Raw genomic sequence first — 72,089 nt, forward strand, 5'->3', positions numbered from 1 at the left:
TGACCTTCACTGTGGAAACTTGGTTGAACTCCTGGAAATAAAATTCACCATATTGTGGGCCCTACCATGAATGCATTCCACTTGAACGTTTAACTCTTATATTTGTCCATACTGAGCCTCCTGCAATTTGCCATTTACAGTTCAGGTTTTCCTAGCCTGGCCCTAGAAGCTGTGGTGGTTTCCACGCATGAGTCTCTGTTCTGGTAAGCCTTGACACCCTACATCCTCTTGTCTCTCCAGCCATGGGGGCATTGGTTTGTCCTGTGTCCTCCCATCTCTCATCAATCCAAGAAGAGTTAATTTTTCAGTCTGTTCAGCTTTTTAACTGTTGTTAGGACAGAATGACAACTTCCAAGCTCCTTACATGTGGAACTAGAAGTCAGAAGTCACTTTCTCTGAATTATATAAATGAAATCATACAGGGCTTCCCTGGTGGCGCAGTGGTTGAGAGTCCGCCTGCCAATGCAGGAGACACGGGTTCGTGCCCCGGTCCAGGAAGATCCCACATGTCACGGAGCAGCTAGGCCTGTGAGCCATGGCCACTGAGCCTGCGCATCGGGAGCCTGTGCTCCGCAACGGGAGAGGCCACAACAGTGAGAGGCCCGCGTACCGCAAAAAAAATAAAAATAAAAATAAATAAATAAAAATAAATGAAATCATACATTATGTGTTCTTGGTTGGATTCTTCCAATGCAGCATAGCTATTTTGATATTCTTTCATGTTGTTGGTATATGATTCATTTGTTTTATTTCTGAATAGTATCCCATTGTATAGATATACGACTTTTGTTTATGAATTCTCCTGTTTGGCCTTTGCTGTTTCCAAGTTATGAATATTCACAGAAAGCACTTTGCATACATGTCCTTTCATTTATTGGGGGAAATACATGAAATCTTAATGACTGAATCTCATGGGAAGTGTATTTTTAACCTTTTTATAAACTACCAAACGGTTTTCCAAAGTACTTTTACCATTTTACATATGTCCGAATTCTATCAAAGTTCCAATTCCTCCATATCCTCCCCAATAGTTATTTTTACTAATCTGTTTAATTTTAGTAATTCAAGTAAGTATGTAGTGATTCCTCATTTTTTAAAAATTAGTATTTCTCTTATGAGTAATGCTGTTGAACATCATTTTATGTACTTTTCTGTCATATGTATATCTTCTTTGTGGAAGGGTCTTTTCAAATCTTTTGTCCATTTTTTTTTTCAATTCATTGGTCAAAATCTTTATTGGGATGCTTTGCGAAGTCATTTACAGATTATGTCTTCAAGTCTTTTATTAGACACCACTTTTGCAAATATTTCTCCCAGGTATGTGGCTAATCTTTTCTTTCTCTTAACAATGGTTTTGCAAAGAACAAAAGTTTTTAATTTTGATGAAATTTAATTTATTAATTTACTTTTTCCTGAATCATGATTTTGGTGTTATATATAAGAAATATTTACAAAAACAAGATTACAAAGGCTTTATCTTATGTTTTGTCATAGAATTTCAGAATTTTAAGCCTTAACTTTTGTTCTACCTTACATTTTTTTTTTTTTTTTTGTGGTACGCGGGCCTCTCACTGTTGTGGCCTCTCCCATTGCGGAGCACAGGCTCTGGACGCACAGGCTCAGCGGCCATGGCTCACGGGCCCAGCCGCTCCGCGGCATGTGGGATCTTCCCGGACAGGGGCACGAACCCGTGTCCCCTGCATAGGCAGGCGGATTCTCAACCACTGCGCCACCAGGGAAGCCCTACCTTACATTTTTAGGCCTTATCTTTTGTTCTACAATACAATATAGCATGAGGCACGGATCAACATGATTTTATTTTTTTGCCTATGGATATTCAATTGTTCCAGTAACATTTGTTGAAAATATCCTGTCTTTATTGAAGTGTCTTTTCACTTTTGTCAAAAACTTCTATCTATACACTATCTATTCTGCTCCATTAACATGTTTGTATGTATTTTTGCCAGTAACTCAGTATTTTGCTCACTATAGATTTAGCCCTTCAACTTTTTTTTCAAAATTATTTTGGCTATTCTAGGAAATTTCCATTTCCATATGAAATTTAGAAGAACTTGTCAATTTCTAAAAAAAAAATAAACTGTTGGTATTGTGACTGAGATTTTGTTGAATCTGTACATCAACTTGAGGATAACTTTGCATCTATACTCATGAGAAATATTGGCTTGTATTTTCCTTTTATGGTTTTACTTACTTTTGCTCCATGGTATCCCTGACCACAAAGAATGAAGTGAAAAGTATTCCCTCCTCTTCAGTTTACTGGAAAGTTTGAGTAGTTATTTTTTTCTTAAATATTTGGAAGAATTCACCTTTTTTTAATTCATTTTATACACATCAGTGTATACATGTCAATCCCAATCTCCCAATTCATCACACTACCACCCCCACCCTTCCATGGCTTTCCCCCCATGGTGTCCACACGTTTGTTTTCTACATCTGTTTCTCTATTTCTGCCCTGTAAACCAGTTCATCTGTACCATTTTTTCTAGGTTCCATATATGCACTAATATACAATATTTGTTTTTCTCTTTCTGACTTACTTCACTCTGTATGACAGTCTCTAGATCCATCCACGTCTCTACAAATGACCCAATTTCATTCCTTTTTATGGCTGAGTAATATCCCATTGTATATATGTACCACATCGTCTTTATCCATTCGTCTGTCGATGGGCATTTATGTTGCTTCCATGACCTGCTATTGTAAATAGAGCTGCAGTGAACATTGGGCTGCATGTGTATTTTGGAATTATGGTTTTCTCTGGGTATATGCCCAGTAGTGGAATTGCTGCATTATATGGTAGTTCTATTTCTATTTTTTTTTTTTTTTCTTTTTTTTGTGGTACGCGGGCCTCTCACTGTTGTGGCCTCTCCCGTTGCGGAGCACAGGCTCTGGCTGCTCAGGCTCAGCGGCCACGACTCACGGGCCCAGCCGCTCCACGACATGTGGGAACTTCCCGGACCGGGGCACGAACCCATGTCCCCTGCATCGGCAGGCGGATTCTCAACCACTGCGCCACCAGGGAAGCGCCTATTTCTATTTCTTTAAGGAACCTCCCTACTGTTCTCCATAGTGGCTGTATCAATTTATGTTCCCACCAACAGTGGAAGAGGGTTCCCTTTTCTCCACACTCTCTCCAGCATTTGTTGTTTGTAGGTTTTCTAATGATGCCCATTCTAACTGGTATGAGGTGATATCTCATTGTAGTTTTGATTTGCATTACTCTAATAATTAGTGATGATGAGCAGCTTTTCATGTGCTTCTTGGCCATCTGTATATCTTCTTTGGAGAAATATCTAGGTCTTCTGCCCATCTTTGGATTGGGTTGTTTGTTTTTTTAATATTGAGCTGCATGAGCTATTTATGTATTTTGGAGATTAATCCTTTGTCCGATGATTCATTTGCAAATATTTTCTCCCATTCTGAGGGTTGTCTTTTCATGTTGTCTATGGTTTCATTTGCTGTGCAAAAGCTTTTAAGTTTCATTAGGTCCCATGTGTTTATTTCTGCTTTTATTTCCATTACCCTAGAAGGTGGATCAAAAAAGATCTTGCTGTGATTTAGGTCAAAGAGTGTTCTTCCTATGTTTTCCTCTAAGAGTTTTGTAGTGTATGGTCTTACATTTAGGTTTCTAATCCATTTTGAGCTTATTTTTGTGTATGGTGTTAGGGAGTGTTCTAATTTCATTCTTTTATATGTAGCTGTCCAGGTTTCCTAGCACCACTTATTGAAGAGACTGTCTTTTCTCCATTGTATATCCTTGCCTCCTTTGTCATAGATTAGTTGACCATAGGTGTGTGTGTTTGTCTCTGGGCTTTCTATCCTGTTCCATTGATCTGTATTTCTGTTTTTGTGCCAATACCATATTGTCTTGATTACTGTAGCTTTGTAATATAGTGTGAAGTGAGGGAGTCTGATTTCTCCAGCTCCGTTTTTTTCCTTCAACATTGCTTTTGCTATTCGCGGTCTTTTCTGTCTCCATACAAACTTTAAGATGATTTGTTCTAGTTCTGTAAAAAATGCCATTGGTAATTTGATAGGGATTGCATTGAATCTGTAGATTTTTTGAGTAGTATAGTCATTTTCACAATATTGATTCTTCCATCCAAGAACATGGTATATCTCTCCATCTGTTGGTATCATCTTTAATTTCTTTCATCAGTGTCTTCTAATTTTATACATACAGGTTTTTTTGTCTCCCTAGGTAGGTTTATTCCTAGGTATTGTATTCTTCTTGTTGCAACGGTAAATGGGAGTGTTTTCATAATTTCTCTTTCAGATTGTTCATCATTAGTATATAGGAATGCAATGTGTATTAATTTGTATCCTGCAACTTTACCAAATTCATTGATTAGCTCTAGTAGTTTTCTGGTGGCATCTTTAGGATTCTCTATGTATAGTATCATGTCGCCTGCAAACAGTGACAGTTTTACTTCTTTTCCAATTTGTATTCCTTTTATTTCTTTTTCTTCTCTGATTGTCGTGGCTAGGACTTCCAAAACTATGTTGAATAGTAGTGGCAAGAGTGGACATCATTGTCTTGTTCCTTATCTTAGAGGAAATGCTTTCAGTTTTTCACCATTGAGAATGACGTTTGCTGTGGGTTTGTCGTATATGGCCTTTATTATGTTGAAGTAGGTTCCCTCTATGCCCACTTTCTGGCAAGTTTTTTTCATAAATAGGTGTTAAATTTTGTCAGAAGCTTTTTCTGCATCTATTGAGATGATCATATGGTTTTTCTCCTTCAATTTGTTAATATGGTCTATCACATTGATTGATTTGCATATACTGAAGAATCCTTGCATCTCTAGGATAAATCCCACTTGGTCATGGTGTATCATGGTTTTAATGTGTTGTTGGATTCTGTTTGCTAGTTTTTTGTTGAGAATTTTTACATCTATATTCATCAGTGATATTGGTCTGTAATTTTCTTTTTTTTGTAGTATCTTTCTCTGGTTTTGGTATCAGGGTGATGGTGGCCTCATAGAATGAGTTGGGAGTTTTCCTTCTTCTGCAATTTTTTGGAAGAGTCTGAGAAGGATCAGTGTTAGTTCTTCTCTAAATGTTTGATAGAATTCACCTGTGAAGCCATCTGGTCCTGGACTTCTGTTTGTTGGAAGATTTTTCATCACAGTTTCAATTTCATTACTTTTGATTGGTCTGTTCATATTTTCTGTTTCTTCCTGGTTCAGTCTTGGAAGGTTATACCTTTCTAAGCATTTGTCCATTTCTTCCAGGTTGTCCATTTTATTTTTATTTATTATTATTTTTTTTATTTTTATTTTTTTTCGGTATGCGGGCCTCTCACTGTTGTGGCCTCTCCCGTTGTGGAGCACAGGCTCCGGACGCGCAGGCTCAGCGGCCATGGCTCACGGGCCCAGCCGCTCCACGGCACGTGGGATCCTCCCGGACCAGGGCACGAACCCGTGTCCCCTGCACCGGCAGGCGGACTCTCAACCACTGCGCCACCAGGGAAGCCCAGGTTGTCCATTTTATTGGCATAGAGTTGCTTTTAGTAGTCTCTTGGGATGCTTTGTATTTCTGCGGTGTGTGTTGTAACTTCTCCTTTTTCGTTTCTAATTTTATTGACTTGAGTCCTCTCCCTCTTTTTCTTGATGAGTCTGGCTAATGGTTTATCAATTTTGTTTATCTTCTGAAAGAACCAGCTTTTAGTTTTATTGATCTTTGCTATTGTTTTCTTTGTTTCTATTTCATTTATTTTTGCTCTGATCTTTATAACTTCTTTCCTTTTGCTAACTTTGGATTTTGTTTGTTCTTGTTTCTCTAGTTCCTTTAGGTGTAACGTTAGATTGTTTATTTGGGATTTTTCTTGTTTCCTGAGGTAGGCTGTATAGCTATAAATTTCCCTCTTAGAACACTTTTGCTGCATCCCATAGGTTTTGGATTGTTGTGTTTTCATTGTCATTTGTCTCTAGGTATTTCTTGATTTCTTCAGTGATCTCTTGGTTGTTTAGTAACGTTTGTTTAGCCTCCATGTGTTTGTGTTTTTTACATTTTTTTCCTTGTAATTGATTTCTAATCTCATAGCGTTGTGGTCAAAAAAGATGGTTGATATAATTTCAATATTCTTAAATTTACTGAGGCTTGATTTGTGACCCAAGACTTGATCTATCCTGGATAATGTTCTGTGTGCACTTGAGAAGAAAGTGTAATCTGCTGTTTTTAGATCGAATGTCCTATAAATATCAATTAAATCTATCTGGTCTGTTGTGTCATTTAAAGCTTGTATTTCCTTGTTAATTTTCTGTTTGGAGGATCTGTCCATTGGTGTAGTGAGGTGTTAAAGCCCCCCACTATTATTGTGTTACTTTCGGTTTCCTGTTTTATAGCTGTTAGCAGTTGCCTTGTGTATTGAGGTGCTCCTATGTTGGGTGCATATATATTTATAATTGTTATATCTTCTTCTTGGATCAAACCCTGATCATTACATAATGTCCTTCCTTGTTTCTTGTAACATTCTTTATTTTAAAGTCTATTTTACCTGATATGAGTATTACTACTCCAGCTTTACTTTGATTTCCATTTGCATGGGATATCTTTTTCCATCCCCTCACTTTCAGTTTGTATGTCTTGCTAGGTCTGAAGTGGGTCTCTTGTATACAGTATATATATATGGGTCTTGTTTTGGTATCCATTCACCAAGCCTGTGTCTTTTGGTTGGAGCATTTAATCCATTCACGTTTAAGGTAATTATCGATATTTATGTTCCTATGACCATTTTCTTAATTGTTTTGGGTTTGTTTTTGTAGGTGCTTATTTTCTCTTCTGTTTCCCACTTAGAGAAGTTCCTTTAGCATATGTTGTAGAGCTGGTATGGTGGTGCTGAATTCTCTTAGCTTTTGCTTATCTGTAAAGCTTTTGATTTCTGAATGAGATCCTTGCCAGGTATAGTAATCTTGGTTGTATGTTCTTCCCTTTCATCACTTTAAGTGTATCATGTCACTCCCTTCTGGCTTGTAGAGTTTCTGCTGAGAAATCAGCTGTTAACCTTATGGGGGTTCCCTTGTATGTTATTTTTCGTTTTTCCCTTGCTGCTTTCAATAATTTTTCTTTGTCTTTAATTTTTGCCAATTTGATTACTATGTGTCTCGGCATGTTTCTCTTTGGGTTTATCATGTATGGGACTCTCTCTGCTTCCTGGACTTGGGAGGCTATTTCCATTCCCATGTTAGGGAAGTTTTCATCTATAATCTCCTCAAATATTTTTTCAGGTCCTTTCTCTCTCTCTTCTCTTTCTGGGACCATTGTAATGCAAATGTTGTTGCTTTTAATGTTGTTCCAGAGGTCTCTTAAGCTGTCTTCATTTCTTTTCATTCTTTTTTCTTTATTGTGTTCCAGAGCAGTGAATTCCACCATTCTGTCTTCCAGGTAACTTATCTGTTCTTCTGCCTCAGTTATTCTCCTATTGATTCCTTCTAGTGTATTTTTCATTTCAGTTATTGTATTGTTCATCTCTGTTTGTTTATTCTTTAATTCTTCTAGATCTTTGTTAAACATTTCTTGCAACTTCTTGATCTTTGATTGCATTCTTTTTCCGAGGTCCTGGATCATCTTCACTATTATTATTTTGAATTCTTTTTCTGGAAGATTGCCTATCTCCACATCATTTAGTTTTTTTTCTGGGGTTTTATCTTGTTCCTTCATCTGATACATAACCCTCTGCATGTTCATCTTGTCTATTTTTCTGTCAATGTGGTTTTTGTTCCACAGGCTGCAGGATTGTAGTTCTTCTTGCTTCTGCTGTCTGCCGTCTGGTGGATGGGTCTATGTAAGAGGCTTGTGTAAGTTTCCTGATGGGAGGGACTGGTGGTGGGTAGAGCTGGGTGTTGCTCTGGTGGGTAGAGCTCACTAAAACTTTAATTTGCTTGTCTGCTGCTGGGTGGGGCTGGGTTCTCTCCCTGTTGGTTGTTTGGCCTAAGGAAACCCAACACTGGAGCTTACCTGGGCTCTTTGGTGGGGCTAATAACAGACTCTGGGAGGGCTCATGCCAAGGAGTACTTTCCAGAACTGCTGCCAGTGTCCTTGTCCCTTGGTGAGCCACAGCTGTCCCCCACCTCTGCAGGAGACCCTCCAACACTAGCAGGTAGTTCTGGTTCAATCTCCCCTGGGTTCACTGCTCCTTCCCCTGGGTCCCAATGTGCATACTACTTTGTGTGTGCCCTCCAAGAGTGAAGTCTCTGTTTCCCCCAGTCCTGCCAAAATCCTGCAATCAAATCCCGCTAGCCTTCATAGTCTGATTTTCTAATTCCTCCTCCCGTTGCTGGACCCCCAGGTTGGGAAGCCTGACATGTGGCTCAGTACCTTCACTCCAGTGAGTGGACTTCTGTGGTATAAGTGTTCTCCAGTTTGTGAGTCACCCACCAGCAGTTATGGGATTTGATTGTATTATGATTGCACCCCTCCTACCATCTCATTGCGGCTTCTCCTTTGTCTTTGCATGTGGGGTATCTTTTTTGGTGAGTTCCAGTGACTTCCTATCGATGATTGTTCAGCAGTTAGTTGTGATTCCAGTGTTCTCGAAAGAGGGAGTGAGAGCATGTCCTTCTACTCCACCATCTTGAACCAATCCTCCAGAATTCACCTTTGAAATCATCTACCACTGGAGTTTTCTTTGTGAAGAGGTTTCTAGCTAGAGATTCAATGCCTTTAATAGATAGAGGGCTATTCGGGTTATCTATTCTTTTAAATGGAACTTGGTGTATTTGTCTTTTCAGTGAATTTGTTTATATCTTTGAAGTTGTAAAATTTAAATGAATAAGTTATCTGTACTACTATTTTATCATCCTTTTTAATATCTGTATTGTTGTGCTATGTGTCTCATTTCTGATATTGGTGATTTCTAACTATTGTAATTTTTCCCTATCAATGTAGAGTTTTATTCATTTTATTGATTTTCCTTAAAAGCATGTAAATTGAGATCATTGATTGTGCACCTTTCTTTCTATTCTTTCTATTATAGATGGTTAGTACCATAATTTTTTTCAGTACTGCTTTAGCTGCATCTCACATATTCCAACATTTGGTTTTCATTTTCATTAAATTCTGACTTTCTAATTTCCCTGTTTTCTTCTTTTCCTATTTATATCTATTTAGTTTCCATGCATTTGGTCGTTTACCAGATCTCTTTCTGTTCATTGATTTTCAATTTAATCCCATGCTGTCAAAGAACATACTTTGCATGACTAATCATTGTAAATATATAGAAATTTATTTTGTCACCCACAGTATGGTTTCTCTTGGTAATAGCTCTGTGTGTACTTGTAAAGAACCTGTAATATACTCTTGTTAATTTGAGTGTTCTACAAATGTTAATTAGGTCAAATTAAGTAGTGCTGTTCAAGTCTATCATAACGGTGATGATCTTCTATTTGCTCCACCAGTTTTATAGAAAGTTAAGTTAAAATCTCCAACTGCAATTGTGAATTTATCTTTTCCCCCTTGCAATTTTAGCAGATTTTGCTTCCTGTGTTTTGATGCTCTGTTATTAGGTGCATAGATGTTTAGCACAGTCATGTCCTCTTGAAGAATTGACCAGTTTATCATTATAGAATGAGATTCTATATTCCTTAATATTCTTGGTCCTGAAATGTATATGTCTGTATTGATAAATCAATATTATTTCAATAAGAGACAAAGCAGAATATTCCTCTGCTTCTGTAGGAACCGTTTTTTTATTCTTCTCTTTCTTGCAAATGAAGTTTGGAGGCATTTGGACATTGGAAAAAAGGTTAATTGCAACCCTCACAGATGTAATAAGAAATTGTATGAGACCTTTTGCCATGTATGAGGCTGAGACATGGAATTAGACCTTGTGATGACTAGAGGGCTGAAATGAAAGTCACTGCAACACTGGAATTAGTTATAATACAAAAATGTGGATGCAATAAAATATTCAACACCAACAACAAAATCCTCTCTTTCTGCGTGTTTCATTAATTAAAAAAAAGAAATTAAATACTTATTTGCTGCTCACATATTCCATATTCAGGTGCATGTATGTATTTATTTAAAAATTAACCTTGTGGGCTTCCCTGGTGGCGCAGTGGTTGAGAATCCGCCTGCCGATGCAGGAGACACGGGTTCGTGCCCTGGTCCGGGAAGATCCCACATGCCGCGGAGCAACTAAGCCCGTGAGCCATGGCCGCTAGGCCTGTGCGTCCGGAGCCTGGGCTCCGCAACGGGAGAGGCCACAACAGTGAGAGGCCCGCATACCGCAAAAAAAAAAAAAAAAAAAAAAAAAAATTAACCTTGTATTTTCCAAAGATTTATTTTTTTTTTTAGAAAATTACATGTTCTTTAATTAATTTATTTATTTTTGGTTGTTTTTTGGGGTCTGTTTCTGTGCAAGGGCTTTCTCCAGTTGCAGTGAGCAGGGGCCACTCTTCATCGCGGTGCGTGGGCCTCTCACTGTCATGGCCTTTCCCATTGCAGAGCACAGGCTCCAGATGCGCAGGCTCAGTAGTTGTGGCTCAGGGGCTTAGTTGCTCCGTGGCATGTGGGATCTTCCCAGACCAGGGCTCGAACCCGTGTCCCCTGCATTGACAGTCAGATTCTTAACCACTGTGCCACCAGGGAAGCCCCGCAAAGATTCTTTTTTAAAAAGGCCTTTTGCTTTACCATGATAGAGTCAATGCAAGTAAGGACAATCTATTTTTCTTATTTCCTTGAAATCTGAAAACTATTTGATTCTGTGTTTAATGACAGTACCTGCCTAATGTTAGCTTTAATATGAGGAAGAACCCTGGTCTGGGGATCAGAATACTTTCATTGTAATTTTGGCTACACTGTTAACTAGACCCCTACGGTGTGATTGTGAAAGGTCACTCAACCCCTCCAGGAATGATTTTTCTGTAGATAAAATTAAGTTATGAGCTAGGTGATTTTTAGGGTCTCTTCTCATTTAAGCTTTCTATAATTGCCTAGTTGTTTGACCCAAAGCATCATATATATATATATATATATATATATATTTTTACGTAATGGTGTGTCTGTAAAAATTGAGGAACATACTAAATGCAAGGTAGAATTGAAATGTTTGATTTATTTATGACTCTACAAGGAAAAAAATACTACCATGTAAAAGACATTCTCTTCACATAAAAAGCTAAGTTTATTCAATGCTTGACAATATACTTCAGTGTCTATATCTGGACTGTTGACTGAATATAGCTAACTAATTCTTCTCTATTAAATCTATACTCCAGGATGAAGGGAAGTAAGTGTAGGTATAATATTGATGGGTTTTATAAAATTTTTTATCTGGAAAATTCTCCCTCAGATGTTTCACTGTATCAATATCTGAAGCAGGAAGATTTGGAATGCTTAACCATGGAAACCTCATGTGTAAATGTCTAAATCACTAGTCCACAAAAATGTGCACTGTGTGTGTCCTGTTTACATTTATAACAGATTTGTATGTTAGCATATAAACTTAGGACATGATGCTCTTACTAATATTCTTAAAGTAAAACAGCAACATGGTTGGTTTGTTTGGGGGGAAAGTGTTTTTTTTTCTTTTATTATAGTGGTTTAAAAAAGCATAGCATTAAATTTACCATCTTAATCATTTTTAAGTGTACAATTCAGTGGTGTTAAGTATATTCACATGGTTGTGCAACAGATCTATTGAACTTCAACATGGTTCTTTTATCAATAAATAGATAACTAATTGTACGCTTTTTTTAAAAAAGCAAAACTTTCCAGACAGATTACATATATAGTCCCCATATAATATTTCATATTAGAACACATAAATACATTTCAAAATCAAGTTGTAGAGCTTAGCTCATGTGTCTGTGTAGTTCTCTCTTTGGCTAGGTATGCAGTTTCCTTCTATCTATTTCAGGTAGATAGAGAAAATGTTATTAGGGCAGATACTACAGCCACATGTGCTGAAGTGGGTGGAGGTCACAGCCAAAGGTGTGGAAGGAGCATGTCTGCTTCAGAAACATTGTAGGTAGAAAGGGTTGTCCAAGAACTCTTTAGAAATGTAGGAAATAGAAGGAGGAACAAGATGTGTGTGTGTGTGTGTGTGTGTATATTTATATATATATATATATATATATATATATATATATATATATAATGTTTGTTTTTCTTTGTGTTGAATGAAAGATTTTTTCTCTGGTAGTCAAATTAACGCAGTCATTCCTGCCTACAAATGAAACATTCTGACCTTAGGGAGCATCATCTATTTCCTAGTTGATGCTGCAAAAGTAAAAGTGAATTAGAGTCAGGTGACCTGCTAGTGAATAATAAGTTTACCACTATCTCTGTGATTCTTGAAAATTCACTTAATCATAATTTTCTTCAGTTTCTTTAATGGAAAAAAATTAGTTCCTTTTAAGAGATTTGTAGGTATATTAAACGAATTGAAGCGTAAGTACTATATACTAATATACACCTTGTTTCCTCTTGCTTTTTGTCTTCTTACCTGTCTCTGAGCATTCAGTATCTGTCTGTGATCGATACCCTTACATTTGACTGAATCTTACTGGGAATATGTGCTCACTGTGAATAAAGTGTGATGAAGTCAGGAGGAATAAGAAGAACCCAAATCTCATGGGAGATGACACATCCCGCCTTAGGGTTAGTGTGATTCTCTGTGACACCGTCCATCTTTGTGTTGGGCTAACAGTTCACAACACTGGGATACTGACATTTTTATCTTATTTAAAATGCATAGAGACATTCAGAAAGTTTCAGTTCTGAAAATTTATTCCTATACAGGTCCTTTCCTAAAACACTAAATCTTTTGCCAAGTGCATGACGCTTCAACCAAGAAAAAAATTCTCTACATAAAAGTCTTTTCTTTTGAGATTGATTTTGAAATTCATAACGAGTGAACATTCATAGTTCAGTTTTGAAATAATATTTTATAGTTCTAAATGACACAGCTCTTTTCCCCTAGGACTTCAAAACCTGTTTTTAAGAGTTGCCCGTGAATCTTTGGAAAAATTTTGTCTTGTAAGAAGCAAATATTATTATATTTATTTTCTCCCTGTGTAGAAGCAAAGGTTAAAGAGGGTTGGCTGAGGGCATTTCATAGACGATAGAAATTGGGAATAAAATTCCTGACTTCTGATGTACTGTTCCAATGTACTACGCCATCTTTACAAATGACCCACAAGCTTAATACCACTAAAAAATATTTCAAAACTTTATGAAACTTTAGATTCATTGTCTTATTAATTGTTCTTTAGACAAATTTCCGTGCTGTTTATAAAGCTTTTGGGAACACAGTTTTTAAATCATTTCAGAAATACAAATAAACATTATACCTTTTTGCAGGGGATTCTTGAATAGAGTAATGAATTTGCACTGAGGGCACAAAACTTGATTTCTTTATGTTAGCTTAATGATCGATTTTTGTTGAAGTTGTTAGCTTCACATTTTTTTTACACTCACTCGAAGTAGATAAAAAAGGTTAACTGTATTTTTTTATCTCTTAGTAATGAAATGTAATCATGTTTACAATGTGCTAAATTTAAAAAATGCCTATTGAGCATTTTCCCATCAACCTACAGGATACTAATTACTGAATAAACTTCGTTATCTATTACTGCTTAATTCTGAATTTACCCTTTAAAACTCATTGTTTTATTTTGAAAACTTTTAAAGAAATGATTAGATACCTATGGATAAAATTGTTTTATATTAATTTCCAGTTATATATATGAAGTATATTTGTATGTTTGTTTCATTGCCTACTATCATATAAATTGTCTCTTTCAAATAATTTGTTATGCTATGTATGAACTTTGTTCAATGAACAAATAACAGCTTGAAATAGTAATTTTAACAGAATATCATAGATTTGCAGTGAGACAGTCAGTAATATATTAGATCTCAATGACCACTTAAGATATTTTATTTAATGGTTAAAATGCTAGTTATTAAAACATGCAGTCATTTTCATTTTTTAAGTACATCGTATTTCTATCATGCCTTTCTGTGTTACTTCTGTGCACCAATTAAGAAGATACTACAGATCTTTTCATATCAAAGTTCAAAGGGCATCAAAATGCAGTCAGTTGAAGCTTTGAATTAATTATTGCTATTTTTGTAATGCATAAAAATCCTGAGTCAAATTCTGTAACCTTGATCTTACAATCAGTGCCATATCATCTTGCATTAAAATACCAGATGTTGTCAATTTGCAGTTTATACATTTAAATAATATACTAATCTAAAATAAGCCTTCATTAGAATTATAAAGAAAATGTGATTTCTTAGCTTACCACTATTGAATGATAAAAAGGGACAAGGGACAGACAAGTTATCACAAATGTTATCATAGCATTTTAATTTAAATTTGTTATTAACATATTCCTAGATTTCATGGTTAAAATATTTGAGGACCATCATTTACATTTATACTAATTTTCCTATAAGAGAGCTCCCCAAATATGGAAATGACAAAAATGAAGCTTCTTTTAAGAAAAATAAAATATTTCCCAAGTTGTCAAACTAAAAGCAAAGGGACAACATCTTTGCATACTCAGTAACATCCTAATAGCATTTTAATGTCTGCCCAAGTGCTTTCTTCCTGTGATGGATCTCTCTGTGTTCACTAAGACCAAAATGAAGAGCAAACCGGTAAGCAAGCTACATTTGCAATCAAAAAGTAGAAGTAAGGTACCTTAGGGAAAGAATTGGGTTTATTGAACTTAAAAAATGCCATTCTGAGCCAGGATGTGTCACTTTCAAATTTCAACATGGATTTTAATTATTAATATTGGTAACGTTTATTTTCATGTTAATTTCAGGCTGAGTCATTAGTCTACCATGTCTGTTTCCATGCCAGTCTTTCCCAACCATGCACACACAATTATGGTTCTCCCAAGCCCAACACACACACACACACACACACACACACACACACGCACACACACACACACACACAGAGTCATGTGTATGTACCTATACCTATACTTCTCCCTATACTTTTGTCTCTATCTATATCATCTATATCTATATCTGTCTGTGTATATAAATTTCTATGCCAACACACAGATTACTATTTGGCGATTCAAATCTCAAAAGGAGTGGAGCTTATTTGACACATTTTGTTGACCTGCTATCTTTTCCCATGTCAAAGCAACACAAGGCTCAATGGTGTGAGGCCAAGTGGTTTGCAGAAGAAATTTGGTATTCTTTAGTTCACAGGAATTATATTGTACAAATTCTGTTATTGGATTGGTTTTCTGTGGAGGGCTGGGGTCCTGTGGTTGTCATAAACTTCTTGGGCTGTGGCATCTAACCAGAAGGAGACCTCCTTTGAAAACAGCTTCTGTTAGTTGGCTGCACTGCAGCACTGTGTCACCTTGCCAACCATTCCTCTGCAGATTGCCCAAGCACCTTATACTGGCCTGAAAGGTATGTGTTGTCCATACCTTGAAAGCGTGGTGAGTGAGAAATCTGGAGTAGCTGCATGTCATTTCTAACAAAGAGTAAAGTTTCCGATGATAGCAGAAGGATTTCAGTGACCTTCTTAGCGTTGTTTCCTATTTTGTTGTGAGGACACTGTACAGTGTCAAGTACTGTTAGGATGGATGCGATGGTCTGTCAATGTCCCACTTCCCCACGAATTTAGGACCATAAAATTTAAGTGAGTGACAAACGTACTCAGTTTTATTAAACAGTAATGTCACAAAATGTACCCCCTGCCTTTCTTTTGAAGAGACCCAGGATTCAAGCCATATTCTTTTTAAATTTTCATTCTAAAATGGTCCTAGGTGTGAAATTCTAAAGTGCCATCCACTTTTTAGTGTCTGGGTTTGCTAATCTGTAGAAGGAAGTAACTAATATGCTGCTAGGTTGTCTGCAGAGTTTCTTCTTGAATATTTGGAGCCCTAAGTGATTGCTCTGGGGAGATTCAGGAATGTCAGGGTTATTACCGTCTAGAAAAGAAAAAGGAAAATGCTGACTGGCTATGATACTGAATAACTGGCTTGCCGGAAAGCTGGCGTTACCTTACCTCTAACAACTGGAAAAAAGAGTTCATCTGTCTGAGAAAAACAGTTGTGCAGGTTATGTAATAAAGAGGTATCTTTTCAAACTTTAATTATGAAATTTGGAATTCAAGTTAAGAACTATTTTTTAATGTATGGCAATTTCAATCCTTTTCTTCCGTAACTCTCTAAAAATATTCTGGCTTTACTGTATTACTGCTCTAACTTTGTTTTTACCTATTTCTGTAGAAATCTGGTTGGCTTATTAATTTGTAAAGAAAAACAAAACAAAAGAAAACAAAACTATTTCTCTGATTAAATGGAAATCTGTTCATTCAAGAGGTAGAGAATAACGTGTACACAGCTATTGGAAAATACATTTAAGAGTATTATTGTACATAAAGAGCCTTTTTTCTAAAATAAGAAAAATGAGGCTAAATCCAAAGACTAAAAACAATCAAGATATGCTGAGCATTTTCTTTGAATATGATCCTAAAAGAACGCTCTTAATATGAGTACAGAAAAGTATACACAAATTAAATCTGTGACAAATCTCAAACTAAGCTTACTAATTAAAGTAGACCTGATCTCATAAAAATATTTTCAAAAGTTTAGATCAAAAATAGAGAAAATGGGAAGGATAAAGTAATAATGAAAAAGTATAGGGCTTCCCTGGTGGTGCAGTGGTTGGGAGTCCGCCTCCCGATGCAGGGGACACGGTTCGTGCCCCGGTCCGGGAGGATCCCACGTGCCGCGGAGCGGCTGGGCCCGTGAGCCGTGGCCGCTGAGCCTGCGCGTCCGCAGCCTGTGCTCCACGACAGGAGAGGCCACAGCAGTGAGAGGCCCGCGTACCACAAAAAAAAAAAGTACAGAGCTGGCCAAGATGTGAAGCTGAAATATACAGTAATTTTCTTTGTTTATTGGTTATTACTGTTCTGTCTCTATTTAAGCTGCCTCCTTCTCACATTTTTAGAATGAAGATTCATTTCTAATGAATCTACATCTACTGCTAGATTCAAATCCAACTGTTAAGGCTCAGTGCTTCTGAGACATCATATTTTTATTGATACCTAATTAATTCACATTTATCAGCACTAACACAGCTTTGCAATGCAGTTGTTTTATTGCTTGCTTGAATGAGAGAAAGAAAGAGTGATGGTTCAGAGCATATAGGCCTTGGAGTCCTTGCCCTCTAGACTACTACCAAAATATATTCATATCCTGTTGACCTGGTATTTAAAATTCCACTTTTTTCCCTTTTAATTAACTCTCAGTGTTTATTAAGCATATAATATGTGTACGTACTTTTCCACAGCACAGATTAGCACATTTTGCAGGAAATAAATTCCTTCCTCCATTAGAAGAGCTTGAGCTGACAGTGCTATTTTGGGTGGGAAGAGAGAAGAACTATGCTTGAGGAGTTAACTCTTATTTGTCATATATTATGCTGGTGTCCTGGGTGACTGACACATACCATGGTATTGTATAATCATGTACAAATAAAAAGTGATCAATTGTATTGGTCAAATTAGATATGGATTTTTCCACCCAAAGAACATTACATACTTGAGGCTTAAGTAGCATCTCCTCATGCACCAAAACACACACAGAGGCACACCACAAAAAATGGTGAGTAATGTTTTTCTTTGCCTTGAGTACATCGATAATTCATAAGATTTACAGGCTTCATTAAACTCTTTTAGCACTTTAGGGAAGTACATGTACTCTTTTGGATGGTGATAAAAGAAATTTGCATAGGTGAAACAAACAAACAAGCAAACAAACAAAAACACCTAACGTATTATTAAAACCAAAGTGCAGTCTCATCCCCTTCTCTGCTTTGTATTGCTTCTGTGACTCTATGACCAGCTGACATACTGTATAGTTTATTTTTGCTTGTTTGTTTTTTGTCTCTCTTTTCAAAGTAGAATGTGAGCTCCAAGAAGACAGGGGATTCTGTCTGTTTTGTTCATTACAGTATCTCCAGTGCCTATGACAGTTACTAGCACAGAATAGAGGCTTAATACAAACTTTTTGGGTGTATGAATAAGCAAATGCTTCCTGTACAGTTTTTACTTGTATTTGGATGCTATAGGTAATGCCATGAACTACTATCAATTAATTATATATGGTAGTTAGTGCCATCAGAATTTAATTGTGTAAAACCGTCAGCTGTTGTTTGTGATATAAAGATATATAAACAGAAGTCCCTTTCACAAGGAACTATCACAGCTTATCAAGGTAACACAGAATTATATGACAGGAAATGACTTTGGTAAAATATGGATTGTAAAGAACAAATGAGAAAATGGGATTCAGAAGGGATGGGCAGACTTGTAAGATCTAGAACACCAATTCTAATTCCTACTAACTTGTTTCTTTTTACTTTTTTGAGATTTTATTTTTATTATTTTATGTCTTCAAATGAATATTGCTTATTTGTTTATAGGACTTTACATTACCCATGGGAGCATATTTAACACAGAAGCAAATCCCATATGTTTCTTCTACTGATTCATTCTTGCAAGAAATGATGCTGTGAGAACATCATTTCTAGCTAGGTCAACCCTCTTTCATGCTCCCTCTTGCTTTGTGAACCATAGCTTCCTGTCCCAATCCCCTGCTACTTTTGCACCAAGTAATAGTGGATTTGTGTATGATTCCTATATTGTTTTTTGGAAACAGTCTGCGTGTACAAATTGCTAGAAAATCTCCATTTCCTTTTGGGGAATTTGCTTCTAACTTGGAGTCCTTTCATTGTATTTAGCTGCTGGTGGATGAAGCAATAAATAAAATTAAGAGGTGATCACAGCATTATCAAGATGTAATTAAAAATAGCACACATGCGATCCCAGCTTTGGGGTCTGATGGTGAGGCATTGTAGTGTGTTGGGAACACTAAAAATGGGATAACCTAATAGAATTGGAGTTACACTGGGCATCAGGTCTCAGTAAGGCAATAGGCAATTCCATCTCATCAGCATTGTTCTTTGTTTCCATTTGTTAATGTCTTACAAGGGTTAGGAGTAGCTGGGTGCTATTACACATTTTCTTTGTTCTTAGAAATGTTTAAAAAGTATATAATGTGGAAAAGTGCTGAGTTTCAAGTTTTAGTTTAAATAGTAGCCAATTTTTTTTCCTCCTTACTAACTAAATCAACTCATTCAAACAATTTTCAAGCAACTATAGCAGGCCAGGCACTAATTAGGTACTAACTTCTATCTAGATGGCATGAAATAGAGAAAATAAAATAAAATGTAGTATATGTGCTCATATGAAAATGACACAGGATGATGCTAGCAGAATTACTGTGGTACTACTCTAGATTTGGAGATCAGGTAAGAAAAAGCCCTTTTGGGGGTAGGAGGGGGCATATATGGCAAGACCTGGATGACAAGGATGAGGCAGACTTCTGATGCCTTCTAGACAGAGTATCCTAAGGAAGGAATGAGCTCATACACATTGGACAATGGAAGGAAGGCAGATACGGTTATAGAATGGTGAGGATGGTGGTCAGAAGTGAGAGCAGGAGATTGTTTGGAGGGAGAGGCAAGGTCTGGGTTGTATAGAGCCTTGTGGTCTTTTTTTTTAAGTTTAAGCCTGGAGAATTTTACAGTCCCTTCTTGCTATAAGTCTAAGATGGCATGACCACAGTCGAAATCCTTAGGATTTATCTAGTCTTAATGTGCTCTATTTTAGTTACGGGAATGCTCTAAATAATTTTCTCTGATAGCAAGACCCATAGGGACCCCAAATCAGAAAAAGAGACTTTAAACTTCTGATGCGTGGGTGCTCATGAGATCACAGAATCGACCAAAGAAAACAAAAACAGAAAACCTCCTCCTAGTGAATTAAGTAAACCATCACAAATTCAGTTAGGTTCCACTGGTCTTCTCTAATAATACTCCAAAAGATATTTTGCAATGAGGAGAGAAGCTTAGGGGAGAGATAGATGATAGATAGATAGATAGTAGATACACAGGTGGATATATTTGATATATTTGTTGAATTCATTGAGCTGGAAATTGAGACAAAAGATATATACAAGACTGGTCTCTCTTTTTGCTGTTATTACCTTGGATATTCTAGGAAGGCCAAAACTATTGGAGGGCTTAGAGAATTTTATGCTTGATAGGCCAATTTACCTGATCTCTAAAATAATGGGTGAGATAGATATATCAGTCTTAATTGAATATATTGCCTAGTTGAATTAAAAGAAAAAAAAAAGACTCTTCTGTATAATAGAATGCAGTCATTTCCCTACAGCTGAATCAGAGGTTTCATAATCTGGGTGTGTAACTTTTCAATTCTTTCTTAAAATGTTAATTTTTCGTTTTGTACATTGTCCTGACTGAGTTTTTTACTGTGCTCCTAACATGTCAGTTGGTTTCTGAAAATTCTCCTAAAATTCTCAATGTTCTGATAGTAATCTACATCCAGTCTACCATTTCAAAAACAAACAAAATGTTAAATAAAATAAATCTGAAAAGATCAACAAGGTAAAAGAACAATAGGAGTAGGTAAAGAAAGATGGATGATAAATGAAGTCTGCCATATTGATCCAGATAGTTCACTTGGACTCAATGCCGAATTTTAGATGGGAATAAAATTAAATGATCCCTGTAAAAAATACTAGCATAGCAATGAGCATATAGTAAGATATCAAAAACTGATATTTATTGGGTTTTCAGCATTCAGACCTTTATCATGCCTTGAGTGTAACATGTATAAACACTTTAATGTGAACTTCAATTAAGAAATTATGTAAAAGGAGATTGCAAAATATTTATGCTTAACCATTTCCACATTGTTCAGTTATCTAGAACACATTGTTACAAGAATCTAAAGTACTGTTTCAAGTATTTTGAGGTTTTTTTTGAGATATAGATATCATTCTATATAAATTTATATTTTAAGTTCATACTAAGCCTTTCCTGTTTTTGTTTACAAGTGTATGTTACTTTAGGAGTAAATTTACATATAAATACAAACAAAAATAAAACTTCTCTGAAAGAGAAATCACCAGCTATGATCTCCAGACACCCCAAAACACACCACCAGACGTGGACCTGCCCACCAGAAAGACAAGATCCAGCCTCAACCACCAGAACACAGGCACTAGTCCCCTCCACCAGGAAGCATACACAACCCACTGAACCAACCTTAGCCACGGGGGACAGATACCAGAAACAACAGGAGCTACGAACCTGCACCCTACAAAAAGCAGACCCGAAATGCAGTAAGTTAAGCAAAATGAGAAGACAGAGAAACACACAGCAAATGAAGGAGCAAGGCAAAAACCCACCAGACCTAACAAATGAAGAGGAAATAGGCAGTCTACCTGAAAAAGAATTCAGAATAATGATAGTAAAGATGATCCAAAATCTTGGAAATAGAATATCGAAAATACAAGAAATGTTTAACAAGGACCTAGGAGAACTAAAGAGCAAACAAACAGTGATGAACAACACAATAAATGAAATTTAAAATTCTCTAGATGGGATCAATAGCAGAATAACTGAGGCAGGAGAATGGATAACTGACCTGGAAGATAAAATAATGGAAATAGCTACTGCAGAGCAGATTAAAGAAAATAGAATGCAAAGAATTGAGGACAGTCTCAGACACCTCTGGGACAACATTAAACGCATCAACATTTGAATTATAGGGATCCCAGAAGAGGAAGAGGAAAAGAAAGGAACTGAAAAAAATATTTGAAGAGATTATAGTTGAAAACTTCCCTAATATGGGAAAGGAAATAGTTAGTCAAGTCCAAGAAGCACAGAGAGTCCCATACAGGATAAATCCAAGGAGAAACATGCCAAGACACATACTAATAAAACTATCAAAAATTAAATACAAAGAAAGAATATTAAAAGCAGCAAGGGAAAAACAATAACACACAAGGGAATCCCCATAAGGTTAATAGATGATCTTTCATCAGAAACTCAGCAAGCCAGATGGGAGTGGCAGGACATATTTAAAGTGATGAAGGAGAGAAACCTGCAACCAAGATTACTCTACCCAGCAAGGATCTCATTCAGATTTGATGGAGAAATTAAAACCTTTAGAGACAAGGAAAAGCTAAGAAAATTCAGCACCACCAAACCAGCTTTACAACAAATGCTAAAGGAACTTCTCTAGGCAGGCTACACAAGAGGAGGAAAAGTCCTACAATAACAAACCCAAAACAATTAAGAAAATGGTAATAGGAGCATACATACCAATAATTACCTTAAATGTAAATGGATTAAATGCTCCCACCAAAAGACACAGACTGGCTGAATGGATACAAAAACAAGACCCGTATATATGCTGTCTAAAAGAGACCCACTTCAGACCTAGGGACACATTCAGACTGAAAGTGAGGGGATGGATAAAGATATTCCATGCAAATGGAAATCAGAAGAAAGCTGGAGTAGCAATTCTCATATCAGACAAAATAGAGTTTAAAACAAAGACTATTACAAGAGACAAAGAAGGACACTACATAATGATCAAGGGATCAATCCAAGAAGAAGATATAACAATTGTAAATATTTATGCACCCCACATAGGAGCACCTCAATACGTAAGGCAAATACTAACAGCCATAAAAGGGGAAATCGACAGTAACACAATCATAGTAGGGGACTTTAACACCCCACATTCACCAATGAACATATCATCCCAAATGAAAATAAATAAGGAAACACAAACTTTAAATGATACATTAAACAAGATGGACTTAATTGATCTTTATAGAACATTCCATCCAAAAACACCAGCATAGACTTTCTTCCTAAGTGCTCATGGAACATTCTCCAGGATAGATCATATCTTGGGTCACAAATCAAGCCTTGGTAAATTTAAGAAAATTGAAATTGTATCAAATATCTTTTCTGACCATAGCACTATGAGACTGAGACTAGATATCAATTACAGGAAAAAACCTGTAAAAAATACAAACACATGGAGGCTAAATAATACACTACTTAATAACCAACAGATCACTGAAGAAATCAAAGAGGAAATCAAAAAATACTTAGAAACAAATGACAATGCAAACACGATGACCCCAAACCTATGGGATGCAGCAAAAGCAATTCTAAGAGGGAAACTAATAGCAATACAATCCTACCTTAAGAAAGAAGAAACATCTCAAATAAACAACCTAACCTTACACCTAAAGCAATTAGAGAAAGAAGAACAAAAAAACCCCAAAGTTAGCAGACGGAAAGGAATCATAAAGATTAGGTCAGAAATAAATGAAAAGGAAATAAAGGAGATGATAGCAAAGATCCATAAAACTAAAAGCTGGTTCTTTGAGGAGATAAACAAAATTAATAAACCATTAGCCAGACTCATCAAGAAAAAAAGGGAGAGCACTCAAATCAATAGAATTCAAAATGAAAAAGGGGAAGTAACAACTGACACTGCAGAAATACAAAGGATCATGAGAGATTACTACAAGCAACTATATGCCAACAAAATGGACAATCTGGAAGAAATGGAAAAATTCTTAGAGAAGCACAACCTTCTGAGACTGAAATAGGAAGAAATAGAAAATATGAACAGACCAACCACAAGCACTAAAATTGAAACTGTGATTAAAAATCTTCCAACAAACAAAAGCCCAGGACCAGATGGCTTCACAGGCGAATTCTATGAAACATTTACAGAAGAGCTAACACCTATCCTTCTCAAACTCTTCCAAAATATAGCCGAGGGAGGATCCCTCCAAAACTCATTCTACGAGGCCACCATCACCCTGATACCAAAAGCAGACAAGATGTCACAAAGAAAGAAAACTACAGGCCAATATCACTGATGAACATAGATGCAAAAATCCTCAACAAAATACTTGCAAACAGAATCCAACAGCACATTTAAAGGATCATACACCATGATCAAGTGGGGTTTATCCCAGGAATGCAAGGATTCTTCAATATACGCAAATCAATCAATGTGGTACACCATATTAACAAATTGAAGGAGAAAAACCATATGGTCATCTCAATAGATGCAGAGAAAGCTTTCGACAAAATTCAACACTGATTTATGATAAAAACCCTCCAGAAAGTAGGCATAGAGGGAACTTTCCTCAACACAATAAAGGCCATATATGACAAACCCATAGCCAACATCGTCCTCAATAGTGAAAAACTGAAACCATTTCCACTAAGATCAGCAACAAGACAAGGTTGCCCACTCTCACCAGTATTATGCAACATAGTTTTGGAAGTTTTAGCCACAGTAATCTGAGAAGAAAAAGAAATAAAAGGAATCCCAATCGGAAAAGAAGAAGTAAAACTGTCACTGTTTGCAGATGACATGATACTATACATAGAGAATCCTAAAGATGCTACCAGAACACTACTATAGCTAATCAATGAATTTTGTAAAGTAGCAGGATACAAAATTTATGCACAGAAATTTCTAGCATTACTATACACTAATGATGACAAATCTGAAAGTGAAATTAAGAAAACACTCCCATTTACCATTGCAACAAAAAGAATAAAATATCTATGAATAAACCTACCTAGAGGAGGCAAAAGACCTGTATGCAGAAAATTATAAGACCCTGATGAAAGAAATTAAAGATGATACAAATCGATGGAGAGATATATTATATTCTTGGATTAGAAGAATCAACATTGTGAAAATGACTCTACTACACAAAGCAATCTACAGATACAATGCAATCCCTATCAAACTACCACTGGCATTTTTCATAGAACTAGAACAAAAAATTTCACAATTTGTATGGAAACACAGAAGATCCAGAATAGCCAAAGCAATCTTGAGAATGAAAAACGGAGCTGGCAGGTTCCCTGAGTTCAGACAATACTACAAAGCTACAGTAATCAATACAGTATGGTACTGGCACAGAAACAGAAATATAGATGAATGGAACAGGATAGAAAGCCCAGAGATAAACCCACACACATATGGTCACCTTATCTTTGATAAAGGAGGTAAGAATATACAGTGGCGAAAAGACAGTCTCTTCAATAAATGGTGCTGGGAAAACTGGACAGGTACACGTAAAAGTATGAAATTAGAACACTCCCTAACACCATACACAAAAATAAGCTCAAAATGGATTAGAGCCCTAAATGTAAGGCGAGACACTATCTAACTCTTAGAGGAAAACATAGGCAGAACACTCTATGATATAAATCACAGGAAGATCCTGTTTGATCCACCTCCTAGAGAAATGGAAATAAAAACAAAAATAAACAAATGGGACCTAATGAAACTTAAAAGCTTCTGCACAGCAAAGGAAACCATAAACAAAATGAAAAGACAATTCTCAGAATGGGAGAAAATATTTGCAAGTGAAGCAACTGACAAAGGATTAATCTCCAAAATATACAAGCAGCTCATGCAGCTCCATATCAAAAAAACAAATAATCCAATCCATAAATGGGCAGAAGACCTAAACAGACATTTCTCCAAAGAAGATATACAGATTGCCAACAAATACATGAAAGAATGCTCAACATCACTAATTATTAGAGAAATTCAAATCAAAACTACAATGAGATATCATCTCACACTAGTCAGAATGGCCATCATCAAAAAATCTACAAACAACAAATGCTGAAGAGGGTGTGGAGTAAAGGGAAACTTCTTGCACTGTTGGTGGGAATGTAAATGGATACAGCCACTATGGAGAACAGTATGGAGGTTCCTTAAAATACTAAAAATAGAACTACCATATGACCGAGCAATCCCAGTACTGGGCCTATACCCTTTGAAAACCATAATTAAAAATGAGTCATGTACCAAAATGTTCATTGCAGTTCTATTTATCATAGCCAGGAAATGGAAACCCATTAACAGATGAATTGGTAAAGCAGATGTGGCACATATATACAATGGAATATTACTCAGCCATAAAAAGAAATGAAACTGAGTTATTTGTAGTGAGATGGATGGACCTAGAGTCTGTCATACAGAGTGAAGCAAGTCAGAAAGAAAAAAACAAATATCGTATGCTAACACATATATATGGAATCTAAGGGGGAAAAAAAAATGGTCATGAAGAACCTAGGGGCAAGACGGTAATAAAGACACAGACCTTCTAGAGAATGGACTTGAGGTTATGGAGAGGGGGAAGGGTAAGCTGTGACAAAGTGAGAGAGTGGCATGGACATACATACACTACCAAACATAAAATAGATAGCTAGTGGGAAGCAGCCGCATAGCACAGGGAGATCAGCTCGGTGCTTTGTGACCACCTAGAGGGGTGGGATAGGGAGGGTGGGAGGGAGAGAGACGCAAGAAGGAAGAGGTAGGGGAACATATGTATATGTATAACTGATTCACTTTGTTAAAAGGAAGAAACTAACACACCATTGTAAAGCAATTATACTCCAATAAAGATGTTAAAAATAATAATTTATGTGGGTTTTTGTTCTTCTGTTAATAAATTCTTATATGCCAGTATAGGTATATTTAATTTTTTATAATTATTCTCTTGTATAAGTGAAGACATTTTCACTATAGGAGACAAATGTATTTTAAACTGAAAAGCATACAAGCGCAGACCTCTTTTTTGATGTATTGGTATAATAATTTAACAGAAACTGGGGAAAGAAAAGAAAACTAGTAGGAGAGATGAGAATAAGGATCCCTGAGAGATTCCTGCATGCTTTTACACCGAGATTCTTTCTGCATCGATAAATAATAACTAAGATTCCACTTTTGTTATGTCATATCTGTCTGCCTGTGTTAGATATGTTCCAGCCCCAATTAACAATGCTTCAGTTTCTACCTCCAGGTATAGTTGAAAGAAAAACATTTGCTTGCCAGAATGAACTATCGTTCCTGACGTTTGAACCTTTGACTAGTGTGATTTGGTCTAAATCATGTATTCCTTTACAGCCTACTTTCCTTATGAGTAAATTTATAGGTGATAAGATTACCACATACATGAGAAACTGAAGGGCTGTATGGCACGTGGCCATGTGCATTCAAACTTGCATTCTTTTTGGTCCTTTTTTCTTCCTTCTCTACTGAGTTATTCCCAAGGCTATTTTCTACCCTCGGAGCCCAACACTGGGATAACAAGGCACTCACACATGAATGTTTTCTTTCTCATGCCTGATCATATTCTCATAGTCCCAGTTTTGAAACGTAACACCACCATCCAGCCAACCTAAGTAAGGACTAAGAGTCCTCCTTGATGCGATTTGACTCCACCCACAGCTCTCCATTTTTCATGAGGTCACTACATTCTGTCAACTCTACATTCTCAATATCCTTCAAATCTCTCTAACCATCTGGTCTACCTCCAGATAAGTTTAGAATCTCAGTATTTTCTTGTCTAACTTCAACATATTCGGCCCGCATGCACTCTATTGGGCCATCTCACTTTGAATTGCTCCTCTGTCAGCAAAGTTATTTGTTAAAGGACAGTGTTGACTATCACGTTAAAATTATCAGTTTCCCTCATGCTACATTTAAAAATCCAAGCTACTTAGCATGATATGAAAAGCCCTTTTTTGCATTAAGCATAACATATCCATATTACCTCATACTATTTATTCATTTTAAAATAATTAAAAGCAGTTTCCCAGTGTCACCATAATCTCTCCCATATCTGCTGCCTTTAGGGACATCATGCTCTATTTCACGTGCGATGCAACTCCGTGACGTCCTGCAACCCTGCCAACTGCTCCTTCTGACTCAGTTTCTTCTGTCCCACGAGATATAGTTCAGGGAACAGTCATCCCAGGACCTGACTGAGTCCCTCCCCTTCCCTTCCCCCATCTACCTCTGGATGAGATGCCATTTGCATGTGTGTATCGTTGCAATGGTAGACTTTGTTGTACTTGTTAGTAAAGCAGCCTATTTTCATATCAATATACTTTTTGATAATAAGTATGTTGAATTCATTTTTGTATTATTAGAGCCTGTAAGATTTTAAAAATAGTAATTCTCAATAGGTCTCAAAATTCTTAGTTTGGGATGAGTGGTGATATGCTGTTACTGATGTTGGCAGTTTTATACACATGCCACCATTTACACTAAGACTCTGAATAGTGTTTGATTAGATGGCAGGAAATTAAAGATGCATGTTTGCTATAGAAATAACACTGCAGTTGTCACCCTACTTTTGTTGAATGATAGTAGAATTGGCCAATCCTGCTCTAATTTGCAAATAGTCTTTGTGCTATATCACTCCTGAGAATGTGCTCAAAAAAAGGTTTGGGGCATCCCTTATAAGACGTGGTAGTTAAGCTAGGCATGAAGAAAACCTCCAGTTGGTATGACATGTCAAACACAGGAGCCAACTGTAAAGTAGGATCACATTTTGTGAGTTGGAGGAGATCTTAGCGATTATCCATTTCAATACCCGTGTTTTCTGGATTAGAACCTTGAAGTTCAGAGAAGACAAAGTCTCTGTTTCAGGAGACATAGAGTTTCAGCCACAGCCTACACAAAGACGCAGTCTTTGGCTCCTTGCCCTTGCTGCTTTCCTGTTGATAGTTTCCAGATACAGGGATAAGAAACAATATTAGAACAAAAGTTTTTTATAGACAGTATCTCAACTGGTAGCTATTTTTCAATGAATAGAAGATGGAATGTTAGAAAATTTTCAAAACTCCCCTAAATATTACCATGGCCACTTCTATTCTTACAGAACATCTGAAGAGGAAGTAGACAGAGAATACATGTATTAAAAGAGGAAGTTATGTAGAAAATTTGGAAACAGAATTTTTTTTTTCTAAGAAAGATTATAGCAATATTTCTTCTCCTCTATGTTCTAAGTAAAAGCAAGGACTGATTACTATTCAAAGAGATGTAAATCTGCAGATAATGTTTATTTTAGCTTAAACACTCTTTGAGAACATCAAAGATATATTTAACCCCCCTAGAATTTATGTAACTATAAATTAGAGCAAAGAAAAATAGTTGAGATCATGTCTTCTCACATTTTTATGGGGAAAAATTTTACTGGTTGTTTTTATTATTATCTTAATTGAATGATTCTCGAGGATTCCTTCATATCCCAATAAAGGAAATAATCACTGAAATTAATCTATTTTTAGTCTAGAAAAATATATAAAATGGAAGAAAACCCATAGGTATTGCTATTTGGAGGGTTTATAGATTCAGTCAATTTGTTACTTGTAGCACAATGATAACAAAATAACATTAATTTCTTGAGCTCACTCTCTTCATGTACCTCTCCTTGTGTCAGATATAGAGGATAAAAAAGTGCTACTTAATTAATAAAGACCTCATGAATGTTACTTTTCAGTATTGTGTCTTCTCATAATTAAAAATCTTAAATATTTATCTCATATTTATTCGTGTGCATACAGAATATTGTAAAAATAATAACATTTAATATTTGAAAAGATAAATAATGTAAAATTTACTTTATTCAGTTTACATTAATTATGACATTTTTTTAATGCATTAATTATGTGTAAACTTACTTTGGCCTGTTGGGCTAAAGCATAAAGTAATATATTCTCAGAAGAATAAAGTGAAGCATTATCAAAATACATAGGCAGAAATTGCAAAAATCACATTTGTGCCACAAGAATACTAATCTGACCTTTTCTGTTGAAAAAAGACTAGCGGAAGATGGATGAAAGAAAGAGAAAAAGACAGAGACCGAGAGACAGACGAATAAATGAAAACGTCTTTATTGTTAGGCAATTAGTGTTACAAGTTACTGGAGTTACTAAAAACAGTAGTAAGCAGGTAGTTGAAAATGGGTATGTGGCGATAGAACCACTAGTTGGGGGTTAGGAATACAGAGTTAAGAGCCACATAGCCATCTGCAGGAGAGAAATAGAGAAATTATGAGGAAGAAAAGAATCACAGCAGTTTAATATTTGGAGGGAGAAAAGAACAAGAATAAAATGTTAAGACATTATAATGGAAGGGAAAAGTGAAGGAAGAAATGCCACCAAAGGAGATGAGAGCAGAGCAATCAGGGACTAAAAAGAGTCTGAGGACAGTAAAATAATAGGAAGGTCAAAAGAGTAAGAGTTAATCAGTCTTCATATCCTGTTAAAGGATGTGCATATTCAATAAAAGTTTCCAAATTATTTTTTTACATACATGTGTTACTTTGATCTCTTTAAATCATTTACAATTCCAAAAGGTACTGGAGGACTATAAGCAAATTTGAGATTTTAACTGTTTCAAGGATGGTTTTCAAGTCATATAAAGTTGCAAATACTAGAAACAAAATCAAGCTAGTTTATATTGTAAGTACTAAAATTCAGATCAACTTGTCAAATCATATCACATTTAAATCAATGGTGGGTGCCCTTAGGTCAGCAAGGTTTCTGTAATGTTCACATAATCTCCTTTTAACAACTCCAGCAGAAAGACACCTTCTTGCTTTTAACATTCACATATGAAATCTACTGTAACAACTACCGCAAACATTGTAACTCTAAAGAAGATATTTATTTTATCTTATGATTTGCAGGGCATACATTTTGGCCAGGATTGCCTGGGCAAAGCTATTCCAACGGGTTTTAACGGAGGTTATTTGGTACCGTTCAGCAGACTGCTCACCTAGTCGGGATGATCCAAGATGGCTTCTGCTCTCTTTGTGGGGTTGGGTAGAAGGCTTGGCTTAGGTGGGCACTGTCAGCTGGGGTGCTTACATGTGGACAAGCTATGTATTGGGGGTTTCCTCACAGAAAGGTGGCCTTAGGGTGGTTAACTTTCTTATATTTTCACTCACAGCTTCTGAAGAGAAATTAATAAGCTGTTAGTCCTCTTAAAACCTAGACCTGGAAATGGCCAAGCATCACCTCTGCCATTTTCTATTGGTCAAGAAAGTCATTAAGGCTAGAATTGAGTAGAACAAAAATTAAATTCTACTTCTCAGTGGGGGAGTAGCAAAGTATTTGCAACTTCTTTAATCTACTATACTTGGAAAAAATCCTGATTGACTGTTTCTACTTCTGTTATAGCCTCACGTATATAGGAAATAGGTGATTCACCAACAGATCTAAAAGAAAGGGGAAGGAAAAAAATGCCATGTAGAAAAAATAATAAGCATCCTCCACAAATAGACGGCCTCAGATCACTACCTAACAATCAATCCTCTCCCTAAAGCAATTAGTAAATACATAGTAAGTTATTTGTTTATGGACTTTCTGAAAATATTAATATAGTAACTTCTTTTGCTTTTCTACTTCTACATATAATTATATTGTCTAAAATTGAACCAAAAAAATGAAATAAGGATTTTCACCTCTACTTTAACAGAAAAGACCAATGTGATTAATTTTAGGGATGCATTTGTCTGTTGGTTTGAGAAAGAAACAAAATGTTCACTGACTTTTTGCAATAATGCTTTTAAATTAAAGGCAATAGTGACATATTTGATTAGAAGTTCATGTATATACATGACTGACCAACCAATGAAAACTATTTCATAAGGACTAAGAATTAATGAGAAAGAAATGGAAATACAATAGTTATGAAGAAAGTGGCACTGTGGATTTGACATTTATAATGGATTAGCTGTTAATTTTTCCTCTTCTATATGTTGCTCTAATAAGATTTGTCAGACTACTGTACAATCTATCTTTCTGCACATTTCTCTTACAAATGATGGATCACTGAATATTATAAGCCAAATTTTCAAATAAAATGAAGAAGAGAGTTGCTCCCAGCAATAGATGCATATGAAATAATGGCATTTGTATGATTATAACCATGACACCTATGCCCTACTTTTCCTTTTTTCAAAAATATTTATATAATCATGGATAGATTACCAGTTAAATTATATTAGATTTTTTTTTTCTGGTAGTTCCTGTGTAAAGCAGATACTGTTTCTACTTCTTTCTCTAATTTTCTCACCTTCTCTTTTCTCTGCTTTTCTGCATCTTTATCACTCACTGACCTGCCTCTCTCTTCCTCTCCCTCCTCTCATTCTTTCTTTCTGCCTCACCTATATCTCTGTGCCCCTTTCCTTCTCTGTTTCTGTATCGCCCTTTCTGACTCTGTTTCTCTGTTTCTCCCATTTATGTTGACAAAAGAGATCCTAACACATTTTATAAATAGAAGATACTCAGTCGATTCAATAGATTTTTATTGTCAATGTCCATGTAGAATGCAGTCCAAGAAGGACAAGCTTCGGTGGGTCTGCAGTTTATGAGGCTAAAGTCAAGTGGACCAGAGATACTGCAGGCTTTAAGTTTCAATACTTCGAGACCAATATATCTTTGGGAATAGGTATCAATCCCCTATTATCTCATTCTTTCTTTACCTCCCCAAATAAACATGCAATCCTGACTATGTATTACAAAACATCATAATCTCTCTACTCAAGAAATAACCCTTGTCTACTACTTTGTAACAAACATATGGGCAAAAAGGTCAATCTTTCAACCAGTGTAAACACATTAAGTCTAAGTTTCTATAAAAACTACTTGGACTTTAAATATTAACTCAAACTTGCTTTGTAGATCTGGACTTGGAACCCCAAAAGAACTATTTGTGCTTTGCTGTGGAAATTCACCAGGAAAACTCCTAAATAATAAAAACAAATATAAAAAATTTAATGTTATTGGCTATGTATCTAAGATGTTAACACAGTGTACTTTAAATAATATATGTATATAAAATATTATCCATTTTCTTATACATAATATTTAAGGACACATGAATAATATAAGATGCATTTGTATGGATTCACATAAATTAAAATGAAAAAGAAGTTTTATATCAACCTTTAAATTTAGTCCTACTATAAACTGAAATTATGGTTCTATTTTACAAAATTAAAATCAATTCTCATGATTTATAAAGTTTATCATTGATAAACGTGGTTACACGTTAAATGACTCACTTAGAATAATCATTTCTTTAAAAAAGCTCATATTCACCAAATATATAACATTTAAAGAACTAAAGAACATTTACAGAACACAGAAAGAACAGAAAAGTTTTGAGGTGCATTACCCTGAGGTAGAATAAAATGAACAATGCATAGGTGATGATGTTAAGAAGAAGGACAAAGGAGTATAGGACTAGGTAAAATTTTTCCAACATATTTATTTGCTATTTGTGGATTTTGCAAAAGGAAAAAAAAATTGCTTCGCAATGTTCATGTGGAAAACACACCTAAAGTTTAAAAGAAAGTTGTCTATTCTGTCTATTGTTGGTCCTAAAACCAAAAATTGCATTGAGGTATTTTCAAAAAACACCATTAACTTTTTAAGGAGATGAAGTTCATGGTGCTACTTATTACACGATCCCTGATATAGACATCAATAAAATCACCATTTAGAAGACACAATTCACACAGCACATCGAGTTCGTACATTCACAATTTGTGGCTCTCTCTTTGTCTGACTCCAGGTGTAGCGATAGTGAATTTAGAGTATTTTCTTTACATTTTGAAAGACAAAACTTTATTTTTTTCCCAGGAAAATTCACAAATGTCAACCTCAAGATATTTTGCAAACAAGTTTAGGATGTTTTGGTTCCCTGAAGCCCAGTTTGGACACTCACGATTAAGAGCAGTGGGTACCCAATGAGTTTGATTACGAAAATCTGTTGGGAGCATTTTTTAAAATACAGATTCATTGTCTGTCATCCAAGAAATACAAAATCAGAATTGGGGAGGTTGGGGGTGAAGAGGGAGGCTGATAATTTATATTTTTAGAAAGTGCCCAGGTAAATATCATGGTCAGTGAGAATCTGGAACTACTAAGGAAGAAAGAGACAGCATTCTCTACACTATCTTCCGTATATAAAATAGATTAGACCTAGACCAAAAGATTTAAAACTAGAAAACAAAAGGTAACACATGGAATCATTAATAAAGAAAATAGTAGATCACTTTTATTTATTCGTCTCTTAATATGTGCTGCATAATATGTTAATAATTTCTCAACTAGACGTATAGGACAGGTACTATTATTGCCATCATCCCCCAATGATTACATATGAGAAAACGACTGTTTAAAGGCGCTTGCTCAAGATCTCAGGGCAAGTAAGGCACAGAGTGTGATTCAACCCCAGGTGGTCTGACTCTAGAGCCTCCAGGCTTAACCACTGAGCTGGACAATGATATCCATAAAAGATTTCATTACAGTTTGGAAGTAAATTATATTTTTGTGGTGGACCACACTTCTTTGGAATGGAGATCATTATTGGAGCAAGGGTGCCCTTGCTATACTAAGAAGAACCTGCGTGTATTAGGTGATGGCAAGATTACTGGTAAAGCCAATTACATCTAAAGGTAAGCTTGAAGGTATTTTTAGGGGGAAACAGATAGACAGCTGGTTATCTTTGGATCTGTATGTGCATTTATTAGCCTGATTTCCAGAATCTTTTCAAATGAAGCCTGTGATATGCCCAGTTCTTTGCAAAAGCTCGATTAGCGTGAAAGACTTGTTTTATTAGAAAATGAAAACTATGATTATATTTTATCAACAGTCAACTATGCTTCAGGTTTTTTTTTTAATCTTGATTCTCTATTGGATAAAGAAGTTTACATCTACATTTATAGTGTTCTTAAGGTCACTAGACAGAAGAAGATCAGCAGAAAATGAAGTGACAAAGATATCTTTACGTATGTTTTTACAAAGGTCACTTAAAACAGAAATTTGTCAATTAATTTCCTTCAGGTACTCCATTTCTATTTCTTCCTGAAAAATAGTTAATATAGAATTTACATCCCCAATCATAGTAGGTAATATTGTCACACGGCAGCTTTTTGGAACCAGCGAACTACTCTGATTGTCAGGGTAATGGAGAAGGTCTATACATAAATTATTCAAAGGCTTGTATAATCAGTACAGCATTCAATTTAAACCCCAGAATGTGCAAATTAGGCAATTATTCATAAAAAATTATTAACATTTTAATTTTTCAGAGCTCAATGTGACATTTTGCATAGCTTTGCTTAAATATAGCATGGAATGCTGTAATTCGAGCCATAGTTCCTGTTCCGTACTTAGGCATTATATATTTGGATGAATATTTATAAGTCTATAAGTAATATTATGGAAATAAAAAATAGTAATAAAGTTATTGATGATTCTGCAAGTGTGAACTTTTGTCTGATTAGTTGAACTTATCAGCTATAATCAAAGAGATTCTTGACACCTGAACATAATCACCTATGAGGTTGTCCATTACTGGCTCAAGTTTTTTCCCTTGGAGGGTAGAGTCCACAACAAGATATTATCCTACCTGCCACACACACTATAGACATACATTCTTGTATACAGTATATGCAGACATGCAATTCTAAAAAGAATAACTTTATTCACTTTAAAACATCAATATATATTATTTTTCAGTGGTTTAGCAGAGAAATAATGAGGGGCTGAATTAGGTCAGTAATAGTGAAAACGGTGAGGTGGAGTTGTATTTGGGTGCTAGAAATAATTGACTGATTTTTCTGCAAGAAGGATATATTAAGCATAGTAGCAGATTGTCTGCCTTATTGAACTAGGTAGATTATAATACAACTGAACAATTTAGGGAATTTAAGAAATGAGTGGTTTGGGTTGTAAAAGTGTGATTCTTGCAGGAGATCAATGAACTTGATTTTGGACAAAGTACGTTCAAGGTATCTTTGGGAATTTCCCGTAGACACTATTCCCCCTGCAGGCTGTTGGCACTGCCTTTGGGTCGCTAGTGCATTAGTAGGCACAGGCATCCAGTAATTTTAGCAGAGTGCTTGTGTGGCAGTGGATGGGACAGCGCATATAGAGAGTAGCACAATAAGAAAACAGTCATTACGGATATCCTCGCAGAGACTCAGTGAATAAGCGTGAACGCAGAAGAGCCTGTGTTGTAGAAGAAAGGCAGGTTTTGAAGCAGGGAGAGAACCAGGAACAGATATTATTATAAGGGAAGAATGTGTGTATTAGTTTTCTATTTTTTTTCTGTAACAAATTACCACAAACTTGGTGGCTCCAACCAACACAAATTTATTACCTTACAATTCTATAGGTTAGAATTCCAAAATATGTCTCAAGTGCTAAAATCAAAGTGTCAGCAGGGCTGTGTTCCTTCCCAAAAGCTCTGGGGGGAGATCTGTGCCCTTGCCTCTTCCAGCTTCTAGAAGCCACCTGCATTCCTTGGCTATGCCTCCCTTCCTCCCCCTTCCAGCCCAGCAATGTTTCATCTGTCTAACCATTCTCCTGTAGTCTCACCTCCCTCTGTCCACAATTTGGAAAGATTCCTGACTTTTGAAGACCTGTGTGATTAGATTGGGTCTGCCCAGATAATCCAGAATGACCTCCTTGGTCTCCTTATCTCAAGGTTTTTAACTTGACCACTTCTGCAAAGAAACTTTTTGCCACAAAAGCACATTCACAGGCTGTGGGTATTAGGATGTCTTTGGGAGGATGCTATTCTGCCTACTACAGGCTTCAAGAAGTGGGTTCGGATGTGCAAGTTCAAGAGAGAGAGGTATTATGGGCAAGAGTAACACATGTTGCAGGGAAGTCAAATATTGGAACTTTTCTGCTGTTTTCCCATGTTTCACAGATGCCATATTAATCCATTCTCCATCTCTTCCAACTATGAAGACAATTTAGTTAAGTGCAGGGTTCAGGATATGTGAGTGAAGACAGGCGGCCATGAGCATAGGAAGAGATAAAAACTAGAAGAGGATTCCCCCAAAACAGACCCTGCCAAGGTTTTTAAGGATATCTTTAAACACCGATCATAACAAACAAAACAAAACAAAACAAATGTTTAAAAAGTTTAAAAATTAAGCGATGTTTTAAATTCATTCTGAAGTTCTAGAATATGACCAGCTACTGGTCAGGCTGCCCTTAAATATTTGTGGGAACTCAGCTCAGTTGCTGGCTCAGCAGTAGAGCTTTGCCTGGGGAAACAGACACAGCCTTCGTTGGTGAAATGGGCTAAACATTCTTGAGGATTGGTGTTCACAAATCCCAACAAGTTGCTCATAATGCAAACTCTAATGCTGAACAACATATGCACAGACACCATTTGACGGAACGAGAATAATTATTCTTTCAAGAATTGACATGATAAATAGGTGAAGTTAAATGTTGAATAACCAAACCCTGAAAATAATCTTCTTCAATCATGCTTTGAAAACTGTACATTATATTAACCATTCATTATTCTTTCACAGTTTATTTTTATTTCTTTTAATAAATACGACTGGGAGGAAAAACATGACATTCTTTAAGCTTAAAGCAAGTACATTTCTTTCTTAAACCCAGTTCTGACCAAAGAGACCATGAAAAATACACTAAAAAAGATGGAAAATGCCACAATTTGGGAAATACAGTTCAACTTTGACAATTTCCTGATTTTTCCTGGAATCTTAAGATCGAGGAAGATGGTTAACTTTTGAGACAAATGAGCCCAGAAATGAATCTCTGATCACCTATGATTGTGCTGTTTGATTTTAGCTAAGATAGTTACTACATTTTAGTCTGTATTATTCATATATAAATGGATATAATAATATCAGTTTTGAAATAATGATAAGAAATTAGAGAAAATACATGAAAGCACACATGACCGTGTCTGCTGTAGAGTAGGCATTCAGAGACAGGAAGCAGTAATAGCAAGTACTTACCTCCCAGAGTCTGCAAGGTACACTTGGGCTTATACTTAATTACCAATTGATGAAATATGTTCAGTTTTATGTATTTTATTGCTTATTCACCTAAACATTGAAACAAAATGAAAAGGCAAGCTATGGGAGAAATGGAAGAAAATATTATCAAACCACATATCTGATAAAGAGTTAATATCCAAAATATATAAGGAACTCATACAATTCAATAGCAAAAACCAAACCAAACCAAACAAATGAATCAAATGATCCAGTTCAAAAATGGGCAAAGGACCTGAACAGATATTTCTCCAAGGAAGACATACAAATGGACCACTGGTACCTAAAAAGGTCCTCCACATCATTCATCGTCAGGGCAGTTCAAATCAAAGCCATGGCGAGCTACCACCTCCCACCTGTTAGAATGGCTGTTACAGAAAAGATGAGATAACAAGTCTGGCGAGCATGTGGGGAAAAGGAAACCCTTGCACACTGTAGGTGGGAATGTAAACTGGTACCGCTATTATGGAAAACAGTATGGAGATTACTCAAAAAATTGAAAATAGAACTACTATATGATCCTTCAATACCACTACTGGATATACAAATGAAAGAAATGAAACCACTGTCTCGAAGAGATAGCTGCATTTTTATGTTCATTGCAGCATTATTTACAATAGCCAAGATAGGGAACAACCTAAATGTCTGTCAATGGATGAATGGATAAAGAAAATGTGGCATAAATATACAATGGAATAATATTCAGTCATTAAAAAAAAACAAGAGAAGGAAATCCTTCCATTTGTGACCAAGCATGGGTAGACCTTGAGGGCATTATGCTAAGTGAGCTAAGTTAGACAAGAGAAAGACAAACACTGTATTATCTCACTTATTTGTGTAATCTAAAAAGCTGGACTCATAGAAACAGAGATTAGAATGGTGGCTGCCAGGGTTGGGGGCTTGAGTGTGGGGGGAATGGGTGAAGGTGGTCAAAGGGTACAACCTTCCAGCTATAGGATGAGTAAGTTCTAGGGATATGGTGTCTAGCATGGTGGCTCTGTTGAAAACAGCATCGATTGTGTATTTGGAAGTCACTAAAAGAGGAGATTTTAAAAATTCTCACCACAAACACAAAAAAGAAATTGAATTTCTTCTATATGAGGTGGGAAACTTGAATCAAGGTGGGAGTAAAATAAAACCCTTTTAGTTTATAAATCTCATATATTAATTTACACTTTTTTTCTGGGATACCTACCATATATAAGCATACAGCATGTTTCAGTTGTACCTGTATACTCCCAGGAAAATGTTTAAAACAATCTTTTATCTCAAATTAAGACATTGAATGGGTTAACTTCTTGAAAGAATTTACATTGTAAGTAAATTCTTACAATGATGATATCATTAACTTTCATGTAATATAAAAAGATAATTATATTTCATTTACTTCTGAAGATTTATCTTGTCAGTGGAGAAGATTTCCGTGCTGAAATGTGAAATTAAAATAATTAAAACAGCCCATAAAACCTAACGATTTTTAAAAGGTCTCGTTTTAAAAGTATCTCATTTAATCTAAAATTTTCTCTTAAAAGTCATTGCCATCATATCTAATTTGAATTGTCTGTCAACATCTAACAGTGGGCAGGGCCTGTTTCAGAAAAGCAAAAAATGTAAGTAAAACAAAATTACATTCCAAATGCAACTAAAATATGCAGTATCCATAAATGACTACACGTTTTTTAATTTGTTGATGTATAAATAAATATGCCCTCTACTGCAATTCTCTCCAACCCAGAAGGTTCATATTACAATCTGAAAACAGCTTAACACATACAAGATGTGACACCAAATGTTTTATGATTGAGGACACAGATTTAAATATCATCTTTTTTTTTTAAACATCTTTACTGGAGTATATTTGCTTTGCAACGGTGTGTTAGTTTCTGCTGTATAACAAAGTGAATCAGCTCTACGTAAACATATGTCCCCGTTTGAGCAGCATGGTGTTGAAGAAATGGCGGGGCTTGAAATGGAAAGCGATGAAGAGTAATCATCAGCAGATCCTCACTTCTGCGAGACCTAGAGAAAGGTAGTTTGTCTCAGTTTCCTCATCAGTAAAGTCGATACCACAAAAACACCTAACATGTCTGTGAGCTAGTTTTGTGAAAGTAAGTTTTAGATATTGTCCTTGTACAAATGCAAGATATCATATAATTTCTGATTATTCCTTTATTGTTATGTTCAAGGGAGAAGGAAAGAAACACTGCATGAATTTTTATTTAGAACAATGCAGCCAGACAGTCCTGATGGTAATCTATGATGTGCCACTTACTGCACGAGAGACCTTGAGTAAGTCTTGTAAATTCTTAGAATCTTATTTATTTCTTGTAGGATGAGTGTAATCCTATGTTTTTCAAAAGGTTTTGTGAGAAGTTAATGAAATACTTTTACATGAGTTAGGAAGTATAATGCCTTATATGGTATAGGCACCTCATAAATCTTAGTTTCAGCCCCTCACTCTATCTAATTTCTGAAAGTAATGAAGAAGATGAGAATGGTGCCATAGGAAAGATTCTTATTTCCTTTTGTTTTTTTTCCAGAAGTAATCCAATGTGAAGTACAGGAAGAAAAAAGAAGTTATGTTGTTGAATAAAGGCAGTTTTAACCATTTTAATTATTTGAATTGATGGCTGTTCATGTACACAATTCCTTTGGAATAATGTGCCACCCAATAGAAAACCCCTTCCAAATTCAAATACAACTCAAACACAGAAATATACACACAGTATCTGTAGGCAACCAGTTAAATATAGACTTCATAATAATCCCCAGTAGCATCATGTCTTCTAAATAAATAACTTTGCTAAATTCTCTCCGACCAGCTTAAGAGTCTCTTGTTCTTTGTGAAGGAGGAGTCTATCAAGTTCTCTTTATTTATTTATTTATTTATTTAGATTCCATATACATGTGTTAGCATACGGTATTTGTTTTTCTCTTTCTGACTTACTTCACTCTGTATGACAGACTCTAAGTCCATCCACCTCACTACAAATAACTCAATTTCGTTTCTTTTTATTCCATTGTATACATGTGCCACGTCTTCTTTATCCGTTCATCTGTTGATGGACATTTAGGTTACTTCCATGATGAGGACACGGGGAGGGGGAAGGGTAAGCTGGGACGAAGTGAGAGAGTGCCATGGACATATATACATTCCCAAATGTAAAATAGCTAGCTAGTGGGAAGCAGCCGCATAGCACAGGGAGATCAGCTCGGTGCTCTGTGACCACCTAGAGGGGTGGGATAGGGAGCGTGGGAGGGAGGGAGACGCAAGAGGGAGGGGTTATGGGGATATATGTATATGTATGGCTGATTCACTTTGTTATAAAGCAGAAACTAACAAAAAAACCCTTCTCTTTATTTTAATGTAATGAGTGCTGCTAATCCCAGCCTACTTCTAACTAATCAATCAGATCATGAGATGCTTTCTTGTCAATAAACATGTTAAAAATGCTTAATATAGAACGGTAAATAATACACTTAAGTTTACTTTAAAAAATCTGTATTCATAGTGAAACATGGCCCAGATATGAGTGTATAAAAAAAGAACTCCTAACGGACCATTTATAAAATGTCATGAAGCAAGTTTGATGAAATAACTCAATATTTCATATTAATCACAAGTTAACTTGTGACAGAAAACCATCTGAGAAACCTGCTCAATCAGTGCACTTGGGTGCCCTAAGAGTAGCTTGTCTTCTCTGAAGGTGTGATCAACTAGGTCAGTTGGGAGGGGTAACTTACAGAGACACCTGAGGACACCACTGACTTAGGTTTGCTGTCAGGCAGTGCTATCTGTGGCTCTCTCTGCAAGCACTAGGAGAGGCAGTACAGTTTTCTTACAAAAGAGTAAAATGAGAAGTCACTGCAACTCTAGGACGATGTCTTATTTTATAAAGACAAAAGCCCCAACTTCCCTAACGTTTTGATTACATCTGAAGTTTGAGTCATTCACATTTGCCTAGAGAAATTGACAAAGAAAGTTATACACCTGAAACTAATATAGTATTGTAAATCAACTATACATCATTTTTTTTGACAAGTTGGGTACATTTATTTATTTTTAATTTTTATTTTATGTTGGAGTAGAGTTGATTAACAATGTTGTGTTAGTGTCAGGTGTACACCAAAGTGATTCAGTTATACATATACAGGTATGTATTCTTTTTCAAACTCTTCCCATTTAGGTTATTATGGAATATTGAGCAGAGTTCCCTGTGCTGTACAGTAGGTCCTTGTTGTTTATCTATTTTAAATATAGTAGTAATACATGTCAATCCCAAAATAAATAAATAAAATAATGCTCAAGAAATGAAAAATAAAAAGGAGGAAAGAGATAACAATTCTGGGTAATTTAGAAAGATCTAGATAGGCCTAAGGTATACTGGGTATCAATAATAAAAAGGTCATGTATGATTTTCCTGGGAGGAATTTTTAATAGGCTGTTAAATGTTGAAAAGACCTTGCAGAAAGTTACAGAGTGAGTTTGAGCTGAAAAAGTAGAGATGATAAAAACAAACATCTTAAGGAATGTGACTATGAGGTGTGTGGTGCAGGTGGGATTCCCCAGGAAGCATTCACTGAGGGAGAGCTTAGCAGGACTTTTATTAGGGAGTGTCCTTGGTATTAACACCTGTGGTAAGAAGGGTGAGGGGGCCCAAAGCAGAAGGAGAAGTGGAGCTATGAGGCAGTACTGACTACATTTTCAGCCACATCTAGGAAGTTCTGGAGCTAAAATGGCCCATCACTGGGCTAACATGGCTGGAGTTTTATAATCTTCCTTCGACGGGTCATTAGTGGTAGGCTGTCTCAGAAAAAGGGTAAACTTTGGAACAGGTGTCTAGCGAACATCTGACAACAGGCCCCCGACCTCCTTTACTTAGAGCTTTTTCTGAAAAGTTCTTAAAAGTGTGCATCTTTTCTCTGCTCTGTCTCTACCAGAACCCAATACAATTTCAGGGATATTTTCAAAAGGTATGTAATTCTCCCTTGCAGATGACATAAACTTGCTCCAGATCATGGGGTCTGTGTTCCCTCTTGGGACTTGCCATAAATTCCACACTCCATCTTTTCCCACCTCTGCTCCTTTTAATTGCAAAGTGCCTCTGCTGAGTCAAAAGGCACAAGCATTAGGTCAGCTTGCACTTCAGCCTGGACCCTCAGGATCTTGTGACGGGCGCCACCGCAGAAGTTGCTAGCCTTCTGTGTCTGGTACAGGGGTCGAATAGAGTACTGCTAGGTGTGGGATATAGGGACTCCATAGCCTGATGAAACGTACCACGTGTTATACTTCCTTCTTTATGTTAAGAAATACAAGATGCGATACAGCCCTTGTCCTTTACTTTGAATGGCATGTTCATTTTCCTGACCACTGGACTCCTGAAATATCTGCTGGTATGAAGGCCTCTGAAGGTTCTTGAGGCCCATCCTCCATCCTCTGGAGTGCATGTTCTTAGCAATTTATCAAATGTGATAGATACTTCTTGATCATCTGATCCAATTAGCATGATGTCTTTGCTACAGCACATTGATGTGATGATGTGCAGGATGTCCAGATGGTCCATATCTCTTTGGACTATATTATGACAGAGAACAAGAGAATTAACACATCCAGATCCAAGAACTATAAATATGTATGGTTATTCATGCTTGGTGAATGTGAACCCTTTCTAATTCTCTTTCCTGGTCAGAATATAAAAGAACACATTTGCTAAAGCTATAATCATTTGCCATGTACCTGAATCTGATGTAATCAGCTCTAGCAAAGTACCACATCTGACAAGGCAGCTGCAGTGGTCTGCTGTCATACTTGGGGGTCTATGGAATTTTTCCAGAGGCCATTCAGTGAATTACATGTAGATATGATGGGACCACAGTCTTTGCAACTTTTTAGAACTTAACTGGGGCACTACTCTGTTCCCCATCCCAGAATGGAATATTTCTGTCGGTTTGGCATCTTGTCTGGTGGAGGGCTGTAGCTTCAGAGGCTTCCACTTGGTCATGCTCCCTATGATATACCTCAGTCTTGAGGCCGAGGGCCCCATTTAGGTGTTGCACCGGATACCCAGTATGTCTCTGCCAATTCTATATCCAAGGGCCAGCACACTGTAGAGATGGAGGGGCTAGAGAAACTAAAGAGAGGAGATAGTTCAGACAAAGAAGATACTTGAAGGATAGGGAGAATGTTTAGAGGAGAAGAAGGTGGTATGAAAGGCAGTATTTCCTTAGTAAAAGATCCATGTGTGTAGCAATCATACTTTTGGAAATCCGTGGAGCTCTCCACTGATGACTCATTTGCTCTAAGAAGAGGAGGCAGGTTCAGAGTTGAGAGGAGAGTTGGAGGATGATTTGGAACAGACCCTGGGGAGACTTGGGAAATAAAAGTAGAAGAAACAACATCAAGGGCTCAGTAGAGGCCGGCAAACGTAAATTCACAGTGGTACCAGTTGCCTGGTGTGTATTTATTTCCAGCAGCGCTTGCATCTGGGAATAAGCATTGAGAATTCTGGTGCGATTGAGAGTACACTGAGATAAGACAGCTGAGGATACTGCTAAGGGGATACTTAAGTAATTAATAGTGAATAGGTATATGTAACAATTATTTGAGTTCTTGGAATTTAAAATGGTTAGATTTACTTTACATTTTTAAAGAAAAGTATCAGATCATCTAAGGTATGAAAATCTGCATTATTTTAGAACTAATTTCGGTTTACATAATTCAAGGTAAAATAGGTATGGGAACAGTACTGAAGTGAGGCAGGTGTCCTGTTTTTATTCATATGAACTGCCAAAAGCCCGATCACCGTTCGTCCCTGCATGCAGCAATGTAAATGTTGAAAGGAAAATCAATGAACACTTACTGAGTGTCTTTAGTATGTGGAGTGTGCATTACTTTTATATATTGGACAAAGTTAAATTTTTCTTCTCATTTTTTATGCTTGTTATGAAATGGTGGTCTAATGATTATAGGATATAGAATAAATAAAAACTGGTAGTTACATAGTTAAGGCACTAGATGGTTTGTTTTCTTTTTTTTGGCTGTGGTGGGTCTTCGTTGCTGCCCGCGGGCTTTCTCTGGTTGTGGCGAGCGGGGGCTACTCTTCGTTGCAGTGCGCGGGCTTCTCATTGCGGTGGCTTCTCTTGTTGCGGAGCACAGGCTCTAGGTGTGCAGGCTTCAGTAGTTGTGGCTCGCAGGCTCAGTAGTTGTGGCACATGGGCTTAGTTGCTCCGCGGCATGTGGGATATTCCTGGACCAGGGCTCGAACCCGTGCCCCCTGCATTGGCCGGTGGATTCTTTAACCACTGCGCCATCCGGGGAAGTCCTGGTTTGTTTGTTTTCTTTTTGGCTACTTTCAGATTTACTGATAGGGATGAAACAGTCAATTCAAAACCTCTTGATTAGTTCTTAAAACTTGAAAACTCTGCCTTTTCAAAGTAAATTTTCCTTCACTTTTAGGTAATGAAAACTATATATACATTGTGTTGGCAAGAGAAGCACATTTTAGGATAGATTTTTGCCTAAGTGGAGATGAAATCAAATTTATATTGTAAAAGTAAATACAGTAAGTGGCTGACATCACTAAATATGGACAAATCTGTTGATATTTTTATTTATTTATAAATCATAATCACTAGAAATAAGTTTGAAATTTAAAGTAAGTGTCTTATAAATATGTAACTGAAATTAAAATAAAAACATTGTTACAATTATCTTTTATTAAATTCAAATAATTCTGTGCAATAAAAATTAAATTTGAAATGACAGTAAGCCAGGAGATACAACATAAATCTGTTGGTGATGTGCTTAGGTAATGGTTTGCAAAAAAGTCATTAAGAAGTATATAATTATTGGAAGAGATGAATTATTATAAATATTATAAATATTTTAAATGCATATGAAAATGTAGACCCAATTTTTTTCATTTTTAAGTTTTGATTTACATTATTTTTTGTTTGCTTGTTTTCTTCTATTTCTTTTATTTTCTATCTGTATGAGTTGATGGGTTGATGGATGTTCCTGTCTGCTCGTTTTTAACTTTGTTTTTTCATATTTTAAATACCTGCCTTGTAACTTCTAGTTCCATTGCCTCTAATAGAAGAAATATATTATTCATCAACTAAAAATGATATAACACAAACTCCCCGTTTTTGCAAAGCAATCACTACCTGGTTAAAAAATATGCAGTTGGTGTCAGCTGCTTATTTAGGCCATTTGAGTAGTAAAATAATTCTACATAGAAAAAAGTAGCTTTATTTGAAACAATCTCAATTATACTGTTGAATAAAGGAAACCAGAGTGGTGTTCTGAAATTACTAAATTGTCTTCTCAGAGCTACTACTGGTGCTTTGGATGACGCTGGCATGTACTTTCACCTCTTTCCCTGACTGGATTATAAATTCTATGAAAGCAGGATAAGTATCTGGTTATTCTTCCTAATGCATCATCCGTGTCTAGTAATATACACAACACATAGTTGGTGCCTAATCGTTTTTGAATGAAATAATAAATGGACAGAAAGTTACACTGTTGGGAGTAATAAAAAGGAAGCAAGGGCTTGCCTGGTGGCACAGTGGTTAAGAATCCGCCTGCCAATGCAGTGGACATGGGTTTGAACCCTGTTCCGGGAAGATCCCACGTGCCGCAGAGCAGCTAAGACCGTGCACCACAACTACTGAGCCTGCACTCTAGAGCCCGCGAGCCACAACTACTGAGCCCGCTCATCGCAACTACTGAAGCCCGCGCACCTAGAGCCAGCGCTCCGCAACAAGAGGAGCCACAGCAATGAGAAGCCCGCGCACCGCAACGAAGAGTAACCCCCGCTGGCCGCAACTAGAGAAAGCCCGCGTGCAGCAATGAAGACCCACCACAGCCAAAAATAAACAAATAAAATAAATAAATTCATATATATTTTAAAAACCCAAGCTCAATTGCTTTAACAACAACAAAAAATAAGACGGAAGCAAGACTTGGAGCAGGAAGGTTTGCTTGGATGTGTATTGAGATGATAAAGGACTATACTGACAAGAAGCTAATGGATTCTGTTAAAGGAAAAATGGGCAATTAACTTCATTCATTCATTTAGCCTTGGCAGACTCTGAGGTTTACAGAAATTAAACATTTGCCCAAGGTCAAGCAGTGACTACGTGGCAAGGATGATCAGAGCTGTCCGACAAAATATTCTCCGCTCTTAATGAAATGGGCCAGTTGAGAGATCACTGAGATGCCAATCAGGACACCCCGTAGCTCTGCCTAATTCTTTCGCTAATTATCTATGGCCTCGGGCAGAGTGGCCCTTACATTCTGCCTCTGCTTCCTCATCTCTCACATGAAGTTAAAAGCGTGCTACCCTGTGTCTCTCTCCGGAGTAGATGAGACCCAAGAATCACCAAAAAAGTTAGAAGGACTATAGTACACATGTTGATACCAAGGTTATCACTGTTAGTCTTAGTGAGGAAACCTTTCCCTAACTATAGATAACTGGGATCTTAAGTACCTTGAGAGTATTAGGACTCCTCATGACCTACTTAATTCCATCTGGAGAACAAATAAAGGCACATATATTTTAATATTTAAATGTAACGTGGCCAAAAATCAGCTCACCAGATTTACAGGCTACCTACGTTCCTTTCTAGCTGGAACCCTACCCTTTAATTTGACCACTGAGAGGCGGATTGTGAGCCTAGATCATCAGTCCTGTCTTCCTGCACCTTTACATTAAATTCTATTCTGTAGCGAATTAGCATACCTTCTTATGAGTTGGGCAGTTTTAGTGCATCTAGAAGATTATAATGCAGTTAAATTTTCAAATGGAAGGGTCCCAGTATGTTATCTTTTCTTCCCGAAAGACCCCTTGTCCCGTATGTAAGTTTATCCTCCATCCGTTCCCCAGGAAAAGACTATCATTCCAAGCAATTTAAAGAACCACATTCAGGGACTTCTCTTGTGGTCCAATGGTAGAGAATCCACGTTACAATGCAGGGGACGTGGGTTCGATCCCTGGTCAGGGAACTAAGACCCCACGTGCCACAGGGCAACTAAGCCTGCATGCCACAACTACTGAGCTCACGTGCCCCAACTAGAGAACCCACGTGCTGCAAACTACAGAGCCCACGTGCCACACTCCACAACTAGAGAGAAGCCCATGCGCCACAACGAAGAGTCCGCGTGTCACAACGAAAGACCCACACACCTCAGTGAATATCCTGCGTGCTGCAACTAAGACCCGACACAGCCAAAAATAAAGTAAATAAATAATAAATAAATCTTTAAAAAAAAAAGAACCACATTCATTCTTAAGGCACAGCCTCTCCCAGGTACAATTTACTGTCAATGATCATCTACTAGTTACTCAAGGTAAATAAGTTGTTAGTTACCTAAAACACATAAAAGGGAATTCCAAAGTGATTTTCTATTTTACCTACCCAGAAAAGATGCTGACATATTTAAATGTGAGTTTTTCTCACTAATGACACATTATAACACATTTAGGTACTACAATAATGGAAATATTTCATTTCTGATCTGAATTGCTTTCTTTCCCAGTATCCAATCCTCTTTTTTTTTCTGATTCTGACACCCCAATTTTCCTATGAAGAAAAGTATTCTTGTATCATTAAGTGCTCTACGCAAGAGAATGAAACCACTGGAGTTATTTTAATGAGAAGTGTGGTTTCTATAGGAAAATAGTGCTTGTAAAATCGCTCTAAGAGCTAGAGGAACTGGAGTCTGGAGAACCCTACTAATACAACTGCATACATACCAAGCATACACACCGTGGTTGTGATCCAGGGAGCAGGATGTCACATCAACCACAATTTCTGTCAACTTTAACAAAGCTGGTGACTAAACAATGAGTGTTTAATAAAACCACCACAGTTGCTTTTTGAGGTTGAGGATTTCATGCCCTCTCTTTCAGAAAGCAAAGCAAAGCAAAAATATGTTGTCCACTTCACATTCATTCTCCAAAACTCCTCTAGTGCATTGCATATAAGTGGCAGAATCTTATTTGCATTTTGAAATCTAGCTACAAGGGAGTCTAGTAATATAGTTTTTAGCTTTTCTGACACTTCTGAACCCAAAAGTTCAATTAAGAATATGAAATGAATGCCAACTCCCCATCAAATGTATCTACACTATTCTCTGGGGACTCTTGGTAATTCAACATCCACACACACATCCATTCATCTACACATTTAAATAATAAAAACAAATAAAATCAACAGCAGAATATGTTTCTACCTTATATAACTTTGTGCCTGAAAGAAGAGCCTCAAAAATATCCATTATTGTATACACCTTTGGGTAAGATTTCTTCTTTTTCTCTTATAGTCTAAATCTCAGGTCAATTTGCTGTAATCCAAAGAATAAAATATAGGGACAATTATCACCAACATGCCTTACATAGAATATAAGGAAGAAAAGAAATAAAAATACATGCAAGCATCACAAAGCTAGAAAGAAAATTTGGATAGCAACCCTTTTTTTTGTTTGTATGTCTGAACTAGACACTAGACCGTGGTTAGTGGTCATAGATTTCTTCCAACACTGTCTATTCCATTTTTCCTTTTGATCTTAGCCAGTAACTGAATTGCTTGGGAATCTGAAACTGATGCGGTGACCCAAACTTTCATTCCTGCTGACTCTTAAACCATTGCTGAACTTTCCCATATAGGACTTCAGGTTGGTCTATTTTACTCCTCTCTGTATCCATTTTGCAGAAATAACCCAGTTCCCCTTGATAATAAAGGTCAGCAACTACAAAAGTACTTATCATTTGGAGTGTCACTTCAGAAGCATGAGGAGTACAAAATAATCAGGTGGCATTTTTAACTTCCAGTTCAATTGAACCATTGTTAGATCTCCTGATGGAAGCATTTATTCCTTGGATACTAAGAACTCCCTACTAGTAAAATCCAAAGTTATAGGGGATGGCAGACAATAATTTTGTGAGAGTGTAATTAGCTGTACTAGAGAGACGTGGCCCTCACACTTCCAAACCTTGGTTACCGGTAAAATGGAGCTGTGAGAGACACAGAAATATACTTGGTTCAGAGTATAATCTGCACCCTGTGAAATAGGACCCAAGGACTGCAAGGTGGTATCTTCCAAGAGATGCCACAATTGTGCCTTCAATAGTCGGTTCCATTATTCTTTTAGACCAGTTATTTCAGGGTGATGGGTTATAATGAAACACTAGTTGGCCACTGCCTCAGTTCTTTTAACATAGCATGGCCCCCTTACTCATATATAGTAGTACGTGGGATATTGTAGAAGTGCATGCAAAGTTTTATTAGTCCTTGGGTTATATTTCTGGGCAGAGCATGTACACAAGGGAGGCGAATCTGTATCCAGAACAAATGACTATTTTAGGACAGGACTTTACGTTATTTTTCATAACATAGTAGTAGGAAGGAAAAAAACTTTCTCATAAAGGAAGTAGTTATTTGTCAAAGATGGTGTGACTTTGCTCTAAATCTCTGGGGATCTGTGTTCTGATCATCTTATAAGACCTTAATGCATTTGCAGCATGGATTCTACCTCTACTGCATGTGTCAGGAAATAAGAAACATAGGTGTGAACTAAAAATGCAGAGGAACCTCCTCTTGCTTTGAGCTCCACTAAAATTCTGGAAGACATGTCTCACTTGGTAATGGGACTGAGGAGAACAATTATATGCAGAATATCTTGCCTCTGAAATCAAGAGTTTTCCCTTCTGGAGTTAGGCTTTGTACTTGTCTTACTGAAGTATGCTGGGATCTCACCTCTTTCCTAGCGGTAGAATGTCAAAGGTGCATCACTTAGATTTTCAGTTTGGTGGGGAAATGATACACACAACTTGACCCCCCAGATTTTACCAAAATTGCATGACCTTGTAATGTTATATCCCCTACCTTCTAGAATATATTTCTCTCAGCACGTATCTTAGATCCATTTTGTTTTCTTGCCTGTAACAACTAATTCTTGGTTGCAAAATACATCAGCATGCTGGAATCTATGAAGTAGCCCAATATGAGGTCAGGATCCCAGCAGAAGAAATTATTTCAAGAGCTAGAGAGTTCACACAATCCAGAAATAAAAGACACTGAACGTGTCCTGCTTTCCCTGCCAAGAAAAGCTGTTTTTATCGGGGTGTGTGTGTGTGTGTGTGTGTGTGTGTGAGTGTGTGTGTGTGTGTGTGTGTGTGTGTGTGAGAGAGAGAGAAAGAGAGAGAGAGAAATAAAAGCTTCCCCCCCCCCAAGCAATTGCTTTATATCAAGTGCAAGAATTTATGTTAAATTGCTCCAGGATTTGGAAATCCAATTGCATTTCGAGTCATAGTCTTTAAAAGTATTTATCAAGTTTGGCATGATGTGCCATCTTCTACTAAGTCCTAAATGATCTTTGCATAGGCCAATCAGTTCTGAAAATGGGAATGAGATAAAAATTACCACCCCTGCGTCTTTTTATTGTTTAGGATTTCCTCTATAATTCTTTCAGGGATCTAGTGTTGCTTTTGGTCTACTGATTTAGTAAGAGTTTCATTCGCCGAGGTTTACGCTTGACATATGTATGTAACACACTAGGAAAAAAATGTGGAGGGATAGGACTCTTTCCAGGTATTTGATAACTGCTGAAAAAATTAGCACGGATCAATAACAATAATAATTATTATTAGTTAATGGTCTAGTCAGGATAAATGAATCGCATGTTAACTCATTTTTGATGGAATGTAGCTATTGTAAAATAATTATTTGGTAGAGGAAAGTAGAAAAAAATATATGAAACACTTTAATCAAAACAATACTTATCCCAGTTAGTCTTATCAAATTTCTCACTATCCCCTTTAAATAACCTAAAACATCTGTAGATTCATAATAAGTCTATTCCACTGAATGATACTAATAAGCACTTACTCCGAAAGAGATAGATGACAAACAAGTTTTACATGTATGAGGAAATGTAAATAGTATTCAACTAATAAAATACTGTTTTCTTTCTGTTCACAAAATCATTGCATTCAGTTCTTAAAATCCAGGCTATCTTCCTTTGTGGCTTTTTCCCCAAAGCCAAATCCATTATTTTAGGGACAAGCTATAATAATTCTTCCTCCTGTTATACAAAGAGAAGAGCAGTTCTGCCGTTTCAGTGTGACACCTGAAGTGCTGATTATGACAGCAAGACTCCACAGATGAAGAAATAGATGACCTACCTGAGGTAGCAAATCTGCTGAGATCAATTAGGGCCCAATTTTAAATGGAAAAAGATACTTTCTTTTTCCTGCCCAGAATTGAACTTTGGCGAGATTAGGTAGGAACCAATGACCAGTAAAAATGTGCTTGAGGCTAAAACTGCCTTGACTGGTCCCCATCATCTTTTGAGCAGTGACCTCTCTTAGATTTAGACACCTCCACCTACACTTCCCGGACCGAGAACCATATTGGCTCGCACACCTGAGGCATTGTAGGAAAACGATTCAATAAATTAAAAGTTAAACTAGTGACTTCACAGAAAGGAAGGGAAGGAGGGAGGGAGGCAGAGAAGGAGGGAGAGAGGGAGGAAGGAAGGAAAGAAGGAAGGAAGGGACGAACGAACGAAAGAAAGAAAGAACTTAGGGCACATATAGAAAAAGAATTGACATAATGGTGTTTTAACTTTGTTAATGTACAAGAAATGGGTTGGATCGTTCTAAATTAATATAGTAATTTCTCAAAGCTACAGAACTTCTCCCTCTCCCCCCTTTTTTCATTTTATTTAAAAAAGTAAGATGTATTAAAGACAGTCTACCTGCTAACATTTAAAAATCATTGGTTAGGGGCTTCCCTGGCGGTCCAGTGGTTGAGACTTTTCCTTCCAATGCAGGGGGTGCGGGTTTGATCTCTGGTCGAGGAGCTGGGATCCCACATGCCTCGCGACCAAAAAACCCAAAAAAACCATGTTGTAGCAAATTCAATAAAGACTTTAAAAAAATGGTCCACATAAAAAAAATCTTTAAAAAAATAAATAAATAAAAATCATTGGTTAGTGTTATCAGGTTAGAACATAGCTCTGTAATTGCTGAACAATGATTGCTGTAACCCTATGTGAATTATTTACATACAGAAAATATCTTAAGTCCTGGGAGAATTTAATTTGTGATTATGGAAAGTTCTTTCACAAAGTCTGTTGTATCGTTTTATTGTTTTCTTTTCCCTTCCAGTTTATTCCAAATTTACATCATTTTAGTATATTTTTCTTGCCTGACAAATAAAGAACTGCAATGGAATCTTGAATATCTTTCCTAAAAACGGAATGTTCTGGCTCTTGTATTTTTCAGATAATAACATTTCTTCAGATATATTATTTTCTAGAACCATATAAAATGATAAACGACTCCCCGTTTATAATTTTACAGTAAATATTTAAGAAAGCTGTTTTCTCTACAATTCCAAAAAATATGTGCAATTTTTTTCTATACATAGTAACTGACAGAGATTTCCATGATTTCAGAAATAGTAGGGTAGAAAATGTCCTCCTCCACCGTTAAAAAGGAAGACACTTTTCGTGAACTGTGCTTTGTAAACTCACTTCATTCGTATATATACGAAGAAGCAGATTCCCCTGTCTTTGAAGCACAGTATTGCTAATTCAGTTAATAGAGTATTTTAACGCAGAGCATCAGAATATCATCATCCATGCAATGTTTGGATTATCCATTCACTTTAAAACTTTGCCTGGAGGACTTCCCTGGTGGCGCAGTGGTTGGGAGTCCGCCTGCCGATGCAGGGGACGCGGGTTCGTGCCCCGGTCCCGGAAGATCCCACGTGCCGCGGAGCGGCTGGGCCCGTGAGCCGTGGCCGCTGAGCCTGCGCGTCCGGAGCCTGTGCTCCGCAACGGGAGAGGCCACGGCAGTGAGAGGCCCGCGTAAAAAAAAAAAAAAAAAAAAACCTTTGCCTGGATTGACTTAAATTCTCCTCTGCTGTATAGATATGTAACTTCCAATGTGTCTAAATAATACTTTGTTATTTTTGAAAAAAGAAAACAGCAGCAATATTTTTCTATAGCAGCTATATATCCTTAGGGTTTCAGCTTGTCATGTAAACCAAATTATCTCGCTAGCAGGAGAGGTAAACAGATAGAGTGCAGCACACTACATCAACTGAAAGTGAGCAACTGACCCTCCGGGTACAAACCTAAATAGACTCTGGTCACTTCTGGGATTTAATAAAACATCTTTTCCCTTATGATGGCTGAAACAATTGACAAATACACTGGAATATCTTTAAATGTGTGTGAGCATATCTTAAATGCCATCATATATCTATCTATTCAGTCTTTCTCTCTCCCTGATTCACGGTATTTACTAGTATAAATACCATTAACTGCTACAAATGCCATCATTTTTTTGGACACAATAAATTTTAAAATAAATATCTGTTTATAATTTTATGCTTTTTAGTAGCTCTGATATTCATATATCATGGCTACATTTATTTATTTAGTTAGTTAGTTATTTATTTATGGCCAGCATTTGAAGTAAGGAAGAAAACAGAACAAAATTATTAGCTATATTTATTTTGTGCTTATTTTCTCAGAAATTTTCTTAAATGAACTGTATCTGTTTTCCCTGATTTGTGGTAATTTTCCCAGTCTATGCAGACAGATATAACTCTTTAACATTTATTCCATGATCAATTGCTTTAATCATGATGAATATTATTTTAAAAGAAATATTGTGTTCAAGCACAATTCATATATTAAATAATTTTGCTGATTAAGTTCCTTGCTTTGAGTCTTAGGTTTTATCTGTAGTGCAGCTACGTATCTATGCCACACACATACACACACACACAGACACACACACTCAGATATCTGAACCTTTCCATAATTCTAATTGATCAGATCTGGCTTTTAAATACATGATGTGATAATAAACAAAGGTTGATAATATTAATTCCATACTAAGAATAAAGTGAAACCAGTTTTTATAATATAATTTACATTGGAGAGATAAAACATATACTGATTTGAAAGCAAAATTAAAACTAACTTAAAGATAAATTGAATATTCATTATCTCAAACTATAGTTCAAATAATTGTCCTGTCATCAAATTAGTTATTTTGACAAAGTCAATAGTGATAGTTATATTTGGTATTTAGTTTCGATATATGATTGAAGAATTATATCCTATGAATATTGAATAAGACTAAAGTTTCCTTGTTTTTTTAATTGAACAGGTATGCATCATTTTTCATGACAATTTTAAGCATCACCATTATATCTTTGTAAAATTTATGTGACATGATACATTAAAATTTCTCCCCTAGGTACTACATACCTTTTTTACAATTACGGAGAATATGAGCAAAAGATAATAGAAAAAAATGTCTCCTCCATACAAGGCTAGTAGCATGGCTATGCAAAAAAATATTGAAAACCACAGATCATGGTTTTGTCCATGTTGAATCAACAATATATAAAAGAAATATTTTATATCTCTTTCACTATTGATCTATTTTTTCATCTAACTACCTACATAAGAAAGTGACATGGCATATACTCACTCAAGTGCTTAGAATGAGAAAGTTGAGGGACCAGTATTTTAAAACAGATTTGTTTTAGAGAATATCATACAGCACAGTAAGCTTTAAAAAGAATGATGAAAAATGTGCCAATTAAAACGTTTCTATTAGAATTTTGAAATGTAAAATCAAATAATATTTAAACTTTTTCTTAAGAAAACAAAATGCTCCACTTAGTATGCTTTATATGGCCAATGATCATGAAAGACACATTCGAATGAGGTGGAAAAGCAAACACAGAAGGCAAAAGACCAAATGTGTTTTATACCAACAGTAGTGGTCTTTAAAGAGCCCTACTCGATCAGATCTAGAATCACTCTCTTTATTTCTCTATCTATCACTGTCTGTGATATGCTTGCAGTGGTGAACATTTTGAGCACACATTTTGGCAGTTTATTGTTTGGAAGAAGAAAGTTGAAGAACTAGTTTCACCCTAGGGAAGAAAATAGCCATTCATTGAGAACCTACTATATACCAGCACTGTATACATTTTATATGTGATATTTGATATGATCTTATTAAGAGGACATTTAGTGTACCATATTTCAGGGAAGAGAACAATTACACAAGTTAATTCATTAAGTGCTTACAGCTAGTTAGTGCAAACTAAGGTCTATCTGACACCAAGTAAGTTTTACGGAGGGCTTCCTGTGGTCTAGGCACTGCTCTTGTGCTTTGATATGCATTGGTTTATTTAATCTGCACAAAAAAGTTATGAAATAATTCACTGAAGCTACATTTTCATATGACAACATGCTGTCCTCGGAGCAGAATTCCTAGATATTGCTGAGCTGTGCAGGGTCTGTGCTAGACGCCTGCTATACCAGAGCCGTGGCATCCCGCAGAATACGATGGTTGTGGAAGAGATAATGCTACAGCTAGCTGTCCTCCTCCACCAGCCATGCAGTAGCTGGTATCCCAAGTGTGTATAGAAGTAGGTGAGTAAGCACTGGAAGGAGAGGCAGAAATTTCCCTTAAGCAAAGGAATAGACCCTAGGCAAAGGTGGCAACTAGTGAATTGGGGTGAAGATGTGTAATTGTCTGCAGTGCAGCAGTCAGAAAAACTATACATATTATAATTAAAAACAAATGTTGACTACAAAAGGAAAATATGTAATGTGGTATTAACACACATTATGTTTATATATACATATAAATATTTTATGCTGAGTAACTCACTTCGCTTGGATAAAAAAATTCAGAAGGAAATAGGATTATTGATGTATGTTCCTGGAAAGAGAATTAGCGATATGGAACACAGCCCAGAAGAAAATATCCAGGAAGAAATACAGAATGGGTAATAATCCAGAAAGAAGATCTCATGCACATACACACAAAGTATACATGACATGGTAAGAGGGTCTGAGATTCAGTAAGAAAAAGAAAAAAATGGGGCAGAAGCCATATTGGAAGAGTTAATGGTGAGTGAGAATTTTGATTTTGCTACTAGGAGGGACCATTTTTGAAAGACACAGGCTCATGGTGTACTCTCTCTTCTCCCTTCTATTAAGTTCTTGAGTACATTACCTAGTACCTGACTGTTGGAACAGGCGCAAATCTTGTGTCTCTCCTTGTCTTTTCTTAATTATGCTTATAACATAAGCACTGGCTATTGTACTAAATTCCTAAACGGAGCAGAAGGTGATAAGCATTTACACTGGAGGAAGAAGGAAGTCCCATTTATGTCTTAAGTGTTAAATTGATTTTCTACTCAGCTTTATCATCACTGTTTCCCTTAGGGTACTTGTCACTCATATTACTACTAATAAAGTGTTAGTTTTTTCCCAGTAGTAAAACCCTGTAAGGAGGAAGATAGGGACTAGGCAATATTCAGGCATTCCTGAATATATAAGCATAATATCATTAAATACATTAAATCATTTAAATATCATTAAATCCCCACTTTAACTCCATCTAGCAAGGGAATCATTAAAATGATGCATCTGAGAATATAGTGAATAATAAAGGAAATATGAGGTCTGGAAGGGTTGGAAAAGAGGGAAGACATTTTACAGCCAAATGTAAATTAACATAAGGTTGGAAAGAATAAATTATGTAAGCACATGAGCTATTTGGAAGCATAGGATGTTGTATATTACTAGACATTTTTAGCGCTGGATTTTAACAGTACATACTGTGCAATGGGGTGGGTGGCTGAAATATAGTAGGTATCAGATCTAGAATTGATCAGACCAGGAAACTATAAGATTAAGGTTCATCTATAAAAATACTGAAGTTCCACAGTTTAAAAACTGAAATCGGGATGGAGTGAAAAAGGTGTCAGATTCACAAGTGTCTGGTGGGCTTTTAATTAATAGAGTATGAAAATAGATGACAAACCTTTTGATAGTGACTATGTAGATTTAGTAGAAAGCACAGCCGGTGGTCTATGGAATATGACAGAATGAGTGGGCTTCATTCTAGAAAGTTGCAGAGGTAGTAAAATTCCTGGAGAGAATGGTTTCAGAAAAGTTAAGGATTTGGAATGTGGGTTCTGCAAAGGGATTGACAGTGTATGGTAATGTGTTTTCAAAGGATAATCAGTTCTTTTTTAAAAAATCAATTAATTAATTAATTTTTGGCTGCGTCGGGTCTTCATTGCTGCGCGCGGACTTTCCCTAGTTGCGGCGAGCGGGGGTTCCTCTTCGTTACGGTGCGCGGGCTTCTCATCGTGGTGGCTTCTCTTGTTGCGGAGCGCGGGCTCTAGGCTTGCGGGCCTCAGTAGTTGCAGCACGCGGGCTCAGTAGTTGCGGCTCGGGGCTCTGGAGCGCAGGCCCAGTAGTTGTGGCGCACGGGCTTAGTTGCTCCGCAGCATGTGGGATCTTCCCAGACCAGGGCTCGAACCTGTCTACCCTGCGTTGGCAGGCAGATTCTTAACCACTGCGCCCAGGAAGTCCAGGATAATTGGTTTTCAAGGGCTTCAGTGCGAAGGGCGGTAAGTAACTTGATAATGAAAAATAAATTAAGAATTTAACTTGAATGAGTTCCTGCAGAGTTAAGTTAGCTAGTTAAAATGTAAAAATTGTCTTCAGTGATGACCTACTAAACAAAAATTTCATATAATTCATTTGAAATCACATCTTAGAATCTTATCCAGCATACCTAGCAAGCACCAAAATCTATATTTTACATTAATTTCTTCTATTTTTTTAGAAAGCAATTCAATTTATATGTTTAGATATAATCTTTTGGAGCTAGTCTGTTCTCCAATATTCATCAACATTCCCTGATAGAGCTCATCAATAGCATTTGCAAGTTCCCTTATTATCCTGTGATGTTCTCATTTAATGAGGGAATTTGAACTCATTAAGAGCATCTGGTGTTCTTTCATAATCTCTTTACTTATCTTAGGCTTCAATTATCTCTTATACAGGTTTATTCTCATCTTTCTCTTTCACCAATCAGTCTTGTTAAAGACGGAAAGCAAAATAAGTGTTTGTTGCTCATTTCTCTGTGTATTGTGCATTATACCCCAAGCAGATTTCTTAAAAGATTTTTATTGAAATTTTGAAAATCTCTGACCTTTCTCTGGCTCTGTCACAATATTATTAAGCTATGCATGTTCTATTATGTTCATCCTTTATTATACTTCAGTACGTTTGCCTTCTCTGGATTTTTCTGGAGCCTTAAAATTTTGGGTTGGTCGAGATTTCCTATACTATATTTCCTCCTATTTTTTAGCTTGTTTTCTAGTCAGGTCATTTATAAATACAGCATAAGACCTAGTTATTGCAAAAGATTCAGACAATAGACTTATGTCTCTTTGTATCTCTGTTTCCTAAAATTTGAAATCTTCTTTCCTAAAAGGTATGTTGATCAATACTTCGCTCTGTACTAGGAGGCATTTTATGTGGAATTTAAGAGTGAAGATATTGGGAGTCAGACAGGTCTGAAATTGAACTCTGGAGTTTTGTTTACTGAACATGAACTTAGTAACTCTTAGTAAGCTCCAGAAAATTTTCTTACTGATAAAATGTAGGTAACACTATATACCTCACTGGGTTGCTGGGACAATTTTATGAATTAAGGATACAGAACAATTTGCTGTATGTCTGGTACCTCACAAGCATTTAATGAATCTTTGTTGTTATTGCCATTATTAAATATATTTTTCTCTTTTAAAAATTCATGTGCAATGTTTTCTTACTCTAATTACAATATATTTGAGTTCAGGAATTTGTATTTAAAAAAATATCTCACAGCAATAAATATGGAATTTTGAAACCTTATTTACTTTTTAAAAACCAACATATTAGAACTTTTTTGGAGTTGCTTTTCTCTTTACCTGTTTCTTAGTTTATTCTCTATTGTTTTTATTTATTTATTATTCTCTTTATCTCTCTGTTGATGTTCAATGTTCTTATTTTTCTCAACACTTTGGCTTTTCTTTATTAGCATTAGGGTTGGCTTTTTTTTTTTTAACCTTTTCACGTAATTCCACATGAAATTCCATTATCTATTTTTTTATTTTATTATCATTATCATTCATTTTTTCATTTTCATGACCATTTTATTGATTTTGAGGTTTTATGACTAGTGGGGAAAATCTCCTACATTATTATGCCTGGAGGACAAATTTCAATTGTATCATGTTAGTAATGTTTTAGTTGAATTATACATAGCAGAGGTCAGTACCACATAGGCTGTTCGCAGGACTTTCCAGGGATCCTCAGAGATCCCTTTGTGAAAAATGATTTGACAGTGTAGAGAAATGTTATTTGGGGGCTAAACTGTGTCTGTGCTGTTTTTTCCAAGCATTTAAAAAAGTTCTTTATGCTATTTTACTTCATTTATGCTGACTAAAATGTTAATAATTAGTATTTTGTAGAAATAAGTAACATCTTAATTCAAATAAACAAAATGTAACCCTTAGTTTAAATCAGAGTGAGTGAGAAATACAAATAATTCTAGGCTATGCTAGTGTATACCAAACATTTCCGGAAATCTAGCAGACTCATTTCACTGTAGGTCTGCAGGGTCCTTCTCCATTTTGTGAGCTTTTGCATCTTATAGCAAAACTTCAGTGTTTGTTTCTGTGAAAGAATGAGGACTGGAGGATGACGTTCCAATTGGTAAATGCTTGTGTTTACAGGCTTTTGGCCAGAAATCATCAAATGGCTCAGTCAGCCTTACTCTGGGAGGCTGGGGGATGTGTGGGATCACACGGTTATTTAACGACTATGTACTATCGCAGCCACAGTGAGCTTTATTCGATTTTTATAAAGCTTTCTTCTACTATCGTTTGGTATCGGATTTTTCAAGGTAGTTGATCAGTTGTATCATTTGCTTTTTCTATATCTATTAAAATGGTCAAGTGAAATTTTTTCTCCTTTTTTTCTGTTTGTGTAATGAATTAAATCAATTAATTTTATAGTGCTAAATCCTCTTTTTACTCCTTGACCATGTCATATTGTTATTTTAATGTATCAGTGGGTCGGGTTGCTAATATTTTGTTGAGAACTTTTCCATCTTTGTTCATAAGATAGGTTAATCTGTAATTTTATATCCATGTAATGCCCTGTCAAGTTTTAATATCAAAATTATGTTGGCTCACTGTAAGATCTGCAATGTTTCCTCTTTTTTATTCTCTGGAAGAGTTTATATAAGATTGGTGTGATGTCTTTTTTAAAATAAGAAATAAGGAAATAAGCCATCTGTGAACAGAGCTTCTTTGTTTACAGTAAAATTCAATTTTTAGAAATATATAACATTCCATTCACATGAAATGTCCAGAACAGGGAAATCTAGAGAGATGGAAAATAAATGAGTGGTTGCCTTGGCCTGAGGGGGAGGGGAGAAATGTAGGGAATGAAAGCAAAATTGTACTTACCTTTTTTTAAGTGACAAAAATATTCTAAAATTCACTGTGTTGATGGCCGCACATATCCGTGAATATACTAAGAAACAATGAATTGTACACTTAAATGGGTGAATTGTGTGGTATGTGAACTATACCTCAATAAAGCTGTTTAAAAAGCACATTATTTGGGCTTCCCTGGGGGCGCAGTGGTTGAGAGTCCGCCTGCCGATGCGGGGGACGCGGGTTCGGGCCCCGGTCCGGGAGGATCCCACGTGCCGCGGGGCGGCTGGGCCCGTGAGCTGTGGCCGCTGCGCCTGCGCGTCCGGAGCCTGTGCTCCGCAACGGGAGAGGCCACAGCGGTGAGAGGCCCGCGTACCAGAAAAAAAACAAAAAAACAAAAAAAAAAACACATTATTTGACATCTGGGCTATATGTGAACATGTAGTCAAAATCAAAGTTGTAATGAACAAAGACAGTAAGTCCTACAGCTTCACAGATGCTCAACATGCAACTCATGCTCCAAATACACGCTTTGTGTCACATGGCACGTGGCAACTCATCTTAAACTCTTTGGAGAATATCCTGTTGATGTTGAAAAAGGCAGCCGTGATTTACTGTTATTTACTCATTTCCTCAGGACTCTGAGGTGCTTGACGCGTCCCCACAAGATGTCAGTGGTGTGGTATCTGGGGATCTGGACGGCCACTGTTCCAGAAGCCAACCAGCATCTCAACAGAAAGTTCTCCTCAGTTCCCTTGAACACGGTCATTAAGTAAGTTCTGGACCACACAATAGAAGAGGAGGCTTATCCTGCTAGAAACTGATGTTTTCAAAGACTTCCTGAAGCTGTGGGGAAAACCCTCAGTGTATGCTGATTAATAACCCCAGTCATTATGTCCTTTACACCCATACGTACACACACGCACACACACACACGCGCGCACACACACACACGCACACACACACACACACACACACAATGGCCCAAAGATACTTAGGTATGATATAGCATAAAAGACATTCACTACTGGGAAATTTCTTACATATTGAGTCACTGCATGTTGGTATTTAGTGTCCCATATATGGATGCAATGGAGATAAACATTTTTGGTTAAATGAATGTGGCCTTTGTTTGAGACAACCCGCAAAATCAGCTTCATCTTCTATGTGAGTCTGAAAACGGCAGCTGAAGTTCTATCACTTTACTGTATCTGCCTCCATCAGCGCCTGCAGAGGGCACAAGATTTTACTTTCCACTGTTTCTGGATAATTGACCAGATCATGGGCTGAGGAGCACAGAGCTCTGGGGCAGCCTTCCCTGATGCTGGACTGGGTTGAGTGGTGATTCAGCATCGTCAAAGGTGATTCACAGCCTGTTAGGGATGTCAGATATAAGAGCAGTTGCAAGTCGGTACCCAATATGTGTTTACTAGTCACTGAGTAATTCATTTTTGAACACGTTCAATTCTTTCTGAATGATCTGGTATGTAATACGCAAAAACTACAAGTGTTCACTAGTGATTGAGAGTGAATTTTACTAATTTTACTAATCACCAGAGCATCTAGTTACACTGTGATATAGACACATACATGTGTCACACCACAATACAGTGTCAATTAATTAGGTGGCCTGCCTTTTATAAACCCACCTTGGTTGATCCTCAGAACAATCCTGCAAGATAGGTATCCTGATCCCTATTTTACATACAAGGAAACTGAAGCTCAAAGAGCCAAGTCACTTGATCAAATTCTTGCAAAAGGCAGAACGTAGAACTGGGATTTCATTTCCATGGTTAAGTCCAGGACTCCAGGGTTAATGTTTGAAAGTATGCAACCAATATCATATTAGTATTTGGTCTCTTCAGAGCTTTTCAACTAAAATGAGTCAAAATTTATACTGTTATTTTACTAGAAATGTTTGCTCTTTCTATAGAATCAGAATAATTAATATAGTGCTGTACATGTATTTTCTTAATCTCCTACTTATCTAGGTTTATAGGTCCACATCCTTCCTCATTATTATAAAGCTTCGTTCAAATTTCTGTCTGTTTTCTCTTCTTTTTGGTGATTTAAGATTAATGGTTGGTAATTTTAGTTAGAAATATTTTAAAGAAAGATGTTTAACAGTTGATTTATTTATTATACTTTTTATCATACATTATTAGTTTTCAGTTGTCTCTATCATGAAATGTTTTAAATATTTTTTTTCTAAATTTCAGGGAAAGTTTACACAATTCATTTTCATTCTTTCTGGTTTAACAAGCTTTAGCAAAATTCTGTAAGTCAATGAATGTATAGTTTTATTTTTTTACCGTTATGTTTCATTTAGAGGCAAAGTCAGTTCCCACCTGACAAATGTCAACAAGCATGGTTGGTGATTACACTTGGTTATATGCTTTGTCTGATTGTTCAGTAGTTGAATCCTACTTTCAGATCTGAGCTAGAGAAGGGAATTTATTTCAACCTCCAGTTACCATTAAGATTATACAAATTATATTTCTTCTGTGGAAAGGTGGCATCTTTTCTTCTTACTTCAAATTCTAAATTCTCTTTTATTCCTATGAAATGGGTAAATACCAAACCTTCTTGAATGGAATAATACTAGAGATCACCTGTCTCCATTTACATTTAAAGCATTTCATATATCCCACAATATACAATAAATTTATGAGTTCTATTTCCTCATTAATTATTTTCAGAAACTTAAACAAATTAAATTGCTGTACTAAAAAAAACCTGTGGAAAAAGGCATATTGATGCAGTGCTGGAGATTGTGTTGTTGTCACAGTATCTTCAAAGATATTTGGCCGAAAGCAACAAGAACTATACGGAAAATTAGAGGCCATTTGAACGGATAAACTTCCATTTAGAAATATGTTCCAAAGAAATAATTAAAGTTACTCAGAAAGCCATAAAAGTCTACATGTACATTTAGCGTTATTCATTATCAGTAAGATATTAGATTGAAATTATGTATTTTAAACAAAGACATTTTAAAACAACTATGGGACAGATGAAACAATTATGTTTGAGATTATAAGTAGTTCCTGAAAATCTTGTTATAAATGAGATTCTTTTACATGGAAAGATACTCAAAATTTAATGTTAAATGAAATAAGAGGTTAAAAGATTAAAACACGGAATTGACATCTACATTACAAAAAAATAGGTAGAAGACAGAATTTTGAGGTAGAGTGATATTTTTCTCTTTATATTTTCAAGGTTTTCCATGATTTCTAATGCAGACTTTAAAAACTGTTGATAACATATCATAGTAGTGGCTTTTCATGTGTGTTTATATTATTTTAAAATAAAAGAGCTAAAGAGGAATATTAAGTTTTAAAAAACTATTCATCGTTTACTATGAAGTTATATTGTTATACAGATGTCATTTTTATTTTTATTTTCTGTACTCTCACAGTGCAAGCTGTGAGATAGATAGCTGGCAAGCTATCTAAATATTTTCATTGAAGTGATGCAGAACTTGAAATCATTTTTATTCGTGGACACTAAAACATCACCTGCTTCTCGTTAGTTAATTGAACTAGTGATCATTCTTGAACATGTGGGTTGGTTGTTTTCTGCCTGAAATAATTACTCAATGAAGCTTACACTGGGGCTATCAGCAGGAAGCTAACAATCAGGGCGTTGGTGAGAAGAATGTAGGTAACACTTCTGTGTCTGCTGCCAGATGGAGAAGCAGATGGGTGTGTAATACATGCAAAACTAACTACATGACCTGAAATCTTCTCAATATCCATTATCAACAAGGTCAAGTTTTTTGAAAACCAATTTTTTCAACCAATGGATCACTAAAAATGAGCGAATGGTAGGTTTCTGTATATAAGACTATATTTTTACATACAAATCATTTTTTAACCAAATAGTACATTTGTTGCCCACTACTAAAATAAGTGGTAATACTAATTTTTATTAATTTACACGGCTAAATAATCAGGTAGTTACTGAAAAAGACACTACTTCTTAGTGTCTTTTTTTTTTTTTTTTTTCGGTACGCGGGCCTCTCACTGCTGTGGCCTCTCCCGTTGCGGAGCACAGGCTCCGGACGCGCAGGCGCAGCGGCCACGTGGCACGTGGGATCCTCCCGGACCGGGGCACGAACCCGCGTCCCCCGCATCGGCAGGTGGACTCTCAACCACTGCGCCACCAGAGAAACCCGTCTTAGTGTCTTTTTACATCTTTCTCAAACTAAAGATTTAAATCATTACTTTTAGTACAATTAATCCTCTAAACTGTGGTAAAAAGGGATTTTAACTTGAAGACCATTTGTTCTGTGTGTGTGTCAATTTATCTATCTATATAAATATATGACTTATTACAATTATTGTCCTATGCTGCCCTAGACATAGAAGCTCAAATTTTCCCAACATGTTTAAGTTACCTGTTGAGATTTTAATCTTTATTATAGGAATTTTCTATGAAAACATTCTTTAGTGCAGTGTTAAAACAAGGTACACTTATTTCTGATGATTTCTAGTTATCCATCAGTTTTCCTCAGGTGTTTTGCCATTACAGTGGAAAATAAAAAATCTATAGGAGAATATGTTCATGTCAGTAATCTGAAAAGGGAAGTTAATCATAATACTCAGAAAATAATACTCAGAATATACATTTACATCCATAATAATACCTGCTAACATATTTTCCCACAATTGTTATGCTGTTGTTTACATTTGTTAAACGTAACTGTTGCATTGTATTTTTTGTCTCAAACACATAAAGGATTTAATTGTTCAAAGCTTGATTTACTAAATTGGAAAATGATAGTAGTAGTAACATACAACAATTGAGATTAAAGCCATACATTCATATAATGAACATGTATAAATAGTAGATGTATTTATACTTGCTAGAAAATTAATATGCAAAGTCCATTTTATGTAATTACACATAAAAAGTTCAGATGGGTCAATAAGATCTTTAAAAATTACGGGTTATTTAGCCCTAGTCCCTAAGAGAAAGCAATACTATAAAGAGGCTTGATAAATATCCACTGTTATTGACATATATAGTCAAAACATTGGAAGTTTTCTGTCAGTACTTGTCAATCAAATCACACTGCTGCATAATGACAGTAGATGTAAAACAACATTATTACTTGGCTATACAAGCAGATACTTTATTTTTCGTGTGGACAAGAACGGACAGTCAGAAAATAATCAGCCTCTGGCATGTGTTGTGTACAGACAAGGGATACATGCTAATGGCTTTTTATTCTCTTTATCACTGAAAGTCCGAATCTCAGGATTTTCGATTTCAGCTCCAATGTGTAAAGATCTTGGAAGCTGTCGCACCCATCCTTGCAACAAGAAAAATCCGGATGAGCTGAGAGTTAATGACTTTTCTTGGGCCCCTTGGAGAAATGAGCTTACAGGGACAAGCACAAGCTTGAGGTCTGAAGAGTTGCAGGAAAATCCAGAGAATTGCAACCAAGACCTGCTTACTTGTAGTCGTGGTTGCTAGAGCCACAGTCTACTGGGAACAGTTAACTAGTAATTTGGCGAAATGCTGAAGACGGTGTGTGATCTAAGAGGAGTGAGCAATCTCGGGGGACGCAGCCCTGCACGTCCGCGCACGGTCATGGGCTTTACCTTCCGGTGTCCCACCAGTTTCTCACGGTGCAGATCCGAGCAAGATCTCCTCAGAGCTCTGCAAAGTGAAAGGAGACAGGAAGTCTTGTGGATACTCCCAGAGCCTCCTGCATTACCAAAGCCCTGCTCCCCAAGGGAAGAAACTCTACCAGGGTCTTGCATGAGCTGGGTGAACGGCATTCCTCCAACTCCAGCCCCTTCAGTCTTCTTGTCTCATCTCAGGGGGAGATGATTCTTTTCTATGAGAAATATCTATTTCAATCATTTGCCCAGTTTTCATTGGGTTATATTTATTTGTCTTTTTATTGCGTATTACCTGTTCCTCATATGTTCTAGATAATAAGCAGTTATCAGGTATACGATTTGCAAATATGTTCTCCTATTCTGTGAGCTGTCTTTTCACGTTTACGTACTTTTCTGTTAATTTTTGCTTAAAATACCTTTGATGTATTTCCATGCTAAATTATTTGTTTTCCTCATTCTTTTTAGCAATGGCATGTTTTCAGTATTTTAAATTATTTTGCCAAATTTATGGACAAAAATGCCTCTCATTGTATAATTTTGCATTTTTTTAAAAAGAGAGGTAATTTCTAAATTGTTATTGGTCTGCTGTTTCTTTCCACTGTATTAACCTGCTTATCCTTCCACATGGAATTTATCATCACCTGGCAAGCTGGCATGTTATATATTTACTGTTAATTGATTTTGTATTTTCTTTTTTTGCCATTCACTAGAATGAGGGTATGCTTTTTGTTTTGTTCATTTGCTCTAGCAGTGATTTTCTTGAATGACATAATATTTTTCCACTTGTTTATCTTAGAGCATTTGATTGTGGCATTGAACATTTTCTAATTGACGTGAACATTTTCTAATTGACATAGAGAAGTATAGCATAGCTTTGTTTTTCAAGCATGTACTGAGGAAGGTCCACGTTTTTACTGTTTTCTTAATTTAATTAGTAGAAGGAAAAAACATTAAACTTGAAAATCCTTATTAATTTTTATTAATAAAAAGATATAGGCAAATACCATGGCCTATATCTTTTATATAATTCTAAGTCACTGTTAGATAGTATGTATTGGGAGCAACTATCAGAGGTAATAGAACAAATCCTTATGGCAGATGGGAGAGGACTGATTTAACATAAATTGTGACTCTTTACTCTAAATGTCCTTAAAATTTCCATTCCCAATGGAAGAAGAAAAGGAAGTATTAAGACGTAAGACCAGACATGTATTTCTGAATTAGAGAAGCCAAGGAGACATTTAGCAGTTCTATCTATATTTGGGCCGAATGTTTTTGGTTTAGATAGCTTAAGAGAGCATTGTTAATATAAACTCAATTACTGTTTAACTTAATTTATGATATTGACTTTCTGTAACATTCTCTAGTTTGCAATATTTGCTAAACTAAAGAATGGGAGTTTAATAATTTATAAAATATGTCATATCTAATTTTTGAGTACTATTATTTCTGAATAACTCATACATCAAATAATTTAATAAGACAATAGATATATGTGTGTTTATTTCCCAAGGTTTTAAACTAGATTTTATCTACTTGAAAAATGCTAAGATTTTCATTAAGACAACTTAGGAAAATGATCTGGGAAATGTCATTAGTTAATAGTTGTTAAACAATACAGTATTCTATCAATTTATCAACTGCACGTGTTTTCACGTAACTAACATCTGTGAAATTAAGTTGAGTCTTACAATGGCTAGTATGGCATAACCTAATCAGCAAGATTTTTCTTTCTTGGTGGTATATGTAAAATGATATGTACAAAAAAATGAAGGAAATGATAGCATTTTGATTATTAGATTTTGCTTTATATTTGTGTATTAAAGTCTACTCATTTTTCCAATGTAGTTCAAGGAAAATATAAGAGCAAATAATATTAAAATACAGTAATTAGCGCAATCTGAGATGTTCTATTTTTGACATCCTTAAAGAGATTGTGCTTTTTATGATATTTAGGTTTTTTTAAAAAACATGATATTGCCAGGGAAGAAACCTAGAATGATGCTTGGAAGTAGATGCAAGTTCTTATCAAAATACACATTCTGAGTAACCTGAAAATATCTTAAAAATATTTATGGAAATATTTGCATATATATTTGTTAGTTAAACGGCATTTCCTGGCACAAGGCACATAACACATCATTGTTGCCGCTTCTACTTCCAAATGAATGCATAATCATAAAATCCAGTATTACGTAGATTCTACTTTCATCAGTCATACGATTGAGTCAGGTCTAAAAGAGAGGCACATGCAACAAAGAATGTAGACAAAAGCCAAGTAACACCTCGTTGTTTTGTTTTGTTTTTTACTGTGATTTGAGCAGAGATTTTAAGAAACAATTATGGTATGTGGGCTACATTTCTTAAATAGTCAGAACCCAAAAGCTTCAAACTAATACAGTCTCCAAGGCTGTTGCTTTCCATGAAATCCCTGGGATTTCTAAATGTGAGTCTCAGAATACATGACACTGCAAGAGTAGTCCCACCCGATACATTCATGCCACTACCATGAAATCTTGATAGAGAAGACACATTTGGTTCAAAGAAATGAGAGAGCGTAGAAACATGTGTTAGCTGTTTCCAGAATCTGTAAAATAAATAAATTAACTAGTAATTAACTTATAAAATCTGCCTATCTTAGAATTGTTCATCTCTTTCTAAATTCCTCCCTCGAATACATTACCCAATCAAATAAATTTGATCTGTAAGACCAAGTGGTATCTCCCCTCTGGAAAGGAGATGAAAAGAGACTAGATCTTTGATCTCAGTGGAGCAGTAATGGGCAAATAGATGATTTTGCCATCCATTATTGATAGGGCAACATAAGTCTACATAAGGAAAACTTTTTATCCCAGCTATGTTTCTACTTTCCTTAAAAAATAAATGCACATAAAATTTAGAACATAGATAAAATCCAAAATATGATTAACCTTATATTGATAAGGCAGAGAAGAGTCTTATTAGGATTTTAAAAATAACTAAAATGTTATATTAATTTGGAAGCTTTCATTGAGGCACTGAGATACAACAGGTAAGAAAGTCCAGACCAAGATGCAAATCTTCAAAGGGCATTTCTGCAAATCAAGTTTACATCTCTAAAAAACTGCTCATTTACACTGAGAATGAAAAAGGCCCTCATTATGGTGTATGCAATCAAATGTTCCCAGCCAAGAGAACACAAAGTCAGTGTAATTCTTGCTCTGTTTAACTCTTCTCTTTTCAAGACTAAAGAGATGAAAAAACATGCTCACCAGAATGGAGGGGAGGAGAGGGGGAGGAGAAAAAACCCAACAATAATAGAGGAAATATCTTACCTACCTTCCATCACTGAAAGTCCCTGCCTGGAGTAAACTCCACCGGCAGAAGGAAAGTCGAAGTTTTTAAGGAAGTTGGATATTGGAAGCTTAATTAGTACACAACGCCTGATTTTCAAAGCACTGAATTAAAAAATTTTTGCAACTTACAGTGCTATTAGGATCTTTATATTTTTATCATATATTCTACACAATTTTAAAAATTAGCATTACAATGAGGATTTTCCCTATTTTCTATTGCTTTAAATATCACATATTTATAAAAGTAAATTGTATTTTGTATATATTTGAATATATGTTAAGTTGTTAAATGAACAGTTGCTTATGGTGTTTTTTAACAAACACGTCTTTTGATATTGTATTTACTCTGAGACACATGCAGAAATAGATGGCACCACTCTGCTTTCTCCCAGGAATAAGAAGTGGTTTTTCTGACGCTGAGTTTTGTTTCAAGGACCAGGATAGCTCTGTTTTTCTAAATAGTAGATAATATAGTGGCACATGCTTTTCTCAGGTTATTTGTGTATGTATCGTGTCGCTCAACTCTTTAGCAGCCTACTTGTGTGGAGAGTGGTACTCTTGGTTCCCTCTCCTGTATGGCCATTTATTTCTGGACCGCATATGCTCTATAAAGGAGCTAACATGATCACATGCTTTTTAGACACCAGGCAGTGCTTTAAGCACTTCAAAGTTGTTTATTTAACCCTGTCAACAACTGTAAATGGCAAGTATTGTAATTATAGCCCTTTTAATTCTGAGGAGACCAATACCCAGAGAGGCTACGGAACTTGTCCAAGGCCACATAGTTACTAAACAGCAGAGCTGGAATTTGGCCTCAGGCCCTCTAGCTCTGGTGGCTGCCATGCTTCCCACTGAACGGACTGAAGAGAAGTTGTGTCCAAAAACCAGAAGCCAGGGAGTGGGCTCTGATCACTTTATGAAGCTCGGAAGGCAGCCGGTGTAGCATGAGTGGGAGGGTTTGTTGCCAATAGAAAGGAGAGCCGGGGATGGGCAGGTATCCGGGCAGGAAGAAATGAAGAGCTGAGCCAAGACAGTGGCAGTGCCAGTGAGAGAAAGTGATGGAGATGGACGTGAGAGGTGACAGAACTTCGACGGAGGTGAGTGGTGAGTGGAAGAAACAGGTCTGGAATCTCATCAGTTTTCTGGCTTTGAAAAAAAATCTCTTGTTTACATCTAGCTGATTCTGTCCACTCTGTAGAAAGAATATTTTAGGAAGTTTATATATTCTCCAATATATCAATATATTAATGTATCAGTTTGGAATCATGATGTAGATATAGCTCCAAATCTGAAATTCAGGAAGAAAGAAGTGAGGCAGCTTTTATGTGTTATAAAGCCTGTACCAAAACAGCTCCTTTGTTCCCAAGGATACACTTCTATAAGCTGGGATCTACGAACTCGGTTTGCGGGTGGGCTCCGGTGGATGTGAGCAACTTGAGGTTGCGGGCAAACGGTGCTTTTGCCTTTGCGTCTGTGCGCTTCTCTGCGGGGGGGGGGCGGGGGGGCACACCTTGCATTTGAGTCTCAGAGGCTTTTGTGGCCAAACGAAGCTCATAAACCACAGTTCTAGAGCCGCCACGTAAGTACTTACTCTTACTTACTTACTCTTTCATATTCCACGCTGTGGGGGTTAGGTTTACAGTCCGCAGAATGACTGCCTCAGTTTAAAGCACAGATCTGACATCTGCTTTCTTATGACCTTGAGCAAGTTTCTTACTATTTCCGTGCCTCAGTTTTCTCATCTGAGAAACAGGGAGTCGATTATAGTAGTTTTGAAGGTTAATTTAGTTAACACGGATAAACTCATCAGGGCACTGCCTGGCACCCCAAATAAGCTCTGATAATAGCTATTATCATTGGTTTCCTTGAACCGAGCGAGCCAACAATGTTTTACACGGGACTGTATCTTGCAACCACAACGGCCATAGAATTATACGGAGAGATTACAGTAAGGCCACATTACGTAAAATCATTAACTTAGTAACTGGTGTATAGAACCAAGAAGCACCCTCAGATAGGGAGGGCCAAAGCTCATCATCAAATCTCAAACAAGAATAAAATGCACAAGAATCATCGAGTGCATATTTGATGTATCCTAACCTAGAAATAGTCTCATTATGTAGATCTGTGTTGAGGTCAAGATTTTACATTTCTGATAAAGGGCCCCAGGTATGAATGGTTCA

This window comes from Kogia breviceps, chromosome 20, assembly GCF_026419965.1.
Source record: "Kogia breviceps isolate mKogBre1 chromosome 20, mKogBre1 haplotype 1, whole genome shotgun sequence".
Classification (NCBI taxonomy): domain Eukaryota; kingdom Metazoa; phylum Chordata; class Mammalia; order Artiodactyla; family Physeteridae; genus Kogia; species Kogia breviceps.